General features: G+C 43.0%; 3 protein-coding genes across 3 annotated transcripts; 2 read left to right on the top strand and 1 right to left on the bottom strand.

Annotated features, from left to right (window-relative positions):
- Positions 1 to 11,376: 11,376 nt before the first annotated feature.
- Positions 11,377 to 15,519, top strand: LOC112256674 (homeobox protein Nkx-2.5). Its single transcript, XM_024430086.2, has 2 exons — positions 11,377 to 12,097; positions 14,266 to 15,519. Exons 1-2 carry the CDS (start codon positions 11,707 to 11,709, stop codon positions 14,895 to 14,897), a joined length of 1,023 nt encoding a protein of 340 aa, XP_024285854.1. The 5' UTR covers positions 11,377 to 11,706; the 3' UTR covers positions 14,898 to 15,519.
- A 9,151-nt stretch (positions 15,520 to 24,670) lies between these two features.
- LOC112252842 (homeobox protein koza) lies at positions 24,671 to 26,579 on the top strand. The gene is made up of 2 exons (XM_024424546.2): positions 24,671 to 25,256; positions 25,723 to 26,579. The coding sequence occupies exons 1-2, from the start codon at positions 24,908 to 24,910 to the stop codon at positions 26,235 to 26,237; spliced, it is 864 nt and encodes a 287-aa protein (XP_024280314.1). The 5' UTR covers positions 24,671 to 24,907; the 3' UTR covers positions 26,238 to 26,579.
- Positions 26,580 to 54,600: 28,021 nt separating this feature from the next.
- On the bottom strand, positions 54,601 to 71,835 carry LOC112256668 (mitoferrin-2). Its single transcript, XM_024430074.2, has 4 exons — positions 71,104 to 71,835; positions 62,719 to 62,947; positions 58,017 to 58,073; positions 54,601 to 57,119 (listed from the first exon to the last, which is right to left on the bottom strand). Exons 1-4 carry the CDS (start codon positions 71,452 to 71,454, stop codon positions 56,554 to 56,556), a joined length of 1,203 nt encoding a protein of 400 aa, XP_024285842.1. The 5' UTR covers positions 71,455 to 71,835; the 3' UTR covers positions 54,601 to 56,553.
- Between the last annotated feature and the right edge of the window lie 254 nt (positions 71,836 to 72,089).

Here is a 72,089-nt window from a genome sequence, read left to right as displayed (position 1 = left end):
GTTTTCACAGGGCTGCTGAAAAGTAGTCTAGATAATTACAATGGAAGGGCGTGTTTATTGGATGAAATGTAGATGAACCGTTGCATTAGCTGTGGTCCTTTCTCTAATGATTTAGGCCTATGTTGCTGGATTTTTGTTTTTATTTTATCCTCCAGTATCTCGCCATGCGGCGTGTGTGTACGTGTTAGCCTTCTCATGTCAGAGAGAACAGGAGCTAAGATTTCGAATATGGACATGCGGGATGACTTGCGCGTCATTTAACCTTCAATTGGTCTACATGTAACTCTATATTTTATTCATGTAATTACGTCAGCGTAATTATCTGTGGTTTTCTCTAATGCTGTAAACCTATTTTGCTATATATTTTCTTTCTTTATCTTGCGGTGTCTCGTCATGCAGCGCGTGTGTGTGTGTGTGGACTGTGCGACTGCAACTACAGTGCTCGTAACACCATTAGCAAGGTGCATCAGTGATCCGTGACGCTTAGCTGACCAGAGAGGACAACCGCCGCGAGGCTGCTCTGATTGACACGATAATAGCTTTTAACCCTCATACTATCAACATATTTTACATACATGCATTACCAACGGGGTTGTTTTGACACCAATCAGAAACTATTGGGAAAAGCAACAATCATAGCAAAATAGCAACTTCATTCTTATCAAACATCACTAGGCTTGTAAAGAAGGTTATCTGAAATAAAATGTTTGCAAAAGTATTTTTTTACAGTAATTTGCATATTCTGTCAAATTAAAATATACATTTGTCCCATGATTAATCTGCAGCTTTTTTACAAAGTACAATCGACATAAGTACTAAAAGTAGGCCTACTGATTCACCATAATTTAATTGTAGAATTATATATATTTTTTGTTATTAAGTAAATAGGCCTAATAATTTTGTCATATGTAGGTGATAAAAACTACTGTAATTTAATGGGCGGTACACCAACATTTGAAATATAGCGTACTTAATTGTATTGACAAAAAGTGATTCATCCACATTGATCCCGAGAGACAATGACCAAGAATACGCCTTAGTTCGTTTTATTTTACTTACCCTATTGCCAGGATTAGCATCGCTGCTAGTGAAACAATGGGAGTGGTAGGGCCTAGCTGGCAGGATGCTTTAAAAAGCATTCTCAAATCCTCAAAATGACTTCAAACCAAATGTTATAGCCACCCAAATAACATAACTAGTTGCACATATATATATACTATTGGAGGATATATAGGAATTCTGGTATTTAGGCTATATAACATTTCCTATAGTATAGCCTACCTATTTTTCTGAGAATACACACCAATACGTGTAGGCCTACATTTAGATTGTAGCTACTTTTTTTTTTTTTTTAAGTATTCATACCACTGACATACTTTTATGAGCTGTTTTGACTGCAACTAAGCATGTAAGGTCTTTTTTTTTTATTGTGCTGTGGTTTGAGGGGGCTCAATCAGGAATTTTGACCAGATAAGCAGATCACCTGCAGTGATGGAGCACCTTATGTAGGCATACTCACCCTTTCCTTTGCTATACAACTGCTTATAAGTGTAATTTAATATTATGTCTCCAGAGAAACCTGGAATCAAATAAATATTTGTTTTTAGATTTGCACTAAACTTCCACAGAGCTGCATTATTTTCCAGAAAACGCATAGAGCCCCGAGTTGATTATCCCTTTATACTAAGGCTATAATTGAACACATTTGGCACTAGAAATGTGTCCATTTTCAGATAGAAATGTGTCCAACATCCACTGAGTAGCTAGCAAGTTTACTAGATAGCTACAGTAGTTGCCTTGGTAACCAAACAAATAGACTTGCTAGCTAAGCTGACCAAAACATCAGTCCTAGCTTGCTATTATGAAAATCCAATTTAACATTGCCAATAATGTTTTCAATTCGACTTTGGCTTTCAAAAGCAGCTCAAACATAGAACATGTAAGAATGAACTATAGCCTTTGTATTCTACCATTCTGATATACCATGCATTATTTAAGCAATAAATAAGGCATGTTTTGTCATACCTGTGGTATAAGATCTGTTATAAACAGTGGTTTGAGCCCTGAATTCTGATTGGCTGAAAGCCATGATATGTTAGACCGTATACCATGGGTATAACGAAATGTTTAGTTTTACTGCTCTAATTACTTGGTAACCAGTTTATAATAGCAATAAAGCTCCTCAGGGTTTCAAATCAAATCAAATCAAATTTTATTTGTCACATACACATGGTTAGCAGATGTTAATGCGAGTGTAGCGAAATGCTTGTGCTTCTAGTTCCGACAATGCAGTAATAACCAACAAGTAATCTAACTAACAATTCCAAAACTACTGTCTTATACACAGTGTAAGGGGATAAAGAATATGTACATAAGGATATATGAATGAGTGATGGTACAGAGGAGCACAGGCAAGATACAGTAGATGGTATCGAGTACAGTATATACATATGAGATGAGTATGTAAACAAAGTGGCATAGTTAAAGTGGCAAGTGATACATGTATTACATAAGGATGCAGTCGATGATATAGAGTACAGTATATACGTATGCATATGAGATGAATAATGTAGGGTAAGTAACATTATATAAGGTAGCATTGTTTAAAGTGGCTAGTGATATATTTACATTTCCCATCAATTCCCATTATTAAAGTGGCTGGAGTTGAGTCAGTGTCAGTGTCAGTGTGTTGGCAGCAGCCACTCAATGTTAGTGGTGGCTGTTTAACAGTCTGATGGCCTTGAGATAGAAGCTGTTTTTCAGTCTCTCGGTCCCAGCTTTGATGCACCTGTACTGACCTTGCCTTCTGGATGATAGCGGGGTGAACAGGCAGTGGCTCGGGTGGTTGATGTCCTTGATGATCTTTATGGCCTTCCTGTAACATCGGGTGGTGTAGGTGTCCTGGAGGGCAGGTAGTTTGCCCCCGGTGATGCGTTGTGCAGACCTCACTACCCTCTGAGAGCCTTACGGTTGTGGGCGGAGCAGTTGCCGTACCAGGCGGTGATACAGCCCGCCAGGATGCTCTCGATTGTGCATCTGTAGAAGTTTGTGAGTGCTTTTGGTGACAAGCCGAATTTCTTCAGCCTCCTGAGGTTGAAGAGGCGCTGCTGCGCCTTCTTCACGATGCTGTCTGTGTGAGTGGACCAATTCAGTTTGTCTGTGATGTGTATGCCGAGGAATGTAAAACTTGCTACCCTCTCCACTACTGTTCCATCGATGTGGATAGGGGGGTGTTCCCTCTGCTGTTTCCTGAAGTCCACAATCATCTCCTTAGTTTTGTTGACGTTGAGTGTGAGGTTATTTTCCTGACACCACACTCCGAGGGCCCTCACCTCCTCCCTGTAGGCCGTCTCGTCGTTGTTGGTAATCAAGCCTACCACTGTTGTGTCGTCCGCAAACTTGATGATTGAGTTGGAGGCGTGCGTGGCCACGCAGTCGTGGGTGAACAGGGAGTACAGGAGAGGGCTCAGAACGCACCCTTGTGGGGCCCCAGTGTTAAGGATCAGCGGGGTGGAGATGTTGTTGCCTACCCTCACCACCTGGGGGCGGCCCGTCAGGAAGTCCAGTACCCAGTTGCACAGGGCGGGGTCGAGACCCAGGGTCTCGAGCTTGATGACGAGCTTGGAGGGTACTATGGTGTTGAATGCCGAGCTGTAGTCGATGAACAGCATTCTCACATAGGTATTCCTCTTGTCCAGATGGGTTAGGGCAGTGTGCAGTGTGGTTGAGATTGCATCGTCTGTGGACCTATTTGGGCGGTAAGCAAATTGGAGTGGGTCTAGGGTGTCAGGTAGGGTGGAGGTGATATGGTCCTTGACTAGTCTCTCAAAGCACTTCATGATGACGGAAGTGAGTGCTACGGGGCGGTAGTCGTTTAGCTCAGTAACCTTAGCTTTCTTGGGAACAGGAACAATGGTGGCCCTCTTGAAGCATATGGGAACAGCAGACTGGTATAAGGATTGATTGAATATGTCCGTAAACACACCGGCCAGCTGGTCTGCGCATGCTCTGAGGGCGCGGCTGGGGATGCCGTCTGGGCCTGCAGCCTTGCGAGGGTTAACACGTTTAAATGTCTTACTCACCTCGGCTGCAGTGAAGGAGAGTCCGCATGTTTTCGTTGCAGGCCGTGTCAGTGGCACTGTATTGTCCTCAAAGCAGGCAAAAAAGTTATTTAGTCTGCCTGGCAGCAAGACATCCTGGTCCGTGACTGGGCTGGATTTCTTCTTGTAGTCCGTGATTGACTGTAGACCCTGCCACATGCCTCTTGTGTCTGAGCCGTTGAATTGAGATTCTACTTTGTCTCTGTACTGACGCTTAGCTTGTTTGATAGCCTTGCGGAGGGAATAGCTGCACTGTTTGTATTCGGTCATGTTACCAGTCACCTTGCCCTGATTAAAAGCAGTGGTTCGCGCTTTCAGTTTCACACGAATGCTGCCATCAATCCACGGTTTCTGGTTAGCGAATGTTTTAATCGTTGCTATGGGAACGACATCTTCAACGCACGTTCTAATGAACTCGCACACCGAATCAGCGTATTCGTCAATATTGTTATCTGACGCAATACGAATCATATCCCAGTCCACGTGATGGAAGCAGTCTTGGAGTGTGGAGTCAGCTTGGTCGGACCAGCGTTGGACAGACCTCAGCGTGGGAGCCTCTTGTTTTAGTTTCTGTCTGTAGGCAGGGATCAACAAAATGGAGTCGTGGTCAGCTTTTCCGAAAGGAGGGCGGGGCAAGGCCTTATATGCGTCGCGGAAGTTAGAGTAACAATGATCCAAGGTTTTTCCACCCCTGGTTGCGCAATCGATATGCTGATAAAATTTAGGGAGTCTTGTTTTCAGATTAGCCTTGTTAAAATCCCCAACTACAATGAATGCAGCCTCCGGATAAATGGATTCCAGTTTGCAAAGAGTCAAATAAAGTTCGTTCAGAGCCATCGATGTGTCTGCTTGGGGGGGATATATACGGCTGTGATTATAATCGAAGAGAATTCTCTTGGTAGATAATGCGGTCTACATTTGATTGTGAGGAATTCTAAATCAGGTGAACAGAAGGATTTGAGTTCCTGTATGTTTCTTTCGTCATACCATGTCTCGTTAGCCATAAGGCATACGCCCCCGCCCCTCTTCTTACCAGAAAGATGTTTGTTTCTGTCGGCGCGATGCGTGGAGAAACCCGCTGGCTGCACCGCCTCGGATAGCGTCTCTCCAGTGAGCCATGTTTCCGTGAAGCAAAGAACGTTACAGTCTCTGATGTCCCTCTGGAATGCTACCCTTGCTCGGATTTCATCAACCTTGTTGTCAAGAGACTGGACATTGGCAAGAAGAATGCTAGGGAGTGGTGCACGATGTGCCCGTCTCCGGAGTCTGACCAGAAGACCGCCTCGTTTCCCTCTTTTTCTGAGTCGTTTTTTTGGGTCGCCGCATAAGATCCATTCTGTTGTCCCGGTTGAAAGGCAGAACACAGGATCCGCGTCGCGAAAAACATATTCTTGGTCGTACTGATGGTGAGTTGACGCTGATCTTATATTCAGTAGTTCTTCTCGACTGTATGTAATGAAACCTAAGATGACCTGGGGTACTAATGTAAGAAATAACACGTAAAAAAAACAAAACACTGCATAGTTTCCTAGGAACGCGAAGCGAGGCGGCCATCTCTGTCGGCGCCGTAAGTCTTGTGATATATGATTGGTTTTACAACTAAAAGTTAAACACGCCACGCACTCTACATTGTGTCTGGGTGCCTGTATTACAGCCCTTAGCCATGGTATATTGGCCATATACCACAAACCCCGAAGGATTTGTATTCCCTTTATCATGCGGTATTGTGCGACTGCAATCTGCACTGTTCATAACACCATTAGCAAGGTGCATTATTGCTTAATTATAAACTGGGTGATTCAAGCCCTGAATGCTGATTGGCTGACAGCTGTGGTATATCAGACCTTATACCATGGGTATGACAAAGCATGTTTTTGTATTGCTCTAATTAGGTTGGTAACCAGTTTGTAATAGCAATAAGGCACCTCAGGGCTTTGTGGTATAAGGCTAATATACCATGGCTAAGGGCTGTATCCAGGCACTCCGCGTTGCGTTGTGCAAAGAACAGCCCTTAGCCGTGTTATATTGGCCATATACCACAGCCCTTCGAGCCTTATTGCTTAAATATACCACAGCTGTCAGCCAATCAATCAGCATTCAGGGTTCCAACCACATAGTTCATAAAGGGAAATAATGCATGGCCTAGAATGCCCTTCAAGCCAATCAGAAACAAGTATTCAACAATGCCATGGTACAGTATAAACACCGATACTTCTCTCTATGTAGATTCAGAGTGTAGGCTGAATTCTGTGTTGCAGTTCTATCAAGTATACACACCATTGGTAGAGTTTTTATACTATTGGCAGATTTTTTTTATGCACAAAACTACACAGTCATATGATATGTGGTATAGAAAAGTAAGGTGCAATCTTAGGCGAGTACATTGGGTGCTATATTTTGGCAAACTGTCTATCTGGTCAAAATCTCTTATGCAGGTCCTCCACCCTCTGGTGGTACAGATCATTTGGGGTCAAAATTACGATAAGTCAATATTGATGCAAAAACACTAAACAATGGTTTATTTTTTTTAAGAACAAGTTGACGGACAAAGTCATTAACAATTTGAAGAATTGTATTACCCACCTTTGGGCTATGTTACAAAAATATGCCTCTGGGGTCAAAATACACCAGTCGGTAGTATGAGGGTTAACAGACATAAACAACATTAACTCGACAAAACTTGATAGAAGGACATCGAAAATGATATCATTATGCTAGCCAAAAAAATAGCACAATATAGAAAGGAACGAGCCTAGGCTCTGTCACAGCCGGCCGCGACCGGGAGGTCCATGGGGCGACACACAATTGGCCTAGAGTCGTCTGGGTTAGGGAGGGTTTGGCCGGTAGGGATATCCTTGTCTCTTCGCGCACTAGCGACTCCTGTGGCTGGCCGGGCGCAGTGCACGCTGACCAGGTCGCTAGGTGTATGGTGTTTCCTCCGACACATTGGTGCGGCTGGCTTCCAGGTTGGATGCGCGTTGTGTTAAGAAGCAGTGCGGCTTGGTTGGGTTGTGTTTCGGAGGACGCATGGCTCTCGACCTTCGTCTCTCCTGAGCCCGTACTGGAGTTGTAGCGATGAGACAAGACAGTAACTACTAACTATTGGATGCCACGAAATTGGGGAGAAAAAGGGGGGTAAAAAAATACATCTTTTTAAAAATAACAATGTAGAAAGGAGGACTAGTTTTTGCCCTGACCTATGCAAATTAATATTTGTGTCACTATTATGCTAGGTCTATTTGATTATTCAAATAATAATATGGATTGGTAGCATATAGAGACATAAACCTAAAACCATTAATCAGAAAGTCACCTCCTTTACAGTCAAAGCATGTCCCCTCGGATCCTGATGTCAGTGGTGGTGAGATAATCTCATGATGGATTAGAAATAGGCCTATCTATAGCAACCATGTCTGCTATGGAACACATGCGGTCAGTCGGCGCTCATTTAGGCAACAAGCGCTCACGGTCTCAATTCAGTTTCACGGCAGAATTAGACATTAATTCAAATGTCATATTTTGTGGGTGACCTGCCTGCATTTATGCCTGGGGAAAGGCAAAGCCTCGACATTAACTCTGCCATAACAATTCACAAATATTATTTCAAACATTATTTTACCGGGGCTTGTAAAAATCAAGCACATTCGTAGAATATAAGGTACTGAGCAAAAAAATATAAACGCAACATGCAACAATTTCCACGATTTTACTGAGTTACAGTTCATATAAGGAAATCAAGTGAATTCAAATAAATTCATTAGGCCCTAATCTATGGATTTCACATGACTGGGCAGGGAGGCAGCCATGAATGGGCATGGGAGGGCATAGACCACCCAATTGGGAGACTGGCCCACTCACTGGGGAGCAAGGACCAGCCAATCAGAATGAGTTTTCCCCCACAAAAAGGCTTTATTACAGACAGAAATACTCCTCAGTTTCATCAGCTGACTGGGTGACTGGTCTCAGATGATCACACAGGTGAAGTAGTTGGATGTGGAGGTCCTGGGCTGGCATGGTTACATGTGGTTGTGAGGCCGGTTGGACGTACTGCCAAATTCTCTAATACGACACTGGAGGTGGCTTATGGTAGAGAAATGGAAGTGGATATTCCTGCAGTCAGCATGACAATTGCATGCTCCCTCAAACCTTGAGACATCTGTGGCATTGAGTTGTGTGACAAAACTGCACATTTTAGAGTGGCCTTTTATTGTCCCCAGTACAAGGCACACGTGTAATGATCATGCTGTTTAAACAGATTCTTGATATGCCACACCTGTCAAGTGGATGGATTATCTTGGCAAAGCAGACACTTCACATGTTGCATTTATATTTTTGTTCAGTAGAATCTTAAATGGTTCTTTGGCTGTCTAAATAGGAGAACTCTTTGAAGAACTATTTTGGGTTCCATGTAGAACCTTTTCAACAGAGGATCCTACATGGAACCCAAAAGTGTACCTGGAACCCAAAAAGAAGAACCCTTTTGGAACCTTTTTTTCTAAGAGTGCAGCCCATTACTATTGTAAATAAACCAACGGGAGTAAACCTTTGGCTCACCCGGTCTAGTCAATAAATTCCACCTAAATACATGTGTAAATTATCTGTGTCCCTCGGCTAAAATAGCCATAAACAAAGTCTGTTTCAGATTGCTCCACATTTTCATAGCGGTGTAACCACATCTTAAGCCAATACAAGCAACGCAAACCGTAATGGATGACTTTGTTTTGGAAAACACAAGTGCACGAATTGTGTTTATAGCCCTCTCCCTACACTCCCTCTCTCTCACTACTCCCCCTCTCCCTCCTCGTCCTCTCTTCCCCTCTTCCCGCTCTCCATCTCTCAAATTGTCCGTTTTAAAGACATCCATCTTGAGAAGCCGGGGTAGACGCTCCTCCAATCTAAACAGCACTCTGCTGATGGCGAGCGGATGAGATTATGTATTGTCTTTCTCTCCCCCTTTCATTCTCTCTGCACGGTTTAGGTTTAGGCTACCGGAGCTTTTGTCCCTGGCGCCTGTCCTGGGCCACTGTAGACAGGCGACTTGAGGAGAGTAGAGGTGTAACATTACAACATCTCTGATTATCCCTCTGGATTTGCGATAACGTTTGCTTGCAGACGGTGGTCCATATATCTGAAAATAAATATATCAAATATATTTAATACAACAGGATGTCCCTTAGCTGTGTGTGTGTGTGTGTGTGTGTGTGTGTGTGTGTGTGTGTGTGTGTGTGTGTGTGTGTGTGTGTGTGTGTGTGTGTGTGTGTGTGTGTGTGTGTGTGTGTGTGTGTGTGTGTGTGTGTGTGTGTGTGTGTGTGTTCGTTCCACTATTGAATCATCGTCCATGCTTGGTTCTCATTTTGAAATGTTGATCAGTGTTGTATAGTTTAGACCCCTTTCGTGCATCTGTCTTCCTAGGACTAAAACATATATGGACTAAAAGAGAGGGGCAAGGCATTCAGAAAAGTAAATAATATTGCAAAGTTATAAAACATCTCAACACAAATAGTCGCAGTGCAAGACCCGCAGTGTGCTCTGTTTCCTGTCTGTCCTCGGCGAGAGGAGCCAGTAGACACAGTGGATAGTACTAGAGTGAGACACTGGCAGGTCTGGATCCTGTCCACATACACGTTATTCTCACCCTATTTCTCTTTGCTTTGTGAAAACATCAGTTAAATGAGTCTGCAGGTACATAAGGCGTGGCGTGTTTAACTTTTAGTTGTAAACCAATCAACTAGGCAAAAAACATGTATTCAAAACAAATATTTAAGCCATGTATTCAGAACAAATCTAGCTATTTAGAGTTATTCGTTGGCTGTAGACCACTTGTACCTGGTCACATTATATAGGATAGCTGCATCAAAATGTGTAAGTGATTATTAGATTAGCCAATAAGGCCTTCGGAGCTTTACTATATGTTTGACTTCATCAATTCGAACGATAAATTAATTATTCACACAAGCATGCGAGGACAGACTAACAAATAATAGCTTAAGTAAATGCCTATAATTGTAGTCCTAATATTATTATAAATCATTAGACCTATGCCAATTATTATAGTTTGGATATTGTTTCAATGTAGCCTAATATAAATAAAAGCTATGTGCTATGATTTATCATATTTTCAACACAATTCTAAGACAGAAATATCGATATGCAATGTAAACGAAAATGTGTGTGAATGAATATGACAATGTTGTATTTTATGTTTTTCAAGGATTCCTTTGTAAGTTTTTGTTCGTTCGTTTAATAAATGTATGGGGGAAATGTTTTCGTTTTGGTGTTTTTTTTAACGTGTTGTTGTTATTTTATACTCTTACCAAATACTAGGTACGCCTATATTCATTGTATTTAGTTATTGACCGGTAAAAAAATAAAAATACCTCACACACTATAAATATACAAATGCACTTGTAAATGTCTGTAGAAGTAAGTGATTAGGTTACAAATGTACACTGTATAGTGTAGCCTATCAATTAGTAATACAGTAAAGCAATCGTTAGCCTATAATTCTGTTATAATCCCCCCCCCCCATTATCTTATCCGCGGTTTGTGGAAACAGGAAAATAAGATTTGGGTTATCTAAGCGTGTGTGATGATAGGGAGAGTAGCCTAGAGAGAGCGAGAGAGAGAGAGAGAGAGAGAGAGAGAGAGAGGGTGCTTAAATAGGAAACTACACTGATAGCAACAGATAATGTGTAATTAAAATCAGTATTCCTCTCTATGCTGCTTATCAGCATGTTTTCTTAGCCTATTAAACCAGCCAAAAAGAAACGGTCTCATCCGTGCAGGCCTCCACACACACTGACTCAATCTCCCACTCTGCATGAAAGACACATGCTTTTTCTTCTTCCATTTGTATAATGAGGAAGGCTACAACTATGTTGAGTTCATTATAGTTTCAGTCGGTTACTACTCCATTTTTACACTATTCAATGTGAGCTAAGCTATATGCAAACCATGAACGGATATATGATGAAAACCGGTCTCCTACCTGTACAGAAACTGCATGCAGACGCTCTGAGGGCTGATACCACATTCAAATTATTCTAGCCTAGGCATACTTCTTTTTAAATTTCCCATTGAAATAAAGACGTATTCATTTAATGTAACATAATACAACATTTCAATAGTTGTTACTTGATAATCTTCTCTAAACTCTAAATACATGGAAGAGCTTGCGCCTTCGCTCCATGCAGTCACCCATCCCATTATCTCGTGACGTCACAGGGAGGAAAAGAAGCGTCCGCCTTGAGTCCTCCAACAAAACAGAAACTGCATCTCACCAAATTCCCCAACAAGCTAAACAGACACCGTAGGCGAGGCAGAGAGCGCAGGGCAGAGAGACGGGAGCTGTCACTTCACGAAATAAACCAGTCCTCTTTTGCATAGCTCCATGAACAAACAACAAGCAAGGCTCAGCAATCATTCAGGCTACTGTAGAGGTTTTCTTTATTCTTCTTCAAAGAGACGAATAGACCCCCTTTTGGATCCGTTTACTCTTAAAAACCGTCTATCCAAACAAACACCTGCTTGAGGAGTTCTTTATGCTCGGATGAGCCACTTCACCAAGGGACTATAATTCCTACTTCATGTGAACGAATAGGTGCCGATGATAATAATGCTTCCTAGCCCTGTTATTTCTGCCTCCACCACGCCGTTCTCAGTCAAAGACATACTGAAGCTGGAGCTTCAGCAGCAGTCCCAGCAGCAGCGGCTCGCCTCACACCTTGGGCCGCCCCATGAGTGCTCTCACCCGGTGTCGCAGCAGCACCGCTTCGCCCTCCAGTCGCCCCCGTCTTGTATGCTGGCTGGCAGAAACAGGGACAGTCCCAGCCCCGGGCTCTTGGAGAGAGAGGCGGGGATGTCCTACCTGGGTAGTCTGACCGTGCAGGAGCGGCTGATGGAGACGGGTCTTGCCGGAGAGATATTCACTTCCCCGGGGCTACAGGGACACTCAGCCGACAACAGCCTGGAAGTTGAGCAGGAGGACATAGACACCAGTAAGTCAGCGATTGATTACCAGCATACATAGTATCCTAACCATATGATTTTAAAAGAAAGTATTATATTATATTATTCTAACTCTATTATGATTGCAGTATTCTAGATTATCAAGCTCATTAATTTAATCCAATTATATGATAATACACCCATACATATATATATATATATATATATATATATATGTTTTCTTCTTCCATTTAACAAGAGACTACTTCAGTTAAACGATTACAATATTAGCGCCTTTTATAGAAAGCGATACCTTTATTTTATTTGTCATCTACATAGAGGGTTCACCTGTAAATAAATAGGTTTGGAGAAGAAAACGCTCCAAACGACAGCATTTTGACAAATTGTGCATGGCTGAATCGCCATATAAAAAATATGAGCAATCCAACATCCTTCGTTCTCAGAAATAATTTAAAGAGTCATGTTGTTTTTCAGATAAATGTACCTACTGCACTGAAATGAACCTTTAGATAAGACAGAAATGTTGTTCCACGCAATTTATTTCCTTTTTTAGAAATGACAAGTAATATTGGGCCAAATGCCTTAATTAGGCCTATACGTTGCATATACCCTAATTATTTAATGCATTTACTCTTTAGGTTGATGTCAGCATTAGTGGGACTTCAAGTGTATTGGGACATTTGTGTTTGAGGGAACTGTACTATGGTAATTTTGTAACCCAATCACAACAAATGTCATTGGTTTTTTGCTAAATGGTTTTGTTTAGTGTGATTTCATTGCAGTGTGTGTGGTCAGGTTTCTTAGACAGCGTGACCCGTTGAAACGCATGAAAAAAATCCCATATATATGAAACCTTGAGCTAGAATGATAAGGCTGTCGTTCTGTCAATTATAATTCAACGATCTAGCTTTTTAATAACCATTCATGTAAACAGAGTTGCAGGAAGTAGGAGTGCTGAGGGTGCAGCACCCCCTGAGAAAACAGCATTGGATGACAGTGGAAGGCATTCGAGGGAAATTAAAGAAAGGAAACACCATTATGTACGAAAGGGAGGATAGAAAAGAGGCTCACTTTATGAAAGGGGACTTGGGGATAGTTGAGGTGTTTCAGGATCCGGTAAAAGCTGTTCCGACGTCTTTAGTTCGATTTTCAGGAAGAGCTTGGAATGTCCCGAAATCAATGTTCTAAGGGCATGGAAAGGGTTCAATAAAATGTTATTGTATAAAAACAGAGAGTATTTATCTACAAGCCTGTACAAAGGCTTATTGGTGAGTTCATAACAAGTGTGAGGTGAAGTGGAACACGAATGTATTTCTAATGAGAAAATAGTATCCCAGTTCATATTTTTCTAAAGTGTCCCACCAACACTGAAAGCCACGCTTTAGCAAAAGTAGGGGTCTGAGGTTGTTTTGGGGGTTTTTAGCAATCCTTGAATAATACATTATCAAGTTGTTTCATCATAAAATTGTAGATAAGACCTTAACTCATTAAAATAAACATCACCTGAGTATGGGTAGACTGATTTTGATTGTCTACATAGTGATCTACCACAAAGTGTCCGACTTCTGCATATATCACCCTATTTAGACCAGGGGTGGGAAAGTGGTGGCACGAGGCCGTTTTGTAGACCCGCAGACCCCCCCTACCAAACTTTTTTTTTTTTTTGTGTACCCAGCTATCATGGTTGAATTACCAACCCGGGGCCCCCATTGATTTTGTTAGCCACTCTCACTCAGGTATCATATTAAAAACTGAAAACATTCTCCATCCTAACTACATTTAACTTAGGGCCCCCAAAAGGCTAGGGCCAGCTCTGACTACATGCGGGTATGGATGTGAGTATGCAGACCCGCGAACCACTGCCGCTATTCATGATGAGTTCAGATTTCTTGTGGCCCCCACCCCCATCAAAGTTCCCATTAAAATGAATAAATATATTTGAAGTAAAACTGGTTTCAAGCCAGGGACTACACTAAAACAACAACATTTGAACAACAAATCATAGGAAGGACTATCTGATTTAGGCTAAATTTATTATTGTGTCATAGATTAGTAAAGACTCGAGATTACTTTTGAAAAACATCAGTAGCCTAACTATGGACCTCCAGGATTAGAATAGCTATTTTGTATAGAATTAAATAATTGATAAATCTGTCGTCAAATATGACTAAAATCTCTCTCCCCTCTCTTTCTGGAGAATCTTGTGGTCTAATAGGAGTGAGGGACTGCGAGGAGTCCACACAGGTGCACTCGGACTTGGAGAAACCCCCAAAACAGCAAAGGGCCCGGCGGAAACCACGGGTACTCTTTTCCCAGGCGCAGGTGTTCGAGCTCGAGCGGCGTTTCAAGCAGCAGCGTTACCTATCCGCCCCGGAGAGGGAACACCTGGCCAACACTCTGAAACTGACCTCCACACAGGTCAAAATATGGTTCCAGAACAGGAGGTATAAGTGTAAACGGCAGCGGCAGGACAAGACCCTAGAGATGGCCGGACACCCACACCATAATCCCCCGCCTAGGAGAGTGGCAGTCCCGGTGCTGGTGCGTGATGGGAAGCCCTGCCTGGCTGGATCTCAGAACTATAATACATCCTACACTGTTGGAGCGGCCAGCCCCTATAGTTATAATGGCTACCCGGTTTACAATAACCCGGTGTATACTAACACTTACTCATGCACGTACTCTAGCCTGCCTGCTCTAGCGCCCAACACTACTGCTAACGCCTTTATGAATATGGGTCTTGGGAACCTGGGCGTGTCGCAATCTCAGGCCCAAACACCACAGGGAACAGCCTGCCAAGGAACTCTGCAGGGCATTCGGGCCTGGTAGCTGAATGTGTTGATCTCCAGTTGAATAACATTTGCTTTGTTGATCAAGCGTTGATGAAGTTGATAACTAACTTACAGTATTTTGGGATAAGTAAAAACCTTTATGTGTCCCTTGCAGCACAATAAGGATTTATCGTTGAAAGTCGTCATATTGAGACAAATTTTGTACAAAGAGATTAGATGTTTCATCATCAACGGCAAAAACGTGTTTTTAAAAGTTGGACTATTCCAAAGTCACTGTTGGATATAGATATATACTGTGACAGCATTGTATACTGCCTAAATCCCCAAGCGCAATTTGGGATAAACTATTGGGTGCTTATCACTCAGGATGTGAATGGCCTATGCTGGCAAACATTAGCAACGATTATATATGAGCGCTTTACTTAAAAAATATGACTTTACATGTAACCTACTACAAATGGCAAAGGGGGCGTTACCAGTGAAAACATTCTACATCATATCAGGACATCCCCAAATTGTTTTCTGTAGACTTTTTATTTTTATTTTAAAAAATTTGAGATGTATCCTTGTGCACCTGAACAATGCCTGCTGATTATGTTTTGTTGCTGAGGAAAATAAGCATTTATTGAGAAATAAAGTGAAACATTTTGGTATCAAAATGAAGGCATATGTTGATTATATATTCAGAGGGAAAATGCAACTGTGGTATCTTTTGCACTCTCCATCCTAGTTTCGAAAATAGTTTCGAGTGTGTCTGTGTGTGTGTGTGTGTGTGTGTGTGTGTGTGTGTGTGTGTGTGTGTGTGTGTGTGTGTGTGTGTGTGTGTGTGTGTGTGAGAGAGAGAGAGAGAGAGAGAGAATGTGATTTTACACCGTATGAAACTTTAGGTGTCTGGTCAAGTTCCTTCAATCCCATTTAGAAAAGGTGTGTTGTGTTTCTACATAAACGCATGAATATGTGCGCACAAATTTCGGATTTATTCATGGCGTTTTTAAAATACTTTGATTGACAGTGGTTGAAACCGTAGGCCTAGCCTACTTTCTGATACTATATGTTCTCATTATTGGCCATTGGTTTGGTTTTGTACACGTTCTCCAGAAGCGCCCCGCACTTCAAGGGCGTTTGGTCTCTGTTTTGCATTCAGTTTCACATTTATTTTCCAGAACGACGCTTATGCTGATTATTTGTAATCTAAAGATACAACTAAATTTAAGAAAATATCACCAAAAATACATAACGATTAAAGCAAATTGATTGTCTTCATGTTATGCTATGTTAGGCTATTCCAAAAATAAATGTTTGAGATATGGTTCCAGCATACTGTTCGCCACGGAAGGCCGTTTTCCAGCCGTCGCTTTGGAAGAGCTGAAAAGAGAGGCAAATATAGCAGAGTAGGCCAGAAACACAGACAGACACAGACAAGAGCCAGAACTCAGACAGAATGGAAAATTTAGAATTTAGGCTAGAGACGTTATCCAGACAATGCGCTATAATGGTCTGATCGCGCACCCACGGAGGGCCCACAAAGACACTCTAGGCTAGCATACTATGCTGAACTGATCTCTTATTAATGGCCTAGTATAGAGCCCCACAGTGGAGGTATCTTAATACCCATAAAACCTCGCGGTCAAACAGGGAAATGGTTCCTGTCGTTTATCCAACATTCATTTTTCCCATAGGGGTTTTTAGAAACACTTCTAACAAGGGCAGTGTTTCTCGTAGGCTTACCCTGTCATGACGATTTGTTAACCATGTAAATCTCTCTCGTGACTTTTATCAACATAGTCGGTTCTATTTACGCTCAGATTTGAAAATAGTAGTTGGTATTAAATTAGAAACTATGGAAGACTACAAATCCCTGAAAGTTCCTGCACATTATTTCTAGCGGACATCTTTGCTAACAGGTATTGTGTCAATTTAAAACTTGATCAAGACAGTTCACAGAATTGTACATCTAAAGACATTTAGCCAATTTATTCATTGCTACATTTAGCTAACATTAGATAGTTAATCCAGAGATTCATAACTTTGCCTCGATTCGGCAGTCTCCTCCAGATCATCGTGGCATTTGTAGTTCTGTATGATAGCCACATTAGCAGCTAATTAGCATTTCATTTGGGGGGTGGGTTGGGGGTGGGGGGTGCTTCTAATTAGGGTTGTCACTCATCTGCAAATCAGGGATGTGGCTTTTCTGGTCTACCTGTACACAAATTAGTCACAAAGAAATACATAATTATATGGTATGGGAGCGGGCACCAAAGGCAACTCACGAATCAACCATCCCAGGTGTCCGCTCACCTGAATACGTCATATCAATTCATTAGATATCCCACAACAAAGGACATCAAGCACAGTCATTCATAAATTTGTGGGGCCAGCTAATAAACAATATGCAAAGTCTGATATGGTGGGTGTTCTTGTTTAACAGTCTAAATGTGGCTTATTGGAAGGAGGTGAAATCTAATTCATAATTTAAACCATGTGGAGACAAGCTCTCACAGTTTCACTGCAGAATAAGACGTTCATCCACATTCTACAAACGTAAAATGTCGAAGTTGCTCCAAACGTAAAATGTCGATGTCCTTTTGTTTTTCCTACTGCTCAATATTATTCCATTTCTCCAAATGTCAAATTTCGAAGTCCAAGGTTAAGTTAAGGAACTCACTCAATGCAAATGGCTAAGGTAAGGGTTAAGGTTTGGGATAGGGTTAAAAACATATTTAAAAAAAAACAGTGTCCACGACTGGGATCGAACACACAACATTCTGATCTAGAGTCATGGGGCCACACATGGGATGACTCATGGGCTAATAGTGCTCCCTGTTGCCTCTATTGGACGGTTTTGAAGGCATTTCCCTCAGGACATCATAGATGTCGAATTTCGATGTCAGTCTTGAACAATCTTGATGGTCTAGGAATGGTATGAGTGGGGAGAGGGAAACTGAAAGCTACCTGTTATTAGCAGAAAGGTTTGGAACACTCTTTGTTATTGGTCTATTAATGAATTTACCGACTGCCAAAACTCCCTCCCACCCAAAACAAGCGGACATTTCAGGCGGTCTTTTCAAACAGCTCTTACACTAAAAAGGGCATTATGATCATTTTCACAATTTCACAGTATTATTCCAACCTCATAGTGTGGAAATATATGACTGCACCAGGCCTTTAACCTGTGAAACTGAAATTAGACTGATTTGCCTTAATTCGATTTGTCATTGGATGAAGGCCTAAACCAATCAGAAACACTGATTGCATAGTTGGGTTTTTCCACTACTTTTGCCTTTGAGGAAATGTCACTGTGCTCTCATGGTAACTTCCATCCAACTTCCCACCTATAACATGGGAAACATCCAACTGGGCACACACTGGTTGAATCAATGTTATTTCAACGAAATTACGTTGAACCAATGTGGATAAGACATTGAATTGATGTCTGTGCCCAGTGGGATGGTCTTCCTCACAGTCCCCAAATAAAGGAAGATGTTCAATGGGACGAGAGAGTGGCATAGTTTGGGTTTACAAAGGAGGAATTCATATAACTTTGATCTCTAGGTCTCCATATCACTGCCGCTCATTAGAGACAGCTAACCGTTTTAAACAAACGGCCTGCCTCTCTATATAGGCCTACACAGGACTGATCCGATACGAAGACGCCATTAATGGAGATTAATAGAAACGTAAACAGTGTTTGTCTCCAGTGATAGGCCGCTTCCCCTGGCTAGTGCACTGCCGGTAGAGGATACCTGTGTCAGGGTAAGTGGCAGAGAGACGCAAGAGTAAATAGAGATGGCGACAGGAAGGCGATGCCTGAGGACGCGGTGTGTGTATGTGTGTGTGTGTCACCGCGTGTGTGCGTGCACGTGTGTGTGTGTGGAGAGAGTAAGTGCCACAGCCGTGATTGCTATCTATTGCTGTCAAAGACTGTTCATCCAAAAGGCGCACGGCGTTAACAGAGTTTCCTATAACAGTCTCCCAGTATTACAGAAAACAAAGGCCAAATATAGAGTAGACCTATAGACAGCTATAGGCCTAGCGGAGGAACTTAAATATTGATAGCCCACATTACTCTCTCATCCTGGTCTACCCGAGCAGCAGCAGCTGTCAGCGGGGTTGGGGAATGACAGAGATGTGCTCCGGATCCCCGGATGGAAAGAGGAGAGGCATATATAAACATGGCTAGGCTGTTAACGGCATTATATAGGCCTATGTAGGCTATATGTTTGCAATATCTATGCTTCTGTGTAAATGTGAATCATACAGTATTTTAGGAGATTGTGATGATGCTGAAAAAAGTAATTCGTCATTATGCATATAAGCCTACAATAGCTAGCCTACAAAGAACCTGTAATATAGGCTACCATGAACACCTGTAGGTTTGCTTAACATAATTTCCATGACTTCTTCTCCAGACATGTTTTGACACCTTAGGGCTGTGTGTTCTCTGTCGTCAGAGCAGAGAGAAAGAGAGACCTATCTGTTTAGTCAGGGGACGAAAACACAACACAACCAAGGAGCAAGAACACTCACCTGTCATCACATCATCACATCATCTCATAAATGAAAGGTAGGCTCGAAAGTTGCCCAATATGGACAGAGAGACAGAGAGGGAGGTGTGTGTGCGTGCGGAGGGGGACTGCGAGTTGCTGCGCATAAAGGTAATGTGTGTATTTAGGTAGACTATTTTAAATTAGGTTATTGAGCTTTTTTTTTAAAGCTCTATAGCGTAAAAGGTCACTCGAGACTAGGCTAATGACGGAAAAATCCAATCACAAAAAAATATATACAACTGAAAATGTAGGACAAAAAAATCCCAAGAAAGTAAAAACAATGGAATGTCTCAATAAACGTATTATCAAACATGAAACATTATTAAAATAATGTGTAGTGACGTCTTATGTAGTTTCCAACCATTATACAGTTTCCAACCATTATTGTATTTAGAGGATATATAGGAAACCCTAATTATGTCATCGGGACACATTTTCTTTTAAGATCCTGATTGCAGGGTTATCTCGATCATATTCAGATTATTATTGTTCTATTGTGAAGGTGTTCTATTGTTCTATTGCTCTGTGTTGGAACCACTCCTCAAGGCACAGGGCTGTATTTCCATACTCTCTCAAACCCATGTTATGACTGAGCCATTTTACTGAGTGTGGTAATCATTACTACCACAGGGCGGCGCTACTTACTCATTAACTAACTAACATTGACAGCAAGTTAAATGAAGGCAAATCACCTGTCAAACTCATTCCAAGGAGGGCCGAGTGTCTGCGGGTTTTAACTCCACCCTTGTACTTGATCGATTAAGGTCACCAATTAGTAAGGAACATCCCTTGCCTGATTGTCTAGGTCTTAATTGAAAGGAAAAAACAAAAACCCGCAGATGGCATTGAGGAGTACACCACATCAGTCACTGGCTTCATCAATAAGTGCATTGATGATGTCGTCCCCACAGTGACCGTGCGTACATACCCCAACCAGAAACCATGGATTACAGGCAACATCTGCACTGAGCTAAAGGGTAGAGCTGCCGCTTTCAAGGAGCGGGACTCTAATCCCGGACGACTGTACTCCCTGTTCACTCATGACTGCACGGCCAGGCACGACTCCAACACCATCATTAAATTTGCAGATGACACAACAGTGGTAGGCCTGATCACCGACAACAACGAGAAAGCTTATAGGGAGGAGGTCAGAAACCTGGCTGTGTGGTGCCAGAACAACAACCTCTCCATCAATATGATCAAGACAAAGGAGATGATTGTGGACTACAGGTTGAGAGCTTTGAGTTCCTTAGTGTCCACATCACCAACAAACTGACATGGTTCAAGCACACCATGAACACACCATGAACGGACACAACAAAACTTATTCCCCCTCAGGAGACTGAAAAGATTTGTCATGGGTCCTCAGATCCTCAAAAGGTTCTACAGCTGTACCATCGAGAGCATCCTGGCTGGTTGCATCACTGCCTGGTATGGCAATTGCTCGGCCTCCGACCTCAAGGCACTACAGAGGGTAGTGCGTAAAGCCTAGTACATCACTGGGGCTAAGCTGCCTGCCATCCAGGATCTCTGCAGCAGGCGGTGTCAGAGGAAGGCCCTAAAGACTCCAGCCACCTTAGTCATAGACTGTTCTCTCTGCTACAACATTGCAAACAGCTTCTACCTGCAAGCCATAAGACTCCTGAACATCTAGTCACATGGCTACCCAGACTATTTGCATTGCCTCCCCCCCTCTCCACACCACTGCCCCTCTCTGTTGTCCTCTATAGATAGTTACTTTAGTTAACTCTGCCTACATGTACACACTACCTCAACTAACCGGTGCCCCCGCACATTGACTCTGTACCGGTATCCCCCTGTATTTATTGTTATTTTTTACTGCTGCTCTTTAATTACTTGATACTTTTATCTCTTATTCTTATCCATATTTTTTTTAAACTGCATTGTTGGTTATGGGCTCGTAAGTAAGCATTTCACTGTAAGGTCTAAAACTGTTGTATTTGGCACAGGTGACTAATAAAATTTGATTTGATATGATTATAAGAAATCCCGCTATGCCCTCCGACGAACCATCAAACAGGCAATGCGTCAACACAGGACTAAGATTGAATCGTACTACACTGGCTCTGACACTTGTCGCATGTGGCAGGGCTTGCAAACTATTACAGACTACAAAGGGAAGCACAACCGAGAGCTGCCCAGTGACACGAGCCTACCAGACTAGCTAAATCACTTCTATGCTCACTTCGAGGCAAGCAATATTGAAGCATGTATGAGATCATCAGCTGTTCAGGACGACTGTGTGATCACGCTCTCTGTAGCCGATGTGAGTAAGAGCTTTAGACAGGTCAACATTCACAAGGCCGCAGGGCCAGATGGATTACCAGGATGTGTACTCAAAGCATGCGCTGACCAACTGGCAAGTGTCTTCAAAGACATTTTCAACCTCTCCCTGTCTGAGTCTGTAATACCAACATGTTTCAAGCAGACCAACATAGTCCCTGTGCCCAAGAACACCGAGGTAAACTGCCTAAATAACTACAGACCTGTGGCCCTCATGTCTGTAGCCATGGAGTGCTTTGAAAGGGTGGTCATGGCTCACATCAACACCATTATCCCAGAAACCCTTGACCAACTCCAATTTGCATACCGCCACAACAGAGCCACAGATGATGCAATCTCTATTGCACTCCACACTGCCCTTTCCCACCTGGACAAAAGGAACACCTGTGTGCTTTTCATGGACTACAGCTCAGCGTTCAACACCATAGTGCCCTCAAAGCTCATCACTAAGCTAAGGACCCTGGTACTAAACACCTCCCTCTGCAATTGGATCATGGACTTCCTGATGGGCTGCCCCCAGGCGATAAGGGTAGGGAACAACACATCTGCCACACTGATCCTCAACACAGGGGCCCCTCTGGGTGCGTGCTCAATCCCCTCCTGTACTCCCTGTTCACTCATGACTATATGGCCAAGCACAACTCCAACACATTCATTGAGTTTGCAGATGACACAACAGTGGTAGGCCTGATCACCGACAACAATGAGACAGCCAATAGGGAGGGGGTCAGAGACCTGGCAGTGTGGTGCCAGAATAACAACCTCTCCCTCGAAGTGATCAAGACAAAGGAGATGATTGTGGATTACAGGAAAAGGAGCACCAAGCATGCCCCCATTCTCATCGACGGGGCTGTAATGGAGCAGGTTGAGAGCTGCAAGTTCCTTGGTGTCCACATCAACAACGAACTATCATGGTCCAAACACACCAAGACAGTCGTGAAGAGGGCATGACAACACCTATTCTCCCCCAGGAGACTGAAAAGATTTGACATGGGTCCTCAGATCCTCAAAAGGTTCTACAGCTGCACCATCGAGAGCATCACCGCCTGGTATGGAAACTCCTTGGCCTCCAACCGTAAGGTACTACAGAGGGTAGTGCGTACGGCCCAGTACATCACTGGCATCCAGGACCTCTATACCAGGCAGTATCAGAGGAAGACCCTAAAAATTGCCAATGACTCCAGCCACCCTAGTCATAGATTGTTCTCTCTGCTTCCGCACGGCAAGTGGTACCGGAGTGCCAAGTTTAAGTCTGAAATGCTTCTTAAAGAGCAACAATAAAATAACAGTAGCGAGGGGATACCGATACAGAGTCAATGTGCGAGGACACAGGTAATATGTACATGTAGGTAGAGGTAAAGTGACTATGCATAGATAATAAACAGAGAGTAGTAGCAGCGTAAAAATGGGACAATCTAAATAGTCTGGGTAGCCATTTGATTAGCTGTTCAGGAGTCTTATGACTTGGGGGAGAATAGAAGGGGTTAAGTATTTGTTATTTTTATATATTTTTTTACTTCAGTCTATTTTAGTAAATACTTTCTTAACAATTATTTTTCTTAAAACTGTATTGTTGGTTAAGTAAGGGCTTGTAAGTAAGCATTTCACGGAACCTGTTGTATTCTGTGCATGTGACAAATACAATGTGTTTTGATTTGATTTGAAACTCAGCCCTTCTTGGAATGAGTTTGACACCCCAGTTCAAAATCAATGGCAGTCACTTTACAATTCACCTTCACATTTCTCTAAAATCGCAAGCTAATTGAGGTGCTCATTGGTTTCTCAATTCCTTTCTTCACTTGACCATAACTAAGCTATTTTGTTGTTAGGCCTACTATCTGTAAACAATCTGCAGACAAAAGTCTTCTTAATGCAGTTATATATCGCAAGATCCTCTGATAACAAAAGTTACTAAGGCCTAAATGTTCTGCCCATCCTTTCTACAAATACAGGAAATGCCACACCTGCGAAAACCACGAGGGTAATCAGGCTTCACTCACTTTACAAACACTGACCTACATTATATAGGTCAACTACATTTACCTGAGATATGATCCGTTATGTACACAAGTAAACTTTAAATAGTACTTTGATTGATCATTCATTTCGCTGAAAGTTTTGCAGCGTTTGATCCATGGGACATGCATAGCCTACTCTTTAGGCCATTTTAGGCATTATTTTAGCTTCAAATCCTTATCAAGGCAAAAGCACAGGAAAGGTGATTAGGACTATAAAAAATGTAATCATGAGAAAAATAAAAAACACATGAAAGTAACTATTTGATACTAGTTACAACCAAATGGACAGAGGGGCGCAGTACACATTTGTGGACAAAAATTATAAACAAAATACTATATGCCAGCTCCCTGTTTTCATGTCACCCTCTTTACTAAATTTAATGTAGGCTAATATTGAAATGCATAGGCCTATGCAATTCCTATAGTGTGGATAGCTTATTAGGCCTGAGGCGGTGAGGCTATAGCGCACGACGGTCTCCAAATCCATTGTTATTGATCCTTCATAACACATTAAAACCAGATAAGAGTAGGCTACACAAGTACAATGTTCTTAGATCTTGCAGAGCTCCGCGAGCCAGTAGCCCATCACAGATTGCCCTCAACAAAATCACCCCAACTGCAGACCTTTTCATAACTGTTGACGGTCACTACTTTCTCCTCATTCCTATAACAACTGATGTCAAACTGAAACATACGTTTAAAAGGTCTGAATTTGTGCTACCTCCATCCCTCATAGTCCATAACACTTATACAATCACTGCAGGCTTTCCTTCCTTGTCTTCAAATGACGCAAGTTTATCAAATGTATCTCTCCGTCCTCAAATAAAGTCAAGCGCTTGAGGGATAGACGTACAGGGCAAGGCGGTCTGGGGCGGGGATAACTAGGCCAGACAGCCAATCAGCGCAGGCTTCAATGGCAGTAGTGAGAGTTGTAGTGCAGACGTGACATCCAATGACACCTCGGCTGTTGATTAGACCAGAGGCTGTTTCAACGCAATTAAATCATCTCCGGCGAAGATCGAGAGAGAAGAGCAACTGACAACCCAATCAATACCAGTAGATTTTAGACTTTTGAGGGGTCTCTGGATGGGGGTCGCACGACTTTAGAGAGCGGGTTGAGAGAGTAGGCTAACAAAACTTCGGTTGTGATAAAACATTGGTTTTGCGTAAATGTTATCATGGCGCTGGACTGCTCCTCTTTCTCCATCAAGGACATCCTCACCCGCGGACGTGACGCGCGAGATAACATTCCAACTTCACGGAATCTGACAGAACTCTGCACGTTAAAGCTGGCCTCCATCAACCAGGACCGGCAAACCGAGAGCAGGGATGGGAGCTTGAGGGGCCCCGGTTCATCCACTTCGGATTGCAGTGACGAGCACAAAGGGGATGAGATGGAGATTAAACACATCCGCCAAGGAAGTATTAGTTCCTCTCCTGGTTTGGGAGACACCAGGAACCCTACGTTCGAGTTCGGTAGTGAAGAGTCCACTGGGGAGGAGGCGGAACACATGGCATGCAAAAAAGGTACTTCGCCCTCTGACTGTCTATAATATTATTTATATCGACCATGAATCTAAATGCAATTATAAACTGGGTGGTTCGAGCCCTGAATGCGGATTGGCTGAAAGCCGTATTCCACGGTTGTGACAAAACATGACTTTGTACTGTTCCAATTGTGTTGGTAAGCAGTTTATAATAGCAATAAGTCACCTCGGGGGTTTGTGGTATATGGCCAATATATATATAGGCCTAAGAGTACAATTATAACCCTACTTACTGGCTTTGAACTTGTAGCCTAATTTATTGAGTAATAAACATAAATGTAAGTACTTGCAGTCATCTTCACTTGAAGGACATTTTGTGTAAACACGCGGTGTCCTGGAGAGATAAAGACTGACTAGCCTACGTTGTTGCTATTTAAAAAATAAAGAGGTCGCCTGTTTGCCAAATAACCACAAGATCTTTTACTTTTCTCTTTCTTCCAATACAGACATAAACAACAAACAACCCAGTATCTATCAGGACAAACAGAGGAAGGAAGAGGTGAATGTGAGGGAGAGTAGTTACAGCACCGTGGGCCAATCCATATCTGGTAACAAGAAGCGCTCCCGTGCGGCCTTCACCCACGCGCAGGTCTACGAGCTAGAGCGTCGGTTTAATTTGCAGCGCTACCTGTCCGGTCCCGAACGGGCGAACTTGGCGGGCGCCTTGAAGCTCACGGAAACCCAGGTGAAAATCTGGTTCCAGAACCGGAGATATAAGACCAAACGGCGGCAGATGGCGGCCGAAATTGCTGCTTGTAGCTCCTCTACACCAGCCACACTGGCTAAGAAAGTGGCGGTGAAGATCCTGGTTCGAGACGATCAGAGACAGTACGGAGGGGACGAGCTGCATCGTCCGCCTGCTCTGCCACTATATACGGCCTACCAATATGGATACAACCCCTACATGTACTGCTTCCAGACAGGAATCTCTAGCAATGCGCTTTGTGGGGGGATGCATTGACACAATGGTGTAGCTACAATTCCTCATGGCATTCATTAAATTTATGGACTTACTAAAAGATGAAAAAGGCACTGGATAACCAGACGACATTTCTACATGCGTCTATGTGTTGCTAAATACTTTCTTTATTCTCTATTGGAGAGTGTGGTCATTTCAAAGCACAGGGAGCTTTTTGATACTGTATACCTGCAAGGCAAATGGGCCTATAGACATTACACTGACAACATTGATGGATACAGCAAGATGTAGTAGCCTAGATAACAATATTGGAATTATTACACAGGAATGTGCATCGAGTTTAATTGTATAGCCAACTAATAACTAAATAAAGCTTAAAAACTAGTTGGGAGTCATCATTATCCTAATGACATTGTTAACACACACACACACACAAAGTTGATAACTCATTATAAAACAGGAAAGGGGTACATTCAACTGTGTCTTCCACATTTAACCTAACCCCTCTAAATCAGAGAGGTGCGGGGGCTGCCATAATCGACATCTACGACGCCCGGGGAACAGTAGGTTAACTGCCTTGCTCAGAGGTAGAAGGACAGATGTTTTACCTTGTCAGCTCAGGGATTCGATCAAGCAACCTTTCGTTACTGGCCCAACGATATAACCACTAGGCTACATGTGGAATATAGGTTACTTTAGGATTATGAAACAATGTAGGCTAATATCAAGTGCTAAATCGAAATAAACACAATTTCAATTTCTAACATTTTCATACCCTTTGATAGACTTCTCGATCTAAGCCTTGAACTTAATAGGTCTAATAACTTGTCACATTAGTCGATCGCATATATGCAATAGATTCGTTAAAACATTGATACAACACAAATACAATTGAAATACTTAGGTAAAATAAGGATTGTTATTCTCCAAATTAAGCCAACATCCATCTTCATGAAATTATTAAATTCGTAAGAGGAAAAAACTAATATATGGATTTCAAAATATTGTGGGATTTTTTCCAAACATTCTTAAGGATTGATAACGAATTTCATCATGGCAGACACAATATAAGTACCAATAATATCTGCATTGTTTCTGCATTTAGCTGCCTGTTAGAAGTTGAACCCACAATATGTGGACAGAAAACTTACACAACATGACGATGCAAAAGACGTTGCACCAATGAGGACGTAATGCGTTTGAACATGGTTATTATTAGCCCATGGTCGAGCTCTTGAAGACTACAAGTAACTCAATTGAATCACCGACATTCTAAAATCTAAACATTCTAGGTTTAAAACAACCCAATTTTAAAATTGAATATGAGGCTTAGAATGTAAAGGTATCAAATCAAATCACATGTTATTTGTCACATGCTTCGTAGACAACAGGTGTAGACTCTTTTTATTTTATTTTATTTATTTAACCTTTATTTAACTAGGCAAGTCAGTTAAGAACAAATTCTTATTTACAATGACGGCCTACCAAAAGGCAAAAGGCCTCCTGCGGGGCTGAGGGCTGGGATCAAAAAATATATATAGGACAAAACACACATCACGACAAGAGAGACAACACAACATAAAGAGAGACCTAAGACAACAACATAGCAAGGCAGCAACACATGACAACAGCTTGGTAACAACACAACATGACAACATGGTATCAGCACAAAACATAATAAACATTATTGGACACAGACAGCAATATATTTAACCTTTATTTAACAAGGCAAGTCAGTTAAGAACAAATTCTTCTTTTCAATGACGGCCTAGGAACGGTGTTCCTGAATCTTGTTCAGGGGAAGAACGACCGATTTTTACCTTGTCAGCTCGAGGACTCGATTTTGCAACCTTTTGGTTACTAGTCCAACTCTGCTACATCACGCAACGCAGCCACAACTGTCAGTAAGTGTCCATTATTGAGTCTTTGAATGAAGAGATTGAGATAAAACTGTGTTTGTATTTTTTTGAGTGTTTGTGCACTGACTAAGAGTGAAATGCTTACTTTGAATCCAAAGTTTTTTATTTATTTTACTAGGCAAGTCAGTTAAGAACAAATTCTTATTTTCAATGACGGCCTAGGAACAGTGGGTTAACTGCCTGTTCATGGATTTCTACCTTGTCAGCTGCCGCCCCCAGTTCAATATAATATAAAAAAATTAAATACAAAACTGAAATAGTGACACGAGGAATAAATACGCAGTGAATAACGAATAAAAATAACGAGTAAAAATAACATGACTAGCCTTTATATAGGGGGTAGAAAATAACATGGCTATATACAGGGAGTACCAATACGGAGTCAATGTGCAGGGTGCAATGTAATTGAGGCAGCTATGTACTGTACATATAGGTAGGGGTAAAGTGACGAGGCAACATGATAGATAATAGACAGTAGCAGCAACTTATGTGGTGAGTGTGGAAATAAAAATAAATATATAAAATATATAAAATATATATTTAATACAACAGGATGTCCCTTAGCTGTGTGTGTGTGTGTGTGTGTGTGTGTGGCGTCAGTATGCATGTGTGTGCATGTTATGTGTGTTTCGGTGTATGTAGTGTGTTATCATATAGGAGGATAGGCTAGTTTGGCTAGTTTATATTTATTACATTTTCATTTTAGACACTTTCACGCTTTCAAAATGTTGAGCCAAAAATCACAATGAATCTAACTAAATACGTGCTGCTGACACGGCCCTGATTTGTTTTGTGGTTAAAGTGTGACTAAAGTTAGCTAGGTGGCTAACGTTAGACAACAAAAAATAGTGTGTTCCCCACGAATTAAAAAGTGCACTACATAAACTTATACCTAAAACGTGTACAGTGCTTTCAGAAAGTATTCACAACCCTTGACTTTTTTCAAATTTTCAAATAAAACTCAAGTCAAAACTGTAACTAGGTTATTGTCCTGCTGAAAGGTCAATTTGTCTCCCAGTGTTTGTTAGAAATCAGACTGAATCAGGTTTTCCTATAGGATTTTGCCTGTGCTTAGCTCTATTCCGTTTCTATTTATCCTGAAAAAGTCCTTGCCGATGACAAGCATATCCATAACATGATGCAGCCACCACCATGCTTGAAAAAATGAAGAGTGATATTCAATGATGTGTTGTGTTGGATTTGCTCCAAAATTAACGCTTTGTTTTCAGGACATAAAGTTAATTTCTTTGCCACATCTTTTTCAGTTTTACTTTAGTGCCTTATTGCAAACAGGATGCATGTTTTGGAATATTTGTATTCTGTACAGGCTTCTTATTTTCACTCTCATTTAGGTTAGTATTGTGTAACTAATGTAACTACAATGTTATTGAGCAATCCTCAGTTCTCTCCTATCACAGCGATTAAACTCTGTAACTGTTTTAAATATACCATTGGCCTCATGGGGAAATCCATGAGCATTGTCCTTCCTCTCCGGCAACTGAGTTTGGAAGGACGCCTGTATCATTGTAGTGACTGGGTGTATTGATACACCATCCACAGTGCAATTAATAACTTCACCATGCTCAAAGGGATATTCAATGTCTCCTTATTTTTTACCCATCTACCAATAGGTGCCCTTCTTGCAAGGTATTGGAAAACCTCCCTGCTCTTTGTGGTTGAATCTGTGTTTGAAGTTCACTGCTAGACTGATAGAAGAGAGATGAAGTAGTTATAAATAAAAAATGTTAAACACTGTTATTGCAGACAGAGTGAGTCCATGCAATTTATTATGTGACTTGCTAACATTTCAGATGGACATTTTTTTATAAATGCTTTAATTCAAAATGTCTAAAAGCATAATTCCGCGTATATGTTACTGAGTATTGTGTGTAGGCTATTGACACAACATCTCATTTTCATCCATTTTAAATTCAGGCTAAAACACAACAAATGTATTAAAAGTCAGTAAAGTCTAGGGGTGTAAATACTTTCTGGTGGCACTGTATCTATTCCACTAAATTAACATAAAATGTATATCTTACTCTGTGGAGTTTTGTCTGCTGTGTTTGTAGCCTAGCTTGTTAACTCTTGTTCTGAATCCGCTCTCTCTTCAGATGCATGAGTTCAGGTCAAAAAGAATAACAAAAAATGATCCGAAAGTGTAGAAATTTTACAAATGGCACCCCATACCATATACTCTTATATACACCGAGCTTACAAAATATTAAGAACACCTTGACACAAACCGGTGTGCTTGGCACCTACTACCATACCCCGTTCAAAGGCACTTAAATATTTTGTCTTTCCCATTCACCCACTGAATGGCACATAATCAATCATTGTCTCAATTGTCTCAAGACTTGAAAATCTTTCTTCAACCTGTCTCCTCCCCTTCATCTACACTGATTGAAGTGGATTTAACAAGTTACTTCAATAATAGATTCATAGCTTTCACCTGGATTCACCTGGTCAGTCTATGTCATGGAAAGAGCATGAGTCCTTAATGTTTTGTACACTCAGTGTATTACAGGTATGAATGTGTGTTTACTGCTGTTGTAAATTCCCTGCTCTAGGCCCAGCTGCATGAGTCAGATAGCTTCAATAGAGCGTGTCGGTGTTGCACCACACAGCCCTGCTACTCAGGACAGATCCACATTAATCATGCTATGCTGAAAAGACTGTACAGACTAAACCCTCATCTCACTGTAATAGACCCTGCTGAGCAACCTGGACTCAGTGGTAGACGTGACATAGTAAAGGTCGATCTAGGACGCTGCAATTAGTAGGATATGTTACCTTTCGTATGGTATGTATTTGTTTGTGGATGTCCATCATCCATTTCATATAATATGTTACAAATTACAATTCATGTGATAAATTACAAATTGCAATTCATACAATATGTTACAAATTTGTAAAACATATGCTATGAATTCCAAATTGTTGTGACTAAAGTTAGCTAGGTGGCTAACGTTAGATAGGCTGGGGGTTAGAGTTAGGGGTTAAGCTTTGGGTTAAGGTTGGGATTAGGAGTTAGGTTAAAGGGTTAAGGTTAGGGTTAGGGGAAGGGTTAGCTAACATCTTAAGTAGTTGAAAGTAGCAAAAAAGTAGTAAATAGTTGCAAAATTGCTAATTAGCTAAAATGCAAAGGTTGTCCAAGATGAGATTCAAAGATGCCCAACCTCTGGGTTGCTAGATGTTTGTGTTATATATGCCTACCTACCCCCCCCTCCCAACCAACCAACCAACCACCCTACTCTCATTTTTGCCTTAAGTAATCTTCTGTGTTATTTTGCATTTTGTTCCACTGTTCCGAATAGCTAAGTAAAATTTTGAACCAGTTCAAACCCCCAAAAGTACTGGTTTATATTGTTCCTTTCTGTTCATTTTTCAACCTGTGAAATCAACAGTTTTTACATTTAGCTCATTAAATGACTTCACCAATCAGTGCAGATAGAGCAGGCATGCTAGTTATTGACATGTGCGGTGGAAAGACAAGTGTAGACTAAGGTGCCACGATGCAACTGAAATTGTGCGGGTGGGGGGGATGTTGTGAAGGAGGCTTGAAGCACTGGGCATCTTGTTATGACATGCATTATATGAATTAGGTCCACATAATTATACTAGGGAGGAGTGGCTTCTATGGAGGAACATTGAATGTCCTTTGAGCTAGCTAGCTAACAAGCTTGTGTGTGCAGAGCGGCACCAGAACTTTACACACGTCTTACATGGAACGTGATAACGTGACAACTAGGCCTATAGTATCCTTAACTTGCATTGAACACACTAATCCATTCTCTAGCTAATTAAACATCTTTCTCCCTTTCTTCTGAATCAAGCTTGTAACGTTAGTACAGTAGCCTATGCTTCGGATGGGGAGGGGCAGGTAGCACACACAGGCAAAGATTTAGTACAGTATGGATCACTTTCTTCCCAAGTTCTGTTTCTGTTCCTGGTCTTACGCAACCATACTAAACGTAACACATCACTAATTTGAGTGTCCCGGATTTACATTTACTATGCTATGTCTAGTCTATGAGACCAGGCTGTGTCGAGGGGTTAGCTACTGCAGTTGAACTAAATAGAAATATCTATGTTGGATGGAGTTAAGTGGCAAATGGGATATAGAACATGGAATGAGGAATGCTCAAAGCGACATTAGGCCTACTTTAAGATGGGACTTTGTAATGTTGTGTGCATTCTACATAGTCAAATAATAATGAGTGTAATAATGAGTGCATTCTCTGTAGGCTAAATTATTGTGGTTTCAATGCACATCTAGAGGTCTGCTTTTAAAAAAAGCACAGATGCGATTTCCTGAGTTGGCAGTTACCCAGGTAAGTCAGGTTGTAGAGTGCTTCTCAAGCCTCATGCTATGTCTGCTAATTGACATGAAAAATAATTCACTTCTCTCTTAACTGATGCGTGGGGAGAGTTTGGGCAGAAAATGGCTGCCGTGGCATCCCTTAGGTAGGTGAAACCTCAGTACTGTTGGATAAGGTGAGTTTTTCTCCCTAACAACATAAATCAAGTATTCATCTCTACTTGAAGTATTCCAATGCATTATCGGTAGTAGTTGTATTGCAGCTGTAGTGAAAATCTCCATCACCCTGTCTGCCTACCTACATGCTACACACCCACTAGGCCTCCAACCTCTTTGTAAGACAGAGTTACTCTCACCTTGGGCACGACACTGGCAGCTGCCCAAGCCTCATTCATCTCTTTCAGATCAGATTTACCACTCTAAGCTATCATGTGTAGCTGGTATTGTACATACATGGTTCTGGGGAGGAGAGACAACACCTTGTGATTAATGGACCATCATCAAGTGACATCTATTGACATTTACAGGGTGGTTACATTCACGTGACAACAGAACACTTGGGTGATTAGAGTTATCATTACATCATTACATAATTGACAGCATGGTCATGGTCCCAAATCCCAACTGAAGACCATGATTAGTTTATTACTGAAACAGGTGTGTTAGTGCTGGTTGGACATTGAATCAAAAGCCTGCATATCTAGACCCTTCAGCCTCTTTTGTTAGTGGTTAGGTGAGAGAAGGCCTGGGTCAGCAAGCTAACGTCTGTGTTTATCTTTACATATATAATGCACAAGTATGTAAACATTCAGTCTGAGAGCGAGAGCCAAGTATCGCCTTCACGCTTCCCTGCTGTTTGACGTGAAGAGGCTCGTAAAACAGATAGAGAGTGAGTGAGAGAGAGAAAAAGACGGCCCACTAGGCACACAGTGGTTGAATCAACTTCGTTTCCACTTCATTTCAATTCAATTAAGTTGAACCAACGTGGAATAGACGTTGATTTGATGTGTGTGCCCATTGGAGTGATAGAGATGAGTGGGAGAAAGGTGAGTAGAGAAATAGAGAGGATAGGGGGTGTAGCGAGAGGGAGGGCAGAGACAGACTGACAGAGGGGGGAAAAACTTAGTGAGAAGAAAGCTTGTTTGGAGAATAGACTGGATTTGTTTTAGTGTGAAGAAAATGGGACTAAAAACAAAGTCAATGTTGGGGAGAGATTTCTACCTGTTTTAACACCACGTCGGGACAGGCAATGTACCTGTACTTAACAGAATTAATGAATGAATTGCTAGATTTTTCATCTGTATTGGAAACACTAATCCTTTGTCGTCTTAGGAGTTTGCTACAGTAGCTCAGCTCTCAGCAGGGTGGAATGTACTGAGGGTGAGACATAGATACAATGAAACACTCACCCAGTCAGCACACACACATGCATACACGCACGCGCACACACACAGAGGTGTCATGCACATAGGAAATGTATTACATTTTTCGTGGTTGTTGTTGTTGTCTCTCTGTAATACTACTGGCCACCTAGCAATTTTAGGAAGATTGGCTTCAGCTAGCCTGGATAGTTTCCCAGTCTCAACCAGAGAGGAAGACACAATTTAGGCTATTTTGGAGAATTGGCAAGGCATGCAAGACAAGAAATTGCTAGATACAGATTATTAAGACATAGGGGTATGTTTCAATCTGCCTGCACCCTCTCGTGCTGGCTTGCCTACTCTTTCTCTTCGTTAATGATGAGAGTGTGTGTTCAGTCTTCGGTCTGTTGTGTGTAGATTGCCAGCCAAGAAATTGCGAGATACAGCTTTTGATTGCCAATAGATAGGCCTCGTGCACAGTTCTGATGGTCTGCGTGGCATCCGACCTGCCCATACTGTGCCCCTCCCCACTCTCTCCATCCCTTGCAAGCTCACTGTGGAAACGGCTGTTTAAACAGTAAGATTTCTTTTCAATTTGTGACATCCCTACTCTCAATCAAGTTAGCAAGCTTGTCTAACTACACTGAACAAGAATAGAAACACAACATGTAAAGTGTTGTTCCCATATTTCATGAGCTGAAATAAAATGTTGGCATATCAAGAAGCTGATTTAACAGCATGATTATTACACAGGTGCACCTTGTGCTGAGGACAATAAAAGGCCATTTTAAAATGTGCAGTTTTAGCATGCTGACTGCAGGAATGACTGCAGGAATGCCCACAAGAGCTTTTGCATGATAATTTAATGTTAATTTTAATGTTAATTTGTCTACCATAAGCTGCCTCCAACATAATTTTAGAAAATTTGGCAATACATCCAACCGGTCTCACAACTTCAGACCACGTTTAACCACGCCAGCCCAGGACCTCCACATCTGTCTTCTTCAACTGTGGGATCGTCTGAGGGGGTTGGGGGGATGCTGAGGAGGATTTCTGTCTGTAATAAAACCCTTTTGTGGATAAAAACTAATTCTGATTGGTTGGGCCTGGCTATGCCTTCCCAGGCCCACCCATGGCTGCACCCCTACCCAGTCAAGTGAAATCCATAGATTAGTGCCTAATTTATTTATTTTAATTGACTGATTTCCTTACATGAACTGTTACTCAGTAAAATCTTTGAAATTGTTGCATGTTGCATTTAGGCTGACAAGCCTGCTGGCAAGGTTGGTAGACTTTAGAAACGCAAGCAATCACTAAATGTACTGAATAAAAGTCAGTTCAATCTTTTACCCAGATTTTAGCAGAGATGCATAGACGCATATTTAGTTTCTATTAAAAAAGAACCACCAGTCAGGAGGATACAGACAGCTCAAGAGGTATGCTTAGATATGCAGAAAAATATACATGTTTTATATAGAATTAAGATGAATGATTATGGCTCTAGATGGCAGGAAAAATCTGTTTCAGATGTTTGAAAAATGAAAATGTTTTCAATTTACAACCTCCCAGCCATCCTCACGTACTTTGTGCTCCCTTAGGTTTTTGGAGTGTATGATGCCACTGCACATACACAAACACACAGACACACACACACCGTCTGCAGTCTCTGCTACACTACAACGCTTTGTAAGAGCTAGGTTCAGAGATCTCACACTGTTCACAATCTGTCTTATATCTCCCTCACTAACTTTAAGCATCAGCTGTCTGAGTAGCTTATCAATCATTGCACCTGTACACAACCCATCTGAAAATAGCCCACTCAACTACCTCATCCCCATATTGTTATTTATTTTTTTGCTCCTTTGCACCCTGGTATCTCTACTTGCACATTCATCATCTGCACATCTATCACTCCAGTGTTCAATTGCTAAATTGTCATTATTTCACCACTATGGCCAATTTATTGCCTTACTGCCCTAATCTTACTACATTTGCACACACTGTACATATATTTTTCTATTGTGTTATTGATTGTACATTTGTTTATTCCATGTGCAACTCTGTGTTGTTTGTGTTACACTGCTTTGCTTTATCTTGGCCAGGTTGCAGTTGTAAATGAGAACTTGTTTTCAACTGGTCTACCTGGTTAAATAAAGGTGAAATAAAAAAACAACTATACAACAACTGTAAGCACTGACTGTCAAAGGATATTTCCATTACAAACCTCTCACAGATGCTGGGTGAGGATGGAACAACATCAATCTATCCAACGAGATTTAACTAGGCCTACTGAAGGTGGAGTGTGTGTGTTTAAAGGTGAAAAGGGTGGTGTGGGGGGAGTGTGTGTGTGTGTGTGTTTAAAGGTGAAAAGGGTAGGGGGGGTGTTTAAAGGTGAAAGGGTGGGGTGGGTGGAGTGTGTGTGTTTAAAGGTGAAAAGGGTGGGGTGGGTGGAGTGTGTGTGTTTAAAGGTGAAAAGGGTGGAGGGGGAATGTGTTTGTGTGTTTAAAGGTGAAAAGGGGGGTGTTTAAAGGTGAAAGGGTGGGTTGGGGGAGTGTGTGTAAGTGTGTGTGCAGGCGTTAATGTGTTGTCCCAGGGCAGACTTGGGTCAGGACTCAGGAAGTAGATGGGTCATGGTTAATACCTCTGTTTAAAAGACAGAGCTGCTTCCCCGGACCCTGTCTCCCCAGCCGCATTAGTGCTTCACACACACATGCACACATAGACACACACAGACACACACACACGGCCAATATTCGCACTCAGAGGACTGCTCTGCTGTGTTCCAGAAACTATTAGCTGATAGCATCGCAGCATGTAGGAATGTAAACATTTACAGTAAAACCATAAGAGATCTCCTCCCCTCTGGGTGTGTTGTATCCATCACAGACAACCACATTTTCCCCCAAAGACGAGGGTTTTCTCTCATATTTCACATAAAAATGGATGGTTCATTGAATGATTGCTCATGATACATGATTTCCTCTTATATTACATTGGTGTCGGCTGTGGGATTTTATTATATGCTGTTAAGTAACAATAATAATCTTTTAGATTTTACCTAGGAAAATTGACTGTACTTCATACAGAAATAACTTTTTGACCCAGGAACATTTCCCTAAATACGGCTTTGATTGAATTCTCCCTTGACCTTTCTGAAATGTTTGCAGTCTCTCTTAAATTAACTTGTTTTGATTTCATGTCATTCTGAAGTTTGAAAATTCACATTTTTTCCTCTCTCCCTCTTTCCCTCTCTCCCCCTCTCTCTCTCTCTATCTCTCCCCTCTCTCTCTCTCTCTCTCCCTCTCTCCCTCTTTCCTCTCTCTCCCTCCCTCTCTCTCTCTCTCTCTCTCTCTCTCTCTCTCTCTCTCTCTCTCTCTCTCTGTGTGTGTGTTCTAAAGCATTGGGAGGGGTCATAGTGAGGATTAGTAAAGGCAGTCTGATAGATGAGACCACCCAGGGGAAGGAGAAATCAGGGTTATTTATGATCAGTAGAAGGACTATAGTGTTTGAGTGGAGTCCATTAGATTATGAGGAAGTAAGTTTCTTCAGATAGATAGACACTAGACAAGATGCACTAGACTGGACAGACAAACTTTCCCGAGTCTGATAACAACGCTAACAACAACCCCTTGTCACAGATCTAAATAAGCCCGAGTTGTGCAGTTGATCTTGGTTCAAAACCCAGTGGTATTTTATCAAAGTAGAAACCTCTAAAACCAAGCTTCATCCTGGACCTTCCTCCTGCCCTCACATCTATGTTATCTAATATTTCTAATATTATCTACTTATTTGTTTACTTACACTATGTGTTGTTTATTTATGGTAAAAACAGGGGCAACATGCGTAAATATGGCACTTTGCTTGGACATACAAATAAATATTTCTCAACTCAACTTAAAAAGAAACTCCTGGCTACACTTATCAAATCCATGTCCTTCAGGAGAGATACTTTCACAGAAACATCTACAGCATGTTCCCTTGTCTTGGACATGCTATGTGTGTGTGTGTGTGTGTGTGGGGGGTCAGGATCAGGAGTAGCTTTTCAAGGAACGTGTGTCCGGGGGGGTGTGTGTGTTTGTGTGTGTGTGTGTGTTTGTGTGTCACCGGCCCCCTCCACAGGTGTGAGCTGTGAATGACACTGACCCGAAACTTGGGTTCCCAAAACAGAGGCTCACACTATGACTCAGGGGAGTGTGTGTGTTCTTTCGTATACTATATATACAAAAGTATGTGGACACACCTTCAAATGAGTGGATTCGGATATTTAGCCAGCTACCTTTTGGCAGGGCAGGCCAGGCCAAGCCAGGGTGAATATTTGTGAAATCTCCTGTCCATAGAAGGCCAGCTAAGTGGATGATATCCTCCAACCTGCTACATCGCCTCCGACCGCTCCCACACACTCTCTCTCTCTCTAACACACACTCCCTCAGCCCAGAGCTTTGACCAGAGGAATTTAGATGTTTTAATTAGTGGTGATAAGCAGAGACAAGTAGAGCATTGAGAAGCTCTGACACAGAGCAACATCCACTATCACAAACCGATAACAACCACACTCACTCAGAAACTACTTACCACCTCTCTTCCTCTACTCACCCTGTCTGCCTAGTCCTCCCAACTCAGGCTTTACACAGCAAACTTGACCCCATTGGCCCAATGTTGGTATTTGGTGGGCAAGGTGGGCATGGGCTAGCCCACATCAAGCCCACACCAGACCGACACGGGCTAGCCCACACCAAACCCAATACAGGGTAGCCCACACTCTTGTAAAAATTATATGTATGATCGTAACAACTTGTTGGTTGTATTTCTGATACACTGTATCTCTTTCCCTAAATACCTTTAAGGCTTGAAAATTATGGAATTCATGCATTGAATTAAATAAATTATAAATAAATACATTCCTATTAAATAGCAAAGGCGTATCGGCCCAATGTGGGCAGCCTACATGGGACCAATATTTTAGCTCCCAATGTGCCCACATTATGCCAATGTGGACATGTTTACTGGGTACATACTGTCTCTCACGAGCCTCTGGTTAACAGGTCAGACTCCAAACCACTCTCTTCTTCTGTTCTCACAGCCTTCTCCATTCCCTCCCTCCTTCTACTCCTCCACCGAGTGACTGTGGTCAGGTTACACACATACAGTACACAGTGTCCGAAAGGTCAAGGTCTGGGCAAGTGTGTGTGCGTGTGAGAGAGCTCACGGGGGGGTTAGAACCGCCTGAGACCTTGTCCGACCTTGAACTGAAATTGTCTCTCTAAGGAGGTCTAGTCACGTAGAAGGTACTCACACGTGCGTGCCCACACACACATATGCACACAGGCATGCACACAACACACACACACTAGTCACATAGTGGGCTGCAGAGCGAGACGGGAGGTTACTAAGTGTTCCTCTGTAAGACTTTCTGCAGGAGAGGAGTTGAGCAGATGAAGCTGCTATTGTTCATTTTAGGACATGGAGTGATAACAGCTAGGTCACCGTTCTGACATGAGACTGTGATAGCTTGTTTAGTGCAAAAGACGGTCCAAGATATTCTATGTGTGAGAGCATCAACTACTGTACGCCACCAACAACTCCTCACTGCTCCAAAGTAGCTACATGTGACAGGGACTTAGTGAAGAGGAGTAAAAACACGCTCCAAAAACCTCATAGCGTGCTCACAGACACACTCATTGTGTCAATGTGTGTTCACCAAAGTTACTGTGGGATTTATCTCCAAACGTATCTTAATTTTATTTTTTTACCCCCTTTTCTCCCCAATTACGTGATATCCAATTGCAAACTTGTCTCATCGCTGCAACTCTGGTGGTGTTGAGAGATGTTTCTAAACAGGCAATAAAGGGGGATTATAAAGAGACAAAACATTGGAGACGTACAGACTTATCAGAGGTCTGAACCATCTTCATACACCAACAGGAGACCATGTGCTGGCCAAGACATAGCTTATCATTAGCAGAGGCACGGTCAAGTCCCTGTTTCCATGAAAAAACAATGTATTTAATTTACATTTCAACAACAGCTGGCTAAATGTGTATTATGTGTAAGTCTTTGTGCAGGTTGCAACTCCCCAATGTGCTCGGGAGAGGAGAAGGTCAAGTCATGCGTCCTCCAGAACATGACCTGCCAAGCTGCGATTCTTAACACCTGCTTGCTTAACCTGGAAGCCAGCTGCACCAATGTCTCGGAGCAAACTGACAACTGAAGTCAGTCTGCAGGCGCCCGACCCGCTACAAGGAGTCTTTAGAGCGCGATGAGCCAAGTAAAGCCCCCCAGCCAAACCCTCCCCTAACCCGGACGACACTGGGCCAATTATGCACCGCCCTATCGGACTCCCGGTCGTGACACAGCATGGGATCAAACCCCCGACTGTAGTGACGCCTCAACACTGCGATGCAGTACCTTAGACACCTGCACCACACGGGAGGCCCCAAACGTATGTTTTAACAATGCTCATGAGAACACAGAGATTATTTATGCAGTTGGAGTAACCAATGCAAAAATGTGTTGCATGTGATGGGTAAGTATTCCAAACTATTTTTAGTTAAAGTTCAAGTTCTGTAGATAAAGTCTAAAACCTAGTCATTATACATACTTTGGTCCTGGCCTTGCTGTGTTGACTAGTTGACTAGTGCTGCAGGCAGATTGTTTGACAGGAGGGGAAGACAGAATTTATTTTATAGTTGAAAGTACAGACGGCCTCTCTCTGTGTCCCTGACTGCACCTGCGCTGTTAAAGCCAGACACACCGTTCTGTCTTGTCCACACCTCTGACAGATCAGTGACCTTGTTTTAAGCCTGTGGCAGGGTGTGTGCATGTGTGTTCTTGTCTGTGTGTGCATGTGTTGCTCACTAAAGAGCTTGCCGGAAGATTTTACAACCTTGTTTACCTTTTGTAGGAATTTTGTCACAACATCTGAGATGGAAGAATGGGTTGGAGGGGCAGACAGGGAGGGAGGGGTGTATGAAAGGGTAGAAAGAGAGAGTGATGGACACCTGCACTCATCTGCAAGAATGCTAGTTTTCACCAGACCCTCTTCAGGCTTAACCCTTAATGCCGAGGGGAGGTATGTGTGTGAGAGAGAGCGAGAGAGCGTGAGAGAGAGAGAGAGAGAGAGAAAGAGAGAGCGAGAGAAAGAGCGAGAGAGAAAGAGAAGACATGTATTGCCTGGGGACGTATAGAAGGAGGAACACTTAGCTGACTCTCACACAGTACTTTCATCATCAAAGGCACTGCAATACAACCTACCCAATACACACACACACACACGTCCCGAAGCAACAGATGCCTTTGTGACATACAGATATAGAGTACCAGTCAAAAGTTTGGACACACTTACTCATTCAAGGGTTTATTTGTACTATGTTCTACATAATAGAATAATAGTGAAGGCATCAAAGCTATGAAATAACACATATGGAATCCTGTAGTAACCAAAACAAATGTTAAACAAATCAAAATATATTTTACATTTGAGATTCTTCAAAGTAGCCAACTTTTGCCTTGATGACAGCTTTGCACACACTTGGCATTCTCTCAAACAGCTTCACCTGGAATGCTTTTCCAACAGTCTTGAAGGAGTTCCCACATATGCTGAGCACTTGTTGGCTGCTTTTCCTTCACTCTGCAGTCCAACTCATCCCAAACCTACTCAACTGGGTTGAGCTCCGGTGATTGTGGAGGCCAGGTCATCTGACACAGCACTCGATCACTCTCCTTTTTGGTCAAATAGCCCTCACACAGCCTGGAGGTGTGTTGGATCATTGTCCTGTTGAAAACAAATACTAGTCCCATTAAGTGCAAACCAGATGGGATGGCGTATCGCTGCAGAATGCTGTGGTAAACATGCTGGTTAAGTGTGCCTTGAATTAAAAATAAATCACTGACAGCATCACCAGCAAAGCACCCCTACACCATCACACCTCCTCCTCCATGCTTCACGGTGGGAACCACACATGCAGAAATCATCTGATCACCTACTCTGCGTCTCACAAAGAGACGGTGGTTGGAATCAAAAATCTCAAATTTGGACTCGTCAGACCAAAGGACAGATGTCCACCGGTCTAATGTCCATTGCTTGTGTTTCTTGACCCCAGTCCTTCTTCTTATTGGTGTCCTTTAGTAGTGGTTTCTTTGCAGCAATTTGACCATGAAGGTCTGATTCATGCGGTCTCCTCTGAACAGTTGCTGTTGTGATGTATTACTTGAACTCCGTGAAGCATTTATTTGGGCTGCAATTTCTGAGGCTGGTAACTCTAATGAACGTATCCCCTGCAGCAGAGGTAACTCTGGGTCTTCCTTTCCTGTGGCTGTCCTCATGAGAGCCAGTTTCATCATAGCGCTTGATGGGACTGCACTTGAAGAAACTTCAAAAGTTCTTGAAATGTTTCATATTGACTGACCTTCATGTCTTAAAGTAATGATGGACTGTCATTTCTCTTTGTGTATTTGAGCTGTTCTTGCCATAATTTGGACTTAGTCTTTTACCAAAAAGAGCTATCTTCTGTATACCACCCCTACCTTGTCACAACACAACTGATTGGCTCAAACGCATTAAGAAGGAAAGAAATTCCACAAATTAACTTTTAACAAGGCACACCTGATAATTGAAATGCATTCCAGGTGACTACCTCATGAACCTGGTTGAGAGAATGCCAAGAGTGTGCAAAGCTGTCATCAAGGCAAAGGGTGGCTTTGAAGAATCTCAAACATAAAATATGTATTTTTTGGTTACTACAGGATTCCATGTGTTATTTTATAGTTTTGATGTCTTCACTATTATTCCTCAATGTAGAAAACAGTAAAATATAGACAAACCCTGGAATGAGTAGGTGTGTCCAAACTTTTGATTAGTACTGTATATACACCGATCTACACATTAAGACACACCCACCATTTCTTTGTCCATATTTGTCTTCCTCTCTGATCCTGTATTTGAAGAAGTAAACCCTCCTGTCCTTCCTTCCCTCACTCCATCTTTCCTCTTTCAGTATCACCATTAGTCTTTGCACGCTGATGCCAGCTTGCTGTGGGGTGGCAATAAATCATCTTAGCCAATGCAGGACCGTTCACAGTACCACGTACACCCCCCCACTGTACCACACACACACACACACACACACACACACAGACCCTTGACTGTACCCTCCCAGTTGTAGCCCATTAGATATGGCGTGTCTCTCTAAACATTTAGATGTTTTAGATTTATTGGGGAAGCCGTCTACTCACTGCAAGTCTAGCATGATGTCTTTTATTGGACGAGAAGTGTGAGGTATCCTGTTTCACAGACACACAAATGTGTCTGCACGCACGCAAATACACACACAAATGCAAACACACACAGACACATGCAAGCACATGCACGCACACACACACACACACACACACACACACACACACACACACACACACACACACACACACACACACACACACACACACACACACACACACACACACACACACACACACACACACACACACACACACACACACACACTTTCTCCCATAATCTCATGATATCTTCCACAGCATAGACAAACAGTTAAGCCAGCTGTGCTCCATGCCTCGACAGCTCTATCCCATAGGGTGTGTGTGTAAGTGTGTTGTGTTGTGTGTGCTAATCCTTTTCAGCTTGTATACTTGGTGGTGGGAAGAATATGTCTCTGTGCTCATTATCTTTAATGCAGGTGCACTTTCTCCTCCACATCTGAATTCTCTGACACACATCCATAGATGAATGTCAATGGGAGAATATCTCTGAAATTGAAGTTACAGATTTCTATCCACAGTAACTCATGACTTCTTCTCTTTCTCTCTCCTTTGCTATGTGCAGGGAAGGCGGTTTCTCTGTCCAGAGTAACTCTATCTGTGTGTCTGATGGTGTCGTTACAGGTTGTGTTGTCCAGCCTGCTCCTGTGGTCAATAATGGGGATTAAACCTGATCACGACAACAGATAGCATCTTTACTCACATCTCTAATTCACTCACACACTATCTCTATCGTCAGATATGGTCAGTGTGTGCCTGTGTAATATTTTACTTGCTGCCAGTAAGGAATGGATCACTCTTTTGCAGTTAAAATCTGCTAGGGTTTTTGAATAAAGTTAAGCTGAAAGCTGGGTTAGTTGGTTTACTACAGGGAGAAGACTAATAGGGAACTGCATTAGAGTCCAAACCTCCCAATGCTCTTGTCTTCTACTCTCCTGAAACACTCCTCTTTGGACAAAACACAGACCTTAAAGCACCAGCTACAACTATAACTGGCCGTTCCAGCAATTGGTTGCCTTTTGAGTAGTGTAACTTGTAGGTTTAAAACAAATGCTTCTAATTTTAACATTCTGTCATGAAGATCACATGTTCAACTTAATTAAAAATGTTTTCCCATTTCAAGAGGTTGAATTTAAAAAAAGACTATACTAAGCGCCTATTAAGGTAACTGTAACAGGGTTGATAATTTAATCTTAAATCAGCCATAAATCCCCTTGTGAGAGGGGCAATTGAATGCTAGCTTCACAAACAAAATGCAATTCGTAAAGCATTTCTGTCCTGTCTATCTATGGGTAAAAGTTTTCCACCACAAAACACCAGAAAATGGCCAAAAGAGTAGAACCAGCTCACCTGCTTTTACTTCTTCATATTTAAAAAGTAATAGTTTCACCATATTAAAATGAGAGTTCAGTTCACGTAACAAGGTGGACCTTAAAATGAGGGACAGGATTTGTTAACCTTAAAATGAATCACTCATCACATAATAATCGCCAGAAATAACTTAGTCAAAGAAACATAATAACTAGGGCTTTACAATGATGGTGAAAACTTGAAGTGTTTGTGTTACTAGAGGTCACAGAGGGACAAATGCTGAATTCTTGTAAATTTCCACATGAACAATTTCTACTTAAAATATCAAAGGGACGCAAAAGGCACTCATTTCGTGGAACAACCCAACTGTTACACACTCACACATACACACATGCACACACGTGCACAGAGAGCAAGTAAGAGCATCACTCTCCCATCACTATCCCCTTCATGCCCCCCCCCCTCTCCTGAAGTGGGAGTGTGAGAAACAGGCAGGTGGATTATCATCAACAGCTCCTCCATCCAGCATCACCAATAAGAGAGCATGGGACCACAACCGGTGTGTGTGTGTCTCACACCTCATCCATTTCTTCCTGAGCCAGGCGTCAGCACATTAGCACCAGAGCTTATATATATATATATATATAGAGAGAGAGAGAAAGAGGGAGAGAGTGAGTGACAGAGATAGTGAGAGAGAGGGAAAGAGGGAGAGAGTGACAGAGATAGAGAGAGAGAGAGAGAGAGAGAAAGAGGGAGTGTGACAGAGAGAGAGAGAGGGGGAAAGAGGGAGAGAGTGACAGAGAGAGAGAGAGGGAAAGAGGGAGAGAGTGAGAGAGAGGGAAAGAGGGAGAGAGTGACAGAGAGAGAGAGAGAGAGGGAAAGAGGGAGAGAGAGAGAGAGAGAGAGAAAGAGGGAGAGAGTGACAGAGAGAGAGAGAGAGAGGGAAAGAGGGAGAGAGTGACAGAGATAGAGAGGGAAGGAAAGAGGGAGAGAGTGACAGAGAGAGAGAGGGAGGGAAAGAGGGAGAGAGTGACAGAGATAGAGAGAGAGAGAGGGAAAGAGGGAGAGAGTGACAGAGAGAGAGAGAGGGAAAGAGGGAGAGAGTGACAGAGAGAGGGAAAGAGGGAGAGAGTGACAGAGAGAGAGAGAGAGGGAAAGAGGGAGAGAGTGACAGAGAGAGAGAGAGAGGGAAAGAGGGAGAGAGTGACAGAGAGAGAGAGAGAGAGAGGGAAAGAGGGAGAGAGTGACAGAGAGAGAGAGAGAGAGGGAAAGAGGGAGAGAGTGACAGAGAGAGAGAGAGGGAAAGAGGGAGAGAGTGACAGAGAGAGAGAGAGAGAGAGAGAGGGAAAGAGGGAGAGAGTGACAGAGAGAGAGAGGGAAAGAGGGAGAGAGTGACAGAGAGAGAGAGAGAGGGAAAGAGGGAGAGAGTGACAGAGAGAGAGAGAGAGAGGGAAAGAGGGAGAGAGTGACAGAGAGAGAGGGGGAAAGAGGGAGAGAGTGACAGAGAGAGAGAGAGAGAGGGAAAGAGGGAGAGAGTGACAGAGAGAGAGAGAGAAAGAGGGAGAGAGTGACAGAGATAGAGAGAGAGAGGGAAAGAGGGAGAGAGAGAGGGAGGGAAAGAGGGAGAGAGTGACAGAGAGAGAGAGGGAGGAAAGAGGGAGAGAGTGACAGAGAGAGAGAGAGGGAAAGAGGGAGAGAGTGACAGAGAGAGAGAGGGAAAGAGGGAGAGAGTGACAGAGAGAGAGAGAGGGAAAGGGGGAGAGTGACAGAGAGAGAGAGAGAGGGAAAGAGGGAGAGAGTGACAGAGATAGAGAGAGAGAGAGAGAGGGAAAGAGGGAGAGAGTGACAGAGATAGAGAGAAAGAGGGAGAGAGTGACAGAGAGAGAGAGAGAGGGAAAGAGGGAGAGAGTGACAGAGATAGAGAGAGGGAAAGAGGGAGACTTCAACTGTATCTATCTGAAGTGACCATGTTTTTATGCATTTGATGATATAATCTTGAAGCCCATTCGAAACAGAATGGGACTGGATACAGAAGTAAGGCAGAAAAGGCAGTCACATTCCCACTGTATTAAGCAGTAAGACACAAGAGGCATTTGGAAACTATTTAGACCCCCTTCCCTTTTTCTTACATTACAAACTTATTTGCAAATAATATATAAATATATTATATATATAAATATATACTCCTGCCCTGTCTTGGCTGTGTGCTTAGGGTCATTGTCCTGTTGGAAGGTGAACCTTCGCCCTCGTCTGAGGTCCTGAGTGCTCTGGAGCAGGTTTTCATCAAGGATCTCTCTGTACTTTGCTCCCTTCATCTTTCCCTCGATCCTGACTAGGCTCCCAGTCCCTGCTGCTGAAAAACATTCACCATGCTTCACTGTAGGGATGGTGCCATATTTCCTCCAGACATGACAGGCCAAGGATTTCAATCTTGGTTTCATCAGACTAGAGAATCTTGTTTTTCATGGTTTGAATACTTTAGGTGCCTTCTGGCAAATTCCAAGCAGGCTATCATGCGCCATTTACTGAGGAGTGGCTTCCGACTAGTCACTCTACCATAAAGGCCTGATTGGTGGAGTGCTGCAGAGACGGTTGTCCTTCTGGAAGGTTCTCCCATCTCCACAGAGGAACTCTGGAGCGCTGTCAGAGTGACCATCGGGTTCTTGGTTACCTTTCTGACCAAGACCCTTCTTTCCCGATTGCTCAGTTTGGCTCGGCGGCCAGCTCTAGGAAGAGTCTTGGTAGTTCCAAACATTTTACATTTAAGAATGATGGAGGCCACTTTCTTCTTGGGGACCTTCAATGCTGCAGAAATGTTTTGGTACCCTTCCACAGATCTGTGCTTTGACACAATCCTGTCTCGGCGCTCTACGGACAATTCCTTCGACCTCATGGCTTGGTTTTTGCTGTTAACTGTGGGACCTTATAAAGACAGGTGTGTGCATTTCCAAATCATGTCCAACCAATTGAATTTACCACAGGTGGACTCCAATCAAGTTGTAGAAACATCTCAAGGATGATCAATGGAAACAGGATGCACCTGAACTCAATTTTGAGTCTCATAGCAAAGGGTCTGAATAGTTATGTAAATATGGTATTTATGTTTTTTAATTTTTTAAAATAAATTTGCAAAAATGTCTAAAAACCTGTTTTCACTTTGTCATTGTGGGGTATTGTGTGTAGATTGGTGAGGGGAAAAACACAATTTGATCCATTTTAGAATAAGGCTGTAACGTAACAAAATGTAGAAAAAGGAAGTGGTCTGAAGACTGAAGACTGAGTTAAATGACGTTGTTCAGCCAGGTGTGCTAGAGAGGAACAGCTTCTGCAGACGAAACACCATACATCAGGCACACTGTCAGCTACCATTACTACTGCTGTCCAGTAGTATTTGTGTTCATCATTACCACTGCTGTCCAGTAGTATTTGTGTTCATCATTACTACTGCTGTCCAGTAGTATTTGTGTTCATCATTACTACTGCTGTCCAGTAGTATTTGTGTTCATCATTACTACTGCTGTCCAGTAGTATTTGTGTTCATCATTACTACTGCTGTCCAGTAGTATTTGTGTTCATCATTACCACTGCTGTCCAGTAGTATTTGTGTTCATCATTACTACTGCTGTCCAGTAGTATTTGTGTTCATCATTACCACTGCTGTCCAGTAGTCTTTGTGTTCATCATTACTACTGCTGTCCAGTAGTATTTGTGTTCATCATTACCACTGCTGTCCAGTAGTCTTTGTGTTCATCATTACTGCTGTCCAGTAGTCTGTTCATCATTACTACTGCTGTCCAGTAGTCTTTTGTTCATCATTACCACTGTTCAGTATCATTACTACTGCTGTCCAGTAGTCTTTGTGTTCATCATTACTACTGCTGTCCAGTAGTCTTTGTGTTCATCATTACCACTGCTGTCCAGTAGTCTTTGTGTTCATCATTACCACTGCTGTCCAGTAGTCTTTGTGTTCATCATTACCACTGCTGTCCAGTAGTCTTTGTGTTCATCATTACCACTGCTGTCCAGTAGTCTTTGTGTTCATCATTACTACTGCTGTCCAGTAGTATTTGTGTTCATCATTACCACTGCTGTCCAGTAGTCTTTGTGTTCATCATTACCACTGCTGTCCAGTAGTCTTTGTGTTCATCATTACCACTGCTGTCCAGTAGTGTTTGTGTTCATCATTACTACTGCTGTCCAGTAGTCTTTGTGTTCATCATTACTACTGCTGTCCAGTAGTCTTTGTGTTCATCATTACCACTGCTGTCCAGTAGTATTTGTGTTCATCATTACCACTGCTGTCCAGTAGTCTTTGTGTTCATCATTACCACTGCTGTCCAGTAGTCTTTGTGTTCATCATTACTACTGCTGTCCAGTAGTCTTTGTGTTCATCATTACCACTGCTGTCCAGTAGTATTTGTGTTCATCATTACCACTGCTGTCCAGTAGTCTTTGTGTTCATCATTACCACTGCTGTCCAGTAGTCTTTGTGTTCATCATTACTACTGCTGTCCAGTAGTCTTTGTGTTCATCATTACTACTGCTGTCCAGTAGTCTTTGTGTTCATCATTACTACTGCTGTCCAGTAGTCTTTGTGTTCATCATTACTACTGCTGTCCAGTAGTCTTTGTGTTCATCATTACTACTGCTGTCCAGTAGTATTTGTGTTCATCATTACCACTGCTGTCCAGTAGTCTTTGTGTTCATCATTACTACTGCTGTCCAGTAGTCTTTGTGTTCATCATTACCACTGCTGTCCAGTAGTCTTTGTGTTCATCATTACCACTGCTGTCCAGTAGTCTTTGTGTTCATCATTACTACTGCTGTCCAGTAGTCTTTGTGTTCATCATTACCACTGCTGTCCAGTAGTCTTTGTGTTCATCATTACCACTGCTGTCCAGTAGTCTTTGTGTTCATCATTACCACTGCTGTCCAGTAGTCTTTGTGTTTCATCATTAGTAGTCTTTGCTGTCCAGTAGTCTTTGTGTTCATCATTACTACTGCTGTCCAGTAGTCTTTGTGTTCATCATTACTACTGCTGTCCAGTAGTCTTTGTGTTCATCATTACTACTGCTGTCCAGTAGTGTTTGTGTTCATCATTACCACTGCTGTCCAGTAGTCTTTGTGTTCATCATTACTACTGCTGTCCAGTAGTCTTTGTGTTCATCATTACTACTGCTGTCCAGTAGTCTTTGTGTTCATCATTACTACTGCTGTCCAGTAGTCTTTGTGTTCATCATTACCACTGCTGTCCAGTAGTCTTTGTGTTCATCATTACTACTGATGTCCAGTAGTCTTTGTGTTCATCATTACCACTGCTGTCCAGTAGTATTTGTGTTCATCATTACCACTGCTGTCCAGTAGTCTTTGTGTTCATCATTACTACTGCTGTTCAGTAGTCTTTGTGTTCATCATTACTACTGCTGTCCAGTAGTATTTGTGTTCATCATTACCACTGCTGTCCAGTAGTCTTTGTGTTCATAATTACTATTGTCCAGTAGTCTTTGTGTTCATCATTACTACTGCTGTCCAGTAGTATTTGTGTTCATCATTACTACTGCTGTCCAGTAGTCTTTGTGTTCATCATTACTATTGTCCAGTAGTATTTGTGTTCATCATTACCACTGCTGTCCAGTAGTCTTTGTGTTCATCATTACCACTGCTGTCCAGTAATCTTTGTGTTCATCATTACTACTGCTGTCCAGTAGTCTTTGTGTTCATCATTACTACTGCTGTCCAGTAGTATTTGTGTTCATCATTACTACTGCTGTCCAGTAGTCTTTGTGTTCATCATTACTACTGCTGTCCAGTAATCTTTGTGTTCATCATTACTACTGCTGTCCAGTAGTCTTTGTGTTCATAATTACTATTGTCCAGTAGTCTTTGTGTTCATCATTACTACTGCTGTCCAGTAGTATTTGTGTTCATCATTACTACTGCTGTCCAGTAGTCTTTGTGTTCATCATTACCACTGCTGTCCAGTAATCTTTGTGTTCATCATTACTACTGCTGTCCAGTAATCTTTGTGTTCATCATTACTACTGCTGTCCAGTAATCTTTGTGTTCATCATTACTACTGCTGTCCAGTAATCTTTGTGTTCATCATTACTACTGCTGTCCAGTAGTCTTTGTGTTCATCATTACTATTGCTGTCCAGTAATCTTTGTGTTCATCATTACTACTGCTGTCCAGTAGTCTTTGTGTTCATCATTACCACTGCTGTCCAGTAGTCTTTGTGTTCATCATTACTACTGCTGTCCAGTAATCTTTGTGTTCATCATTACTACTGCTGTCCAGTAGTCTTTGTGTTCATCATTACTACTGCTGTCCAGTAGTCTTTGTGTTCATCATTACTACTGCTGTCCAGTAATCTTTGTGTTCATCATTACTACTGCTGTCCAGTAGTCTTTGTGTTCATCATTACTACTGCTGTCCAGTAGTCTTTGTTTTCATCGTTTACATACCAAATACACTCATGTCAGATAAGAGGCAAAACCTTAATTTGTTTTCAAACTAGTTACAAAGACACGCACACCCACAGACCAACATGGCTTAGCACCAGACTAAATAGTTTATATTAGGATATGCTGGGAAATGGTGTCAGAGAGACTGTATCCCCCCCCACACACACAGACAGGCTCTCATGAGGAGCATCACCAGAGGCATGGGTGAGCCATCTACACCACAGACAGGAAGATATATGCAGAACAGATAGACACACACACACACAGACAGGAAGATATATGCAGAACAGATAGACACACACACACACAGACAGGAAGATATATAGACACACACACACACAGACAGGAAGATATATGCAGAACAGATAGACACACACACACACAGACAGGAAGATATATGCAGAACAGATAGACACACACACACACAGACAGGAAGATATATGCAGAACAGATAGACACACACACACACAGACAGTTCATTATAACTTGCTGTTTGAACAGGTGTCTGGCTGACAAGAGACAGTGTTGTGTGTGTGTGTGTGTGAGTGAGATGAGTCAGTGAGACATCACTCTCCACCTGAACCTGTGAAAGCCAATTCTTTCTAAAGCTGCTTGTCCAAAACATCACTGTCTTAGCTAACCGGAGGACACCATGCTTTAGGCTATTTCTCCTCGCTCTGTTCAAATGACTAAGACAACACACGCACTAAAGGACCTAACAAGGGGAAGTACTGGGAGAGATCACTTTCCAACATTTAAATGCTAATGGCTTTATTTTATTATCAGCATCCAGGAAGTACATTCCCCTGCCATGTGCTTTACAAAGACAACGGAGACACGGTTGAGGTTGGAAGTTCACATACACCTTAGCCAAATACATTTAAACTCAGCTGTTCACAAATCCTGACATTTAATCCTAGTAAAAATTCCCTGTTTGAGAATCAGTTGGGATCACCACTTTATTTTAAGAATGTGAAATGTCAGAATAATAGTAGAGAATGATTTATTTCAGCTTTTGTTTCTTTCATCACATTCCCAGTTGGTCAGAAGTTTACATACACTCAAATAGTATTTGATAGCATTGTCTATAAATTGTTTATCTTGGGTCAAACGTTTTGGGTAGCCTTCCACAAGCTTCCTACAATAAGTTGGGTGAATTTTGGCCCATTCCTCCTGACAGAACTGGTGTAACTGAGTCAGGTTTGTAGGCCTCCTTGCTCACGCACGCTTTTTCAGTTCTGCCCACACATCTTCTATAGGATTGAGGTCAGAGCTTTGTGATGGTCCAATACCTCGACTTTGTTGTCCTTAAGCCATTTTGCCACAACTTTGGAAGTATGCTTGGGGTCATTGTCCATTTGGAAGACCCATTTGCTACCAAGCTTTAACTTCCTGACTGATGTCTTGAGATGTTGCTTCAATATATCCACATAATTTTCCATCGTCTTGATGCCACCTATTTTGGTAAGTTCACCCGAACAACATGAAGCTGTCACCCCCGTGCTTCACGGTTGGGATGGTGTTCTTCAGCTTGCAAGCCGCCACCCTTTGTCCTCCAAACATAACAATGGTCATTATGGAAGCTAATCATAGAGCTACACTATATATATACAGAGGGATGTGGACACCCCTTCAAATGAATGGATTTGGCTATTTCAGCCACACCCTTTGCTGACAGGTGTATATAATTGAGCATACAGCCATGCAATCTCCATAGACAAACATTGACAGTAGAATGGCCTGTACTGAAGAGCTCAGTGACTTTCAACGTGGCACCATCATAGGATGTCACCTTTCCAACAAGTCAGTTCGTCAAATTTTTGCCCTGATAGAGCTGCCCCAGTCAACTGTAAGTGCTGTTAGTGTGAAGCGGAAATGTCTAGGAGCAACAACGGCTCATCTGCGAATTGGTAGGCCACACAAGATCACAGAACGAGACCACCGTGCGCTGAAGCGTGTAAAAAACTTCTGTCCTCGGTTACAACACTCACTACTGAGTTCCAAACTGCCTCTGGAAGCAATGCCAGCACAATAACTGTTAGTCGGGAGCTTCATGAAATGGGTTTCCATGGCCGAGCAGTCGCACACAAGTGTAAGATCACCATGTGCAATGCCAACCGTCGGCTTAAATGGTGTAAAGCTCGCTACCAATGGGCTCCAGAGCAGTGGAAACGTGTTCTCTGCAGTTATGTAATCAACCTTCACCATCTGGCAGTCCGACGGACAAATCTGGGTTTGGTGGATGCCAGGAAAACGCTACCTGCCCGAATGTATAGTGCCCACTGTAAAGGTTGGTGGAGGAAGAATATTGGTCTGGGGCTGTTTTTCATGGTTCGAGCTAGGTCCCTTAGTTCCAGTGAAGGGAAATCTTTATGCTACAGCATACAATGACATGCTAAATGACTCTGTGCTTCCAACTTTGTGGCAACAGTTTGGGGAAGGCCCTTTCCTGTTTCAGCATGACAATGCCCCCATGCACAAAGCGAGGTCCATACAGAAATGTGTTTTTTGAGATTGGTGTGGAAGAACTTGACTGGCCTGTACAGAGCCCTCAACCCAATCGAATGCCTTTGGGATGAATTGGAACTCCGACAGCGAGCCAGGGCTAATCACCCAACATCAGTGCCTGACCTCACCAATGCTCTTGTGGCTGAATGGAAGCAAGTCCCATTAGCAATGTTCTAACATCTAGTGGAAAACCTTTCCAGAAGAGTGGAGGCTGTTAATAGCAGCAAAGGGGGACCAACTCCATATTAATACCCATGGTTTTGGAATGAGATGTTCGATGAACAGGTGTCCACATACTTTTGCTCATGTATTGTATGTGTCTACGGGTAACTTCTACCTGTTGTCTTTAGAACAGCTTATTAAACAAACATGGCATGTTCAGAAACCTTTAAATGGACCATTGGAAGTTCTGCATCATGAGCTCTTTCCTTCTTGACCCTTTAGTTAGTCAGGGCCAAACCCTAACAAGAGTAGGGCTGGCACAATTATTGTATAATCATGTAACTGACAATTATGGACAGTAACCATGAACGAAAATAAAGTATTGTCCTAATACATTTATTTTAGAAGGGAGGATTCAATGTATATTCAAGTAGATATACAGTATGTACAATACAATTTCAAATATTTCACTGAGTTACAGTTCATATAAGAAAATCAGTCAATTGAAATAAATAAATTAGGCCCTATTCTATGGATTTCACAACTGGGCAGGGGTGCAGACATGGGTGGGCCTTGTAGGGCATAGGCCCACCCATTCCGGAGCCAGGCCCAGCCAAACAGATTAGTTTTCCCCATAAAAGGGCTTTATTACAGACAGAAATGCTCCTCAGCACTGGTCCCCCCCTCAGGCAATTCCGCAGGTGAAGAAGCTTGTTGTGGAGGTCCTGGGCTGGCTTGGTTACACGTGGTCTGGGGTTGTGATGGTAGAGAAAGCTTATGGTAGAGAAATTAATATTCAATTGTCTAACAGCAGCTCTGGTGGACATTCCCTGCAGTCAGCATGACAGTTGCACGCTCCCTCAAAACTTGAGTCATCTGTGGAATTGCGTTGTGACAAAACTGCACATTTTAAAGTGGCCTTTTATTGTCCCCAGCACAAGGTACACATGGGTAATGATCATACTGTGTAATTAGCTTATTGATATGTCACACCTGTCAGGTGGACGGATTATCTTGGCAAAGGAGAAAAACTCACTAACAGGGAAGTAAACAAATTTGTGCACAACATGAGAGAAATAATCATTTTTTAAAGAAACATTTCTGGAATTTTTTATTTCAGCTCATGAAACCACACGTTTATATGTTTGTGTTCAGTGGTTACCCAATAGCAGTTTTACAAGAAATGGGTAATGTTGGTCATAATTTTAAGAGCAGCACGGCATGGTCGGGAGGAGAACCTTAAATTTACAAAGATGCATGCGGTCAAAATTATTTATTTTTTTGACACAAGTGTGTTGTATTCATGGTCATAGCCAATGTTTAAAGATTACAAGCTCAAAACTTCTTTCAACAAAAATGACAATGACAACCATGGCTATTTCCATGACAATTAATCGTTACCCAACATTCCATAATAGTCCCTAAACATGAAGACTGTGTGTAAACCATGCCAATAGGAGATTCTCATGAAATTCCATTATGTATACATGGTTCTGGAGTTTGGATTTGGCTGTTAATGCATGGGAATCCATATCCTTTGTGTATGCCTGTTGGTCTCTGCTTTAGCCAACCTGTCCTGTCTAAACCTTTGTGTACTTGTTAATACTGGGACAGTCAGGCAGCCAGTCTAGGTAAAACAAGGGTGTGACTCTAAACCGACAGAAAATTTAAGTGTGTTATCCCATCCAAGAATTTGATCTATTCAAAACAAAAATACGTGAGATCTGGGAAAACAACATTTCCTTACATCAGTACCAATCAGAAGACAGGATGGAGTTTATTGGCCAATGAAATGGCAATTATTTCTAGAAGTCAATCATGTCGCTTTGGATCTAGAACAGTGGTGTCAGCCAACTAAAGGTTAGTTCTTTGTGTTCCAGAATCAATACAAAAATAAAACTCTCAATAGTTCCTCAGAATAGAGCTAACGTACTTAACAAAATACTGGCAGAAATAAATTAAGTCTATTTCAACATTTTACATCAAATCTGATCCTATTTAAAAAAAATGTGTCATTTAAATTCACATATATAGTATGCAACCATTTTGAGAGCAATTCCTGATTTCAAACCTTGAGAGGACTCCCTTTGTGTCTCTACCAGTTCTGAAGCGAAAAGTTAGAAGTTGCTCCTAACCGTTGGTCTAGGATTAGATATTATTTTATACCCTAAACAGTTAAGATAAGAATTGAGAAATGACAAACTGATTCTTGATCTGGGGTTAAGGCCAACTTATACCTGAAGCCCTTTAACTATTGCCTGGGTTTACAAAGCAACACTAACGCCCCCTAAAGGCAGACTGTCACTCACTCTATTACTACAGCTCTATTGAGAGGAGCACAGTGGCCCCTGGTGGGGTTTACAGTGAACAACATTCTCATCCACATACAGTTAAACGCAATAATTAACTTTACAGGTACTCTGCAATATAACATCATACAAAGCTGGGACACTTCCTGCTTACACACATCAACAAAAAACAAATCAAAATCTAATGGCTCTTTTAATCTGCACCTCAATAAGGGAATTCTGTTCATTTCTATCAGCAGGAATTGGCCCAGGTGTGTAGAATGAAGTTATATTGCTGAGTCTACCTTTAACATGGACAGTTAGGACAGCGGTCGTCAAATTCATCACAACAATATGTATGAAAGGGATTGGAAACTCATTAGCAAAATATTTCACAAAACTCACTGGAGACTAGCAAAACAGAATCAACAATGGTTCTGGTTAGCATTTATGTGCGTTGATAAAGTAGTGTCAATATATGACATTCACTTTCATAGGAAATTGTACATTTTCATTTGCAAACAGTTTAGCAGGGATGTTATTAGTTGAACCACATCTGGAAGACTTTCTTATTGGCTGTCTAAACGGGGTAAAGAGGGTATTGGTTGGTTTATGTGCGTATCGATTCTTCCTCTCAATTCTTCCTTGCTCTGAACACCTGCTTGCTCCGAAGGGCAAAGGAAGGGGGTTGATAGAGAGAAAACAGAAGAGATGGCAAAGAGAGATGGCTGAATGAAGAGGATTTTCTTTATTTTTCCTTCTCTCCCTCTCTCCGCTGCGCTATCCTCTTCTCATGCTGGTGCTTGGTGATTCCGTACTTGAAGAACTCATAGACAGACCAGCTGATGGCTGTGGAGGGCATCTGATAGATCACCCTAGCCTGGACTCCTTTAAAGAACCCAGGCAGGCCACCTAGCCTGTACACTGTCCGGAAGGCATGGGCCAGGCCTGTGATGTGTCTGTGTGTCCCCTGACCTCCACCCTGGCCTGCAGCGGGGAGCCCCACCAGGGACTCCTGGGTGTTGAGCAGAGTCTTGCACACATCCAGAGGGGTGGTGGCTGCAGCAGCGATGGCCCCGGCCAGGGCTCCAGACACCATGTGTGAGGAGGGGTTGTACTCTCTGTGGGGGTTGAGGAGCTCCTGGAGGGACTCGTAGGTCATGAAGTGGAGCACCTGGAAAGGCACGTTCATGGTGAGCTGAGTGGTGTAGGAGCGGTAAAAGGCTGCGGCGCCCTCGCTCTGCCACACGGCACGCACACAGTCCATCACGCCTCGGTACGGAGAGTTATACATCTGCAAACGCTGCTTCACCACTGGACAGGGAGGGAGAAAAACAGATAGGAATAGCCAGAATAGAGCATAAGAAAGAGAATGCAGGCAGTAGAGGAATGGGGGAAAGCGAGCGATGAGAGCAGTATAAAAGGAAAAAAGAAGGGATAGTGAGGCAGAGAGGAAGGAAGGGATGGATAGGTGAGTAAAGAGGAGGAGTAGAGGGCAGGATTGGAGGGATGCCAGGTGTGTTTCCATCATTAGGGACCAGGAACATAGCCCGGAGGATAAAAAAGAAAGACAAATTATTGACCAGATATGAGTTTTTTTGAAAATGCAGTCATAACATCCTCCAAGGCTGAGGAGGGCATTAGGATGTTCAGATTAATTAAGACATTAACATAGATTTTTATTTAGACTGCTGAAGTTCAAAGCAGTGACCCAGGCGTTACCTTGGAATCTGAGACTAGCACCTATGTCCCTCGCCTCCACCCTACACAGCTGCCTGAGGATCACCTGTCCAGGCATTTCAGTGGAAGGATAAAGTCTACTGTAGTCTACAGACGGTGGTTAAGTTCAATACAAAGGTGACAGGACCCAAGGGAGCATCTTTCTCCACGTCTCCCCCCTCTCAACCCTGCTCACTCCCTCAATCTCTATCCCAGTCTCTAATCCCATTTCATACTGGGCCTTGCTCCTCCCCACCACCCTACCCTCTTTCTCTGTCTCCCCCTCCACTTTGCCCTGCCCTCCCTAGCGAGCAGTGCAGAGTAAACAGGCTAGGCCTTTGAGGAGGCCCTAGGAGCTACAGCTGCAGAGGGACCTCTGCTATAGCCATTTATTTACAGCAAAGAACATCTGTCACCTTAATACATGCCATGTGTGAGATCAAGAAAGCAGGTTTAAGAGAGGGAAAGATACTTATAGATGGATAGATTTACCTTCAGATGGGTTCATGGCTGCGTCGTGAAGCAATGTGGACACACACCCCGCCACACCTGTAACACATACACACTCAATGATTAAAACACACAGAGAGAGACAGAGACACAGAGAGAGAGAGAGAGACAGAGACACAGAGAGACACAGAGAGACAGAGAGAGAGAGAGAGAGAGAGACACAGAGGGAGAGAGAGAAAAGATGAGGAGAGAGGGGTGAGGAGAGGCCAGGCCAGATGACAGAAAATGCTCTAGCTCTCCCTAGCGGTAAAACAGGCCATCACCACTCCTGCTGGACCAGAGTCAAACATCCCTTCCTCTACTGGGCAGGTCTTACCCTGCCTCTCCCCCGACCTGGAAACCAGGGAGGAGGGAAGAGAAAAGAGAGTCAGCTGACCTGGGAAGAAGGGAAGAGAAAGAAAGAGCAGAGAACAGATACAGGGATAAAAAGAGCAAGTATCTCTAGTACTAGCTTCGTCTGAGCAAAATTAAATATGTTCTTGTCATGCAAATTAGGGATGTGCAAGGTTATTTGAATATTCAAATGTCGGAACGGACGTTAGTATTTTCTCATTTAAATTAAAATAGCCAACACTCACCGGACAGTTTTAGGTACACCACCACTTTCTAGAAAATGGGTCGCTCCTACAGACTGAGTCACATGACCAATGGCTTGTTTTATAAAGCAGGCAGACAGGCAGAGGCATTCAGTCACTGTTCGATTGAACATTAGCATAGGCAAAACAAGTGACTGAAGCAACTTTGAGTTTTGGTGGAATGATCGTCGGTGCCAGGCACGCTGGATCTAGTATCTCAGAAAAGACTACTACCTGGGCATTTCACGCACGGTAGTGTCTAGGGTTTACCAAGAATGGTGCATCAAAAAAATCATCCAGTAAGCGGCAGTCTTCTGGGCGATGAGAGAGGTACAGTTGAAGTCGGAGGTTTACATACACCTTAGCCAAATACATTCAAACTCAGTTTCACAATTCCTGACATTTACTCTGAGTAAAAATTCCCTGTCTTAGGTCAGTTAGGCTCACCACTTTATTTTAAGAATGAAATGCCTGAATAATAGTAGAGAGTGATTTATTTCAGCTTTTATTTCTTTCAGCTTTAATTTCTTTCATCAGATTCCCAGAGGGTCAGAAGTTTACATACACTCAATTAGTATTTGGTAGCATTGCCTTTAAATTGTTTAACTTGGGTCAAACGTTTTTGGTAGCCTTCCACAAGCTTCCCACAATAAGTTGGATTAATTTTGGCCCATTCCTCCTCACAGAGCTGGTGTAACTGAGTCAGATTTGTAGGCCTCCTTGCTCACACACGCTTTTTCAGTTCTGCCTACAAATGTTCTATACGATTGAGGTCAGGGCTTTGTGATGGCCACTCCAATACCTTGACTTTGTTGTCCTTAAGCCATTTTGCCACAACTTTGGAAGTATGCTTGGGGTCATTGTCCATTTGGAATACCCATTTGCGACCAAGCTTTAACTTCCTGACTGTTGTCTTGAGATGTTGCTTCAACATATTCACATCATTTTCCATTCCCATGATGCCATCAATTTTGTGAAGTGCACCAGACCCTCCTGCAGCAAAGCACCCCCACAACATGAAGCTGCCACCCCCGTGCCTCATGGTTTTGATAGTGTTCTTCGGCTTGCAATCCTCCCCCTTTGTCCTCCAAACATAACGATGGTCATTATGGCAAACAGTTCTATTTTTGTTTCATCAGACCAGAGGACATTTCTCCAAAAAGTATGATCTTTGTCCCTATGTGCAGTTGCAAACCGTAGTCTGGCTTTTTTATGGCGGTTTTGAAGCAGCGGCTTCTTCCTTGCTGAGCGGCCTTTCAGGTTATGTCGATATAGGACTCGTTTTCTGTGGATATAGATACTTTTGTACCTGTTTACTCCAGCATCTTCACAAGGTCCTTTGCTGTTGTTCTGGGATTGATTAGCACTTTTCACACCAATAGATGCTAATCTCTAGGAGACACAACGCGTCTCCATCCTGAGCGGTATGACGGCTGCGTGGTCCCATGGTGTTTATACTTGCGTACCATAGTTTTTACAGATCAACGTGGTACTTTTAGCCATTTGGAAATTGCTCCCAAGGATGAACCAGACTGTCAGAAGCTTCTAAAGCCATGACATCATTTTCTGGAATTTTCCAAGCTGTTTAAAAAGGCACAGTCAACTTAGTGCATGTAAACTTCTGGACCACTGGAATTGTGATACAGTGAATTATAAGTGAAATAATTAGTCTAAACAATTGTTGGAAAAATTACTTGTGTCATGCACAAAGTAGATGTCCTAACAGACTTGCCAAAACTATAGTTTGTTAACAAGACATTTGTGGAGTGGTTGAAAAACAAGTTTAATGACTCCAACCTAAGTGTATGTAAACTTCCGACTTGCATTTTATCAATGGTCATTTGAATACTGTGATGAGATCCAGAGGCTCATTGTCATGCCAATCACCCTCCGCCATCACCTCATGTTTTAGCATGATAATGACACAAGGATCTGTACACAATTCCTGGAAGCTGAAAATGCCCCAGTTCTTCCATGGCTTGTATACTCACTAGACATGTTACCCATTGAGCATGTTTGGGATGCTCTAGAATGACGCGTACAACAGCATGTTCCAGTACCCGCCAGTACCCAGCAACTTCGCACAGCCATTGAAGAGTGGGACAACATTGCACAGGCCACAATCAACAGCCTGAAACTCTGTGTGAAAGAGATGTGTTGTGCTGCATGAGGCAAAATGGTGGTCACACCAGATGCTGACAGGTTTTCTGATTCACACCCCCATCTTTTTTGAAAGACATCTGTGACCAACAGAAGCATATCTTTATTCCCAGTCATGTGATATCCATAGATTAGGGCCTAATTTATTTCAATTGGCCGATTTCCTTATATGAACTTATAATTGCTGCGTTTATATTTTTGTTCAATATAATAAAATTAACTTTTCAATGTTTTATTGACATGCACCCTTCACGTGTGTGGCTTGTTTATGTTGTCCAATCAAACTTTATGCAATACAATGAGTACACTAATGCAATGCAAGTTGGGAAAAAAATACAGAATTAAAAGGGAGACTGAGTAGATTACAACGAGCAACCAACAAGTAGGCTGTTGTTTTATCTGAATGGGGTTGGGGAGAAAGTGCAGCATGTGGCCTCAATTAGCCTAGCCAGCTGTAGTCAAGACAAATAATTGTTGATGAAGCGCGCCCCCCCCCACCCAGCCGAAGATTAACATTTTATTGTCATCCAATGTCTGACATGTATTTGGATGACGTCGTCGCTGCTCCCTGTGCACACTGAGTGCTAGTGCGCATGTGGGCCGAGTGCTAGTGCGCATGTGGGCCGAGTGCTAGTGCGCAAGTTGGGCCGAGTGCTAGTGCGCAAGTTGGGCCATGTAAACAGGATGCAACACGGATATAGACGGTTCATAAATCGCCGTGTGCAAACGCGAGCAGATTATGTTGAAAACAACAGACGCAGTCCCCACTTCTTTTATACCTCAGTGGCTCGCTCCCATCGCTCACACACTGCCGCCTCCTCAGCTGCAGCAATAGTGCCAGCCTCTCTTTCCGCAGCAGTGCTCAGGTTCAACTTTTCTCTGACGCTTGTCTGTAGCATGGACCTGGACACCGTAGCATGGACCTGGACACCGTAGCATGGACCTGGACACCGTAGCATGGACCTGGACACCGTAGCATGGACACCATAGCGTAGCATGGCATGTAGTCAGTCAGAGGCCCTGGTCTATTTGTGGACCTGGCTGACTCTGTCTGTATGCTCTCTGAGGTCAGAGTTCTGCAATGTCAATTCAGCTCCATGGCCAGAAAGATATCCCTCCTACTGCCCTGCTGGGACGGAATTAGCCCCGGCCAACAGCTGATCCACCACCTGAGTGGCTGGTGATGTTTATTACACTGGCAGGTGGCCCAACAAGTTAGATTCATGCAAATCAAATGTATTTATAGATCCCTTTTTACATCAGTAGTTGTCACAAAGTGCTATACAGAAACCCAGCCTAAAACCCCAAAGAGTAAGCAATGGAGAAGCACAGTGGCTAGGAAAAACTCCCTAGAGGGCAGGAGCCTAGGAAGAAACCTAGAGGAACCAGGTTCTTAGGGCCTGCTTACTGTACTGGGTATGAGAGAGCCTGAAGTTTAGCGCAGGCATTTGTCCCCTCTACTGTCCAGGGGATGGGGGTATTAAGGGTGTGGCACCACCACTCTGCTCCAGCTGTTAGAACTGGCAGGCTGACTCACCCACACACATAACTCAGTGTCTGAGACCAAGGTTCATCTAGGTTAGTCCGAGCAGCATCCACTTAGTGTCCAGGGGAGAAGGGGGTCTTCTTGCCCTATCTCTCTGTAGTGTGTAACAGAGATTATCTCTAGAGGACTACAGCAACATAGCTGTAAAAATACAGCAAAATAGTTTAATTGAATCTTCACTACTTGCTTGAGTTGCTAAAAATAGAATATTGGAAAAACCAAATGAACTGCTAGCATTTACTAGAAAAAACAATGTCATATAGTTATATTTCCAGGAAGTCAACAAGTAATCCAAAAGAGTGGTTGCAGAGAAGCACAGGATTGGTGTGTGCATGTTTTGAATGTGTGCCCAGGCATATGATAGAGAGCAGTGTATGTGTGTGTGTGTATCTTTCTGGTATACCGTTGGCCAGATGGCTGTTAGCCCCGGGGTGGATGATGTCACCCAGACTCTTCTTCAGTTTCTCGTAGCAGGCGAAGTAGAGGGCGTGCGCCGGACCCGCCCCCACGGCTGTGGCATTCAGCCCTCTCATTGGTCGCCAGACACCCTCGGTGGTTATGATTCGCCGAAGAGCATCCATCACATTCCGGTAACGGGCAGCAGGCTCAGGCTGTAGGCTCTGCATACGCGTCTACACAGGGAAGAGAGGTTAGAGGTCACACGCCTACTGGTTACCCTATTCATAACCTAACCATAAACTTCCCGCCATACCTAACCTTACTGCAACCATAACATTTTACTTGAAATTTGAGAACTACCATGTTAACAACCAATGAAATCTGAGCAGAGGTGGGATGAATACACTGCTAACCAATCAAAACACAGTAAGTAATAGTCGGTGCTTTTGCCTTCCACCCGCTAAATATTTTGAAAATGTTGAGAAGTCATGCCCACGCCCAGTTGAATAGAAGGAAGTGTTGAATAACGAGACCCAGGGTAAGCATCTGTCCCACCAGCAACACTCAAACAACCGGACTCCACACACACACAATCCTTATCGTTGGGCCAGTGTCAGGATTCATCCTCTCACAGTAAGTCTAGTGCTGTGAGAGGCAGAGGGTCTTCTAAAAATGACCACATCACCACAAGCAAAGGAGGCCCTGGGCTCCCACATGCCGATTGTTTTCTGCACTGGTGTGTGCACGCTTTCCAGGAAATGTAAACAGGGCCTCGGGCCACCGTTATAGGCTGTGTGGAATTCTATCCCTGTAAGAGATTTACATACATCTTCGCAGATTGCTGCCATCTTGAAAAGGTCTTTCCTGCGATATATTTGATGTCAATGTCACAATGTGACTAGTCTGTGAATAAAAGTTCAATTAAATGTTCAATAAAAGTTCAATTAAACAGTTCCCTCGGCCCTGACACAGGTATATACAGTACCAGTCAAAAGTTTGGACACACCTACTCATTCAAGGGTTTTTCATTATTTTTTACTGTTTTCTACATTGTAGAATAGCAGTGAAGACAACACTATGCAATAACACAGCCCTGACAACAACAAAAAAGTGTTAAACAAATCATTTTACATTTTAGATTCTTCAAAGCAGCCACCCTTTGCCTTGAGAGCTTTGCACACTCTTGGCATTCACTCAACCAGCTTCACCTGGAATGCTTTCCCAACAGTGCTGAAGGAGTACCCACATATGCTGAGCACTTGTTGGCTACTTTTCCTTCACTCCGCGGTCCAACTCATCCCAAACCATCTCAATTGGGTTGGGGTCGGGTGAACGTGGAGGCCAGGTCATCTGACACGGCACTCCATCATTCTCCATCTTGGTTAAAATGCACTTACACAGCCTAAAGATGTGTTGGGTCATTGTCTTGTTGAAAAACAAATGATAGTCACAGTAAGTGCAAACCAGATGGGATGGTGTATCGCTGCAGAGTGCATGCTGGTTAAGTGTGCCTTGAATTCTAAATAAATCACTGACAGTTCTCACCAGCAAAGCACCTCCACCATGCTTCATGGTGGGAACTACACATGCGGAGCTCATCCATTCCCCTACTCTGCGTCTCACAAAGACACTGCGGTTGGAACCAAAAATCTCAAATTTGGACTCATCAGACCAAAGGACAGATTTCCACTGGTCTAATATCCGTTGCTCGTGTTTCTTGGGCAAAGCAAGTCTCTTCTTATTGGTGTCCTTTAGTAGTGGTTTCTTAGCAGCAATTCAACCATGAAGGCCTGATTCACACAGTCTCCTCTGAACAGTTGGTGTTGAGATGTGTCTGTTACTTGAACTCTGTGATGCATTTAAACTCAGCAAAAAAAGAAATGTTTCTTTTTCAGGACCCTGTCCTTCAAAGATAATTCGATTTTTACGAATTAACTTTGCAGATCTTCATTGTAAAGGGTTTAAACACTGTTTCCCAAGCTTGTTCAATGAACCATAAACAATTAATGAACATGCACCAGTTGAACGGTCGTTAAGACACTAGCAGCTTAGAGACGGTAGGCAATTAAGGTCACAGTTATGAAAACATAGGACACTAAAAAGAGGCCTTTCTACTGACTCTGAAAAACACCAAAATAAAGACGCCCAGGGTCACTGCTCATCTATGTGAACGTTGTGGCCAGGGCAATAAATTGTATTGTCCGTACTGTGAGACACCTTAGACGGCGCTACAGGGAGACGGGACAGACAGCTGATCGTCCTTGCAGTGGCAGACCACGTGTAACAACACCTGCACAGGATCGGTACATCCGAACATCACACCTGCGGGACAGGTACAGGATGGCAACAACAACTGCCTGAGTTCATCAGGAACACACAATCCCTCAATCAGTGGTCAGACTGTCCGCAATAGGCCGAGAGAAATTGGACTGAGAGCTTGTAGGCCTGTTGTAAGGCAGGTCCTCACCAGACATCACCGGCAACAACGTCGCCTATGGGCACAAACCCACCGTCACTGGAACAGGACTGGCACAAAGTGCTCTTCACTGACAAGTCGCTGTTGGGTCTCACTGGGGGTGATGGTCGGATTTTCGTTTATCGTCAAAGAAATGAGCGTTACACCGAGGCCTGTACTCTGGAGCGGAATCGATTTGGAGGGTCCATCATGGTCTGGGGCGGTGTGTCACAGCATCATCGGACTGAGCATGTTGTCATTGCAAGCAATCTAAACGCTGTGAGTTACAGGGAAGACATCCTCCTCCCTCATGTGGTACCCTTCCTGCAGGCTTATTCTGACATCACCCTCCAGCATGACAATGCCACCATTCATACTGCTCGTTCTGTGTGTGATTTCCCACAAGACAGGAATGTCAGTGTTCTCCCATGGCCAGCGAAGAGCCCGGATCTCAATCTCACTGAGCACGTCTGGGACCTGTTGGATCGGACGGTGAGGGCTCGGGCCATTCCCCCCAGAAATGTCCGGGAACTTGCAGGTGCCTTGGTGGAACCGTGGGGTAACATCTCACAGCAAGAACTGGCATATCTGGTGCAGTCCATGAGGAGGAGACGCAGTGCAGTACTTAATGCAGCTTGTGGCCACACCAGATACTTCTGACTGTTACTTTTGATTTGGACCCCCCCCTTCGTTCAGGGACACATTATTCAATTTCTGTTAGTCACATGTCTATGGAACTTGTATAGTTTATGTCTCAGTTGTTGAATGGTGTTATGTCCATACAAATATTTACACATGTTATGTTTGCTGAAAATAAACGTAGTTGACAATGAGAGGACATTTCTTGTTTTGCTGAATTTATTTGGGCTGCAATTTCTGAGGCTGGAAACTCTAATGAATGTATTCTCTGCAGCAGAGGTAACTCTGGGTCTTCCTTTCCTGTGGCGGTCCTCATGAAAGCCAATTTCATCATAGCGCTTGATGGTTTTTGCGACTGCACTTGAAGAACGTTCTTGAAATTTCCCAGATTGACTGACCTTCGTGTCTTAAAGTAATGGTGGACTGTTGTTTCTCTTTGCTTATTTGAGCTGTTCTTGCCATAATATGGACTTGTTCTTTTACCAAATAGGGCAATATTCTGTATACCACCCCTACCTTGTCACAACACAACTGATTGTCTCAAATGCATTAAGGAAAGAAATTACACAAATTCACTGTTAACAAGGCACACCTGTTAATTGAAATGTATTCCAGGTGACTACCTCATGAAGCTGGTTGAGAGAATGCCAAGTGTGCAAAACTTATCACCGGGGGCAAACTACCTGCCATCCAGGACACCTATAGCACCCGATGTCACAGGAAGGCTAAAAAGGTCATCAAGGACAACAACCACCCGAACCACTGCCTGTTCACCCAGCTACCATCCAAAGGCGAGGTCAATACAGGTGCATCAAAGCTGGGACTGAGAGACTGAAAAATAACTTCTATCTCAAGGCCATCAGCACAAAATAGCTTCAGCGTGTAAATCAGCTAGAAAGATGTGTCGGCATCAAGTAATTGTCTCTGGCCCCCACCCAGTTAGGGGGAGTGATGAGCTCTACAGCAGAGTCTCACAACTCAATCGCTTGTTGAAAACGTTTTTCTGCCCCTCCCAAAAGATAGAATTTGTAGATAATTTGCCATCTTTCTGGGACTCACCCACAAACAGGACCACACCTGGCCTGCTGAGGAGTGACGGACTACATCCTAGCTGGAGGGGTACTCTCATCTTATCTACGAACATAGACCGGGCTCTAACTCCTCTAGCTCCACAATGAGATAGCCAGCCAGTTAGCCAGCAGGCTGTCAGCCAGCCAGTTTGCCAGTAGGCTGTCAGCCAGCCAGTTTGCCAGTAGGCTGTCAGCCAGCCAGTTAGCCAGCCTGTTAGCTGTTTCCCATCTCTCCACTGGGATTCTCTGCCTCAAACCCTATTACAGGGGCTGAGTCACTGGCTTACTGGTGCTTTTCCATGCTGTCCCTAGGAGGGGTGCGTCACTTGAGTGGGTTGAGTCACTGACGTGATCTTCCTGTCACTGCCGCCCCCCTTGGGTTTGTGCCGTGGGGGAGATCTTCGTGGGCTATACCCTGCCTTGTCTCAGGATGGTAAGTTGGTGGTTGGAGATATCCCTCTCGTGGTGTGGGGGCTGTGCTTTGGAAAAGTGGGTGGGGTTATATCCTGCCTGTTTGGCCCTGTCCGGGGTATCGTCGGACGGGGCCACAGTGTCTCCCGACCCCTCCGTTCTCAGCCGCCAGTGTTTATGCTGCAATAGTTTGTGTCGGGGGGCTGGGGTCAGTCTGTTATATCTGGAGTATTTACCTTGCCTTATCCAGTGTCCTGTTTGAATTTAAGTATGCTCTCTCTAATTCTCACTCTTTCTTTCCCTCTCTCGGAGGACTTTCTTTCCCTAGGACCATGCCTCAGGACTACCTGGCCTGATAACTCCTTGCTGTCCCCAGTCCACCTGGTCGTGCTGCTGCTCCAGTTTCAACTGTTCTGCCTGCGGCTATGGAACCCTGACCCATTCACCGGACATGCTACCAGACCTTCTGTTTAAAACTCTAGAGACAGCAGGAGCGGTAGAGATACTCTGAATGAGTAGCCGGAAGAGGACTGGCAACCCCTCATAGCCTGGTTCCTCTCTAGGTTTCTTCCTAGGTTCTGGCCTTTCTAGGGAGTTTTTCCTAGCCACCGTGCTTCTACACCTGTATTGCTTGCTGTTTGGGGTTTTAGGCTGGGTTTCAGTACAGCACTTTGTGACATCAGCTGATGTAAGAAGGGCTTCATAAATACATTTGATTGATTAACAGCCATCACTAACACAGAGAGGCTGCTGCCTACTACAGATTTGAAATCATTGGCTACTAACAAATGGATCACTTGTCACTTTTTTAATGAAATGTTGATAATAATGTTTACATATCTTGCATTACTCATCTCATATGTATATACTGTATTTTACACCATCTATTGTATTTTGCCTATGCCGGCCGGTCATTGCTCATCCATATATTTATACGTACATATTCTTAATCCATCCCTTTACTTAGATTTGTGTGTATTACGGTAGCTGTGGAATTGTTAGATTACTCGTTAGATATTGCCGCACTGTTGGAACTAGAAGCACAAGCATTTTGCTACTCACAATAACATTTGCTAACCATGTGTATGTGACCAATAACATCTGATTTTAAGCTGTCATCAAGGAAAAGTGTGGAAACTTTGAAGAATCTCAAAGATATTTGACTTGTTTAACACCTTCTTGGTTACTACATGATTCCATATGTTATTTCATAGTGTTGTCTTCACTATTATTCTACAATGTAGAAAATAGTCAATATAAAGAAAAACCCTTGAATGAGTGTCCAAACTTTTGACTGGTACTGTATATGAACACTCTTACTGACAGTTGTGGCTGCTTCGCGTGATGTATTGTTGTCTCTACCTTCTTGCCCTTTGTGCTGTTGTCTGCTGCAATGTTGTGCTGCTGCCATGTTGTGTTGCTACCATGCTATGTTGTCATGTGTTGCTGCCATGCTATGTTGTCTTAGGTCTCTCTTTATGTAGAGTCTCTATTGTCGTGATGTGCATTTTGTCCTATATTTTTAATCCCAGCAGGAGGCCTTTTGGTAGGCTGTCATTGTAAATAAGAATTTATTCTTAACTGACTTGCCTAGTTATATAACGGTTAAATAAATACAAATGTAGCCAATGGTATGGTTTTGTATTGCAGGGAGCTTGCCTGGAAAGAGCATGTCTAATCTCAACCTTTGGATTGAGTGTAAACAACAAGTTACGACATTATCTCTACTGTGCAATCTGTCACAACCCCTGCAAGTTATTTTACAAAGATTTTTAACTGTGTTTGTGTCCGTGCTAGTCCACTGGGGTCAGCTGTCAACTTGAGCTAGGTCTCCTCCATCTGTACAGATCTGTTAATGTGTTTAAAAGTAGGGCCAGTTAATGCCATGTTTGACAGGTGACATGATTTATAGATTAGTGAGTCTGTGTAGCATCTAGCTCAGGCTGCCCTTCCTCAGCAGGCAGACAATTTCACTGTCTGGGCTGCACCTCAAAACTCTAAAGATACATCCTCGCCTCCTCTCAGTCTGTCCGGATCTGAAAACACAGTATATGTGAAAGCAACATGGTGGCTGGATGTCATTAAAAAAAGAGGAGACAGGGAGAGGAAGCCACTTCTGACTATTGAGACACAGCCCAAGTTGTTTGAGCAGCACCTGGAGCAGAGGTGGGAACTACAGCTGCGAAAGAAGATGAATCTCTGCTTTGTTCTGAGAGCTCTGCTCTCCCACCTGACACAAACAGTTGACTCCTCTCCCCACCTACCATACCACTCTCACGCTGTTGATCTGTCTCTGCATAGCAGTAAACAATCATTTCAATCAAGGACCAACTCATGACTCTCTCTGCAGCAGGGCTCTCCAACCCTGGTCCTGGAGAACTACCGTCCTGTAAATTCACTCCAACCCTAATGTAGCACACCCGATTCTAATAATTAGCTGGTTGATAAGGTGAAATAGGTTAGTTACAACTGGGGTTGGAGCGAAACAATAAAAAAGGGTAGCTCTTCAGGAACATGGTTGGAGACCTCTGCTCTACAGGGACCACAAGATGGGAAGAAACCAGACGTTGTAAAGGGCTGTAGCACATGAGCCATGCCAGAGTAGATCTTAATCATTGAGTGGGCCTGTCACAACTGCACAGGCCAATGTAATTTATCATCTCTTGTTTACATAACACCAGAGTCATCCCAGCTAAGTACATAATCCAAAACTAATTTATAGTCTTATGATAACATAACTTTTCTTAAATGTGTGCAGTGGTAGAGCCAACTTGTCAGCCAGAATTAGCACAAAATAGTAGCATTGTACTCTTAATCCCAGAACATCTAGCCCTGTATTTTCCGTAAACAATAAACAGTTGCACCCCACCTAAATCCTGCTAGCCAGGCAGCAGATAACATTGCCTTAGAAGACCACACCAGCGTTAATGCATTCTCTGCCTAGTTAAAAGCTACTTGTAGCTCGGCTATGTTTTTGGTGCTGCAAAGTGTAGACTATTTTGACAGAAGGTGGTTTCTCCCACCAATGGGTTCTCTTCTTGAATAGGGTGAACGTTCGGGAAATACAGGGAAGTAGTTAATAGTAGTATGTACTAGTATGTAAATAGGGCTATCCCGGCTATCAATGCGCTGTACATTGGTATGCCTTGACTTGTATGTACAGGAGGGGAACACGTGCTGCTTCGTGCTAACTCTGTCTCCTTCCCCAAAGCAAATAACACAACTTATCGTCTCATTTTAGAAGTATCGAAATAGCTTCCAAAATCTGCTCATGAAAATACGGAATAAAGTAGTTAGCTAACATTCATTGTCAAACTGATAAGCCTAACCTATTTTCTAGCAGGCACTAGCTCGCTTCCTACTAGCTAATCAACATTGACCCCCAGGCTCGAGCTGATGCACAGGCCGAGCTTGTTGGTAAATTAGTTAGCTAACGTTAGCTGAAATTGCTTTTTAACTAAGCAGATGATGCTAACAACTGCAACACACACTTCACTAAAAGTTTTCATACTAACTCCAATTAAATCCTGTACGCCAAAGTTATTAACCTACTACAGAAATTATGCCGAATGAATAATTTGCAGTGGATGAGAGTTTATTAGCATGTTAAATTAGTTTCCTAGCTGAAATGCAAGCCTGTCCGGATCGACCTTGCCTCGTCCGTGTGGTGACCTGCCAAACTTATTGACAAGTTGAAGCCACATGTCATGACGAGCCAAAGGAATGTCCAACCCTCATGTGCCCAGTTTCCAATATCAGTCAGTTCCAACTAGTTTGCGTTTAAACGTTAGCCCAGCATAGCCTACCACGTTACCTTGACACAGTCGATGGGGAACATCAGGCAATGCTCCATGATCCCAGCCACTGCTCCTGCAACCATGTGGGTGCTGGTCGAAGCGCCCTGCGGCAAACCTTCATAGTCGGGTTCCGAAGTATCTGCTAACGTTACTCCAGGGGCCCCGCCACTGAACTGAATTACAGTCTTAATCTCGGTCTCGCCTCCGATCCTGGGAGACAAACTCCCAACGAGGCTCTCCGACACTCCCCAGATCCTTCCCCCGAGCCATCGGACCTCTGCGCCGGCTGAGGCTCCAGCAACCCCGGCGTCCCCGCCTGCTCTCTCTGCAGTCATCCGACGTCTTCTCAAGAAACCATCCGCTTCCATTGGAAAGCTGATGTACAGTCTTTATGCCCAAATGGCACTCCGTTTAAAGCTATTTCGTGTTCCCGTTTGTAGTTCGTTTTTTTACATTCCCGTCCCAGATGTTTACCGGTCGTACAGTTTCCACTCCTGGCCTCAGTCCCCAGGGCGGACAACACCACGCAGTGTTTGGGACACACTCTGACCGGTTGACGCTGGAGGAAATGGGAACCGCCCATTGGCAGAATTTAGACCTTCTGATGTATTATAGATTTTTCTCAAATATAAATGATGTGTGTGTGATTTGATATGGCTCAAGACAAATATGTTTCTAATACATGCTATTTTGTTAATCAATGTATATTACAAGTTGACAGGTTTCAAAAGTTGTGTTCTTGGATAACAACATCTGAAGAAGGCGGGAACAGAATAAAGAAACGATGTTATGATTGGATAACTCGGTTGACGCCGTTGTTTTTTTCTCCCCTCTGAGGCGTAGTAGCCTACGCTTGGTATTAGGCTGGAAAAGCTTGTCAAGGACAATAGGTCATGACTAGGTCGCAACTTCTGCTCAAAAACAAATACGGCCAGATGGAATGTATAATACCGGTAGTCAACTCAACCAAAGGCAACCTTAACCAAAGGCAACCTTATTTACT

The sequence above is a fragment of the Oncorhynchus tshawytscha genome, linkage group LG01, assembly GCF_018296145.1.
Source record: "Oncorhynchus tshawytscha isolate Ot180627B linkage group LG01, Otsh_v2.0, whole genome shotgun sequence".
Taxonomy (NCBI): domain Eukaryota; kingdom Metazoa; phylum Chordata; class Actinopteri; order Salmoniformes; family Salmonidae; genus Oncorhynchus; species Oncorhynchus tshawytscha.
The sequence above is the reverse complement of the archived record's forward strand: the minus strand, read 5'-3'. Positions and strand labels throughout refer to the sequence as shown.

Excerpts from the sequence above, each read along its gene's own strand:
- LOC112256674 (XM_024430086.2), top strand. The coding sequence starts at position 11,707 with ATGATAATAATGCTTCCTAGCCCTGTTATTTCTGCCTCCACCACGCCG. Across the intron at positions 12,098-14,265 it reads GCAGGAGGACATAGACACCA|AATCTTGTGGTCTAATAGGA; the intron begins GTAAGTCAGCGA and ends CTCTTTCTGGAG.
- LOC112256668 (XM_024430074.2), bottom strand. The coding sequence starts at position 71,454 with ATGGAAGCGGATGGTTTCTTGAGAAGACGTCGGATGACTGCAGAGAGA. Across the intron at positions 62,948-71,103 it reads TCCCCATCGACTGTGTCAAG|ACGCGTATGCAGAGCCTACA; the intron begins GTAACGTGGTAG and ends TTCCCTGTGTAG. Across the intron at positions 57,120-58,016 it reads AGCCATGAACCCATCTGAAG|TGGTGAAGCAGCGTTTGCAG; the intron begins GTAAATCTATCC and ends CTCCCTGTCCAG.
- LOC112252842 (XM_024424546.2), top strand. The coding sequence starts at position 24,908 with ATGGCGCTGGACTGCTCCTCTTTCTCCATCAAGGACATCCTCACCCGC. Across the intron at positions 25,257-25,722 it reads ACACATGGCATGCAAAAAAG|ACATAAACAACAAACAACCC; the intron begins GTACTTCGCCCT and ends CTTCCAATACAG.